Source organism: Sapajus apella, unplaced genomic scaffold (genome assembly GCF_009761245.1).
Source record: "Sapajus apella isolate SASKATOON/1434 unplaced genomic scaffold, GSC_monkey_1.0 scaffold33, whole genome shotgun sequence".
NCBI classification, from domain to species: Eukaryota; Metazoa; Chordata; class Mammalia; order Primates; family Cebidae; genus Sapajus; species Sapajus apella.
In genome coordinates, this window is record NW_022436973.1 from 4,680,458 (window position 1) to 4,751,235 (window position 70,778).

Sequence of the window (70,778 nt, forward strand, 5' to 3'; positions counted from 1 at the left end):
TTGGCTCACTACAACCTCCACCTTCCAGGTTCAAGCGATTCTCCTGCCTCGGCCTCCCTAGTAGCTAAGATTACATGTGCGCACCACCACGCCCAGCTAATTTTTGTATTTTTCATAGAGACGAGGTTTCACTGTGTTGGTCAGACTGGTCTCAAACTCCTGACCTCAGGTGATCTGTCTGCCTTGGCCTCCCAAAGTGCTGGGATTACAGGTATGAGCCACTGCACCCAGCCATTTTTTTTTTTTTTTTTTAAGAGATAGGGCTCATTCTGTTGACCAAGCTTGAGTGCAGTGGTGCAATCATGGCTCAATGCATCCTCAACCTCCCAGGCTCAAACCATTCTCCCACCTCAGCCTCTTGAGTAGCCAGAAACACAGGTGCCAGCCACCACGCCTGGCTAATTTAAAAACTTTTTTTGGTAGAGATGGGGCCACCTCGTTATGTTGCCCAGGCTGGTCTCTAACTCCTGGCCTCAAGAGATCCTCCTGCCTCAGCCTCCCAAAGTTCTGGGGTGATAGGTGTGAGCCACCGCACCCTGACCTTGAGTTCTTTTAGGAGTCTTGGACAGTTTCTTTGCTTTCTGGTGCAACAAGATATTCCAGACTCAGCTGGGACTGGTGGTATGCACCTGTAGTCCCAGCTACTCAGAAGGCTGAGGCAGGGGGATCATGTGAACCCAGAAAGTTGAGGCTGTAGTTAGCCATGATCGTGCCATTGCACCCAGCCTGTGCAACAGAGGGTGACGCTGTCTCCAAAAAAAAAAAGATATTACAGACCCATTTTATATATTTCCTGCCCCAGATTGGAAGCAGCCATTTCTCCAAGGAGCAGTGGTTCCTTTGAATGGGAAATGCTATTGAGAAGTTACAGTGTGGTCACTAGAGGTATATTCCTTGTTATGGCTGTTTGTTGTTTCTAGGCCAATAAATTAATATTTGTAAAGAGAAAATACATCATGTGTTCCTACAGATATGTGCAATTCAAATTTAGGATTATAGGATTTTTCAGTTTTTATATTTTTATGTCTTGTTATACTGAAAATCTTGGTTGCTAACAATGTTAACATAATTATTTGAATTTATACACACATATATTTATATCTTCAGAATAATCATACCAATGCCATTACTAACAACATAATTACTGAAAACATAAGACTTCTGTGCAGTTTTTTGTTGTTAGAATATGTCCCACTAAAGATGTATAGTCAACTACTGTGGTTTCCTTTTTTTCAACTACCATGAAAAGTCACTTAAAATAAAGTCACCTAATTAAAGTCACTTAAAATAAGTCCTCTCTGTGTGAGTAAACCACCAACTTGATATATAATGAGGTTCACTTGTTTCGCTTTGCTTTGATTTTAAGGATTGTGCTCTTATTTTTATTGAAATTGATTTGTTTTATAATTGTGTATAACATATACACAATTCTCAAGTCAAATATGCAAAGTATGTATTGTTCATTTAAAGTGAAGCAAGGCCTCTCAAACTCTTTGTTCAAAGAAAATCATAGTCATAGGAGAAAGAAGAACAAAGAAACTTACGAAGTTCTTCTAGCCAATACAGACTAAGTATACCTTCATTTTTTAAAAGAGATGTCAATTACAAGGTTATTACCAGGGCAACATATAGTTAAGCAAGGTTACCAACTTAAAAGCAGATTTTTTTAAAAAGGTACATAGTTACATTTCTCTGAAACCCACGTGGCTTAAAAGATTCCTTTGTTTCATATACCATTTGCAGCAGGTATCAGAACTGGATGAGTCACACATTCTCACCTAAGTGCCTGTCCTGGGAGCAGGGGGCGGGCAGGGTGCTTTATGAGAACAGGCTTTCACCAGCTTTATGAGGCTCTCGGGAGAGTGTCTGCTTTTCCACTCTTGCAGGGGAAGGGGGAACATCTCCTTTTCCCCTTTCTGAGATTCCCTTCACTAGAAATTGTCAGTCGGGAGAATCTGCATTCTCAAGGTCAAGCTCTGGAATTCCATTAGACAGCAGGGAGCCAGAAGAGCAGGCTGAGAACTGAAGTCAAGAAATGGAAAGAAGTCTTACAATTCTGCTTCTACAGCCTGCAAAGAGTCAAAGCCGAGATGCCGCACGACCCTGAGACACGCCTCTGCTCTCACCTTCATCACCCTACCAGGATCCTTGGGCCGTTTCTTTAAGCTTGGCCCTCCTCCAGGGTCAGCCAGGGATTCAGAAAAGAGCCTTCAGATTTTGCATTGCTGTCATTTTGGTGCTCCCCAGAAAGCCATGGAGTGGCATCAAAGGATCTACCCACTCACCCCGTTCCCATAACCCCTAGCTTGGCACACACCGAGGAATGCCATGACTGGCTGGTTGTGATTGGTATACCCCAGATTTCCCAGAGTGTCTCAGCAGTTTTGAAAGAGTTTCCTTATTGCACAGGCCCAGATGTGAAAAACGTTGTCAAAAAAATGAGGGCAGGTCATCCTCTCCTTTGGGGGCCTTGGAAAATATCCTGGTCCATTTTATTCATATCTTAGAGTATACTGTAGCATTTGAGAGTATCCTTATCTTCTCTGAATGGCTAAAGGAATGCCTATAGCAAAGGCTGGCAGAATCACCATCAACACCAGGACCTAGTTAACTCTTGGAATGCCCATTTCTGTTGATGACCAGGGCATGGTTATTCACAGTCCAACTGTACAGCCTTGGAGACTTACCACCTGTGATGAAACCCAGTCCAGATTATTGCTGAAGTGTTACAAGCTGGGGAGTATGCGTGGGTAAAGCCCTGCCCCCAGGACTAAAGCAAAAGGGTTTCCGGAAATTTGTCCAGGCTGGGGCATACAATCAATCTCAATCCCGGGCAGTCCTCAGGAGGTTGCCCAGGCAGGGGATCTGGTGGACAGCACTACCCTACTCCTGGCCACGTGCTCATCAAAATCTGATGCAGGCTGGGAAGTGCAGGCGGCTGAATTCATCTCCCAATTCTTGTGGAACCAGAGGGTTGTCTAGGCTGAGGAATGGCTGCTTGGAGAATCCCACTCCATGTCCTCTGGAACTTTTCCAAAAGGCAACTTAAGCTGGGCACTGGCCAGAGGTGAAGCCCCCTCCCTCATCCTGTTAAGCATTCCTGAGAGGAATGTCCAAGCTGAGAGACTAGCGCCAAGGAAATGACCTCCCTCCATCCCCATTCTCCTGTACTGGAAAGGGCCAACTTGCAGGTTAGTGCTAAAGACTTTTTTTTTTTTTTTTTGAGACAGGGTCTTGCTCCTCTGTCACCCAGGCTGGAATGCAGTGGCGCAATCATGGCTCACTGTAGCCTTGACCTCCCAGGTTTAAACAATCCTCCCGCTTCAGCCACCTGAGTAGCTGGGACTACAGGCATGTAATCTCAGCTCACTTCAACCTCCACCTCTCAGGTTCAAGCGATTCTCCTGTCTCAGCCTTCCAAGTAGCTCACTCAGCCTTTTAAATTTTTTTGTAGAGGTGGAGTCTTCCTATGTTGCCCAGGCTGGTCTCAAACTCCCAGGCTCAGGTGATCTATCTTCCTGCCTCAGCCTCCCAAAGTGCTAGGATTAAAGGTGTGCATCACTGAGCCCAGCCTATTTTTTTTTTTATTATTTATTACATGCATTTGTGCTTTCTACATTAATTAGATTTTCCAGTTTAAACATTTTGCCATCCTTCTTCAAATTTATCATTTTTGTTTTCTAGTTATTCAAGTTATTTACTCCTTTCTAGTATTAGTGCTGTTAAAAAGTCTGACACCATCCAAATTTCCTTTCTTGTGTAAGTCATTTGTCTTTTTGCATGGAGGCTGAGAGGACTTATTTTGAGACAGTCTTGCTCTGTTGCCCAGGATGGAGTGCAGTGGTGCGATCTTGGCTCACTGCAACCTTGGCCTCTTGGGTTCAAGTGATTCTCCTGCCTCAGTCCCCAAGTAGCTCAGATTACAAGTGTGCGCCACCAGGCCCAGCTAATTTTTGTATTTTCAGTAGAGATGGCCAGGCTCGTCTCGAACTTCTGGCCTCAAGTGATCTGCCTGCCTCAGCCTCCCAAAGTGCTGGGATTACAGGTGTAAGCCACCACCCCTGGCCCAAGAGGACTTCTTTTATCTTTGAAATCTAATCGGTTCACTAGGATCTGAGACTCCTGAGTCAATTTTCCCAAGCACACTGAGTGTCCTTACAGTATCCATATTAAGGGTGGTTTGTTTTGTGGGGGAAGAAACTTTTATTACCAGTTTAAACATTACTTCTGTTCCATTGTTTTTTCTTCAACATAAAATTTAATGTAGTTAATAAAACCTAAATATAAGACCTGAAACTGTCAAACTCCTAGAAGAAAACTTAGGGAAAACATGTCACGACACTGAATTTGGCAATGATTTCTTGGATATGACACCAAAAACAGACAATGAAAGCAAAAGCAGACGAATGAGACTGTATCAAACTTAACTTCCACACAGTTAAAAAAAAAAACCAAAAAAACAGTAGAGTGAAAAGGTAACCTACAGAATAGGAGAAAATATTTGCAAACCATGTATCTAGTAAGAGGTTAATATCCAGAAGTGGGACATGCAAATGGCCAAAAAGCAAACAGAGATGCTCAGCATCACTAATCATCAGGGAAATGCAAATAAATCAAAACCACAATGAAATATCACCTCATCCCACTTAGAATGGTTATTATCAAAAAGATGAAAGATAGTGAATGTGGAAACTATAAAAAAAAATGAGTTGGTGAGGATGTGGAGGAACTGGAACTCTTGTGCACTGATGGTGGGAATGGCAAATGGTCAGCTGCTACGGAAAATAGTACAAGTGTTCCACAGAAAATTAAAATACAACTACCATATGATCCAGCATTCTAGGTATACATCTAAAGGGATTGAAAGCAGAAACCCGAGGAGATATCTGCGCTCCCATGTTCACTGCAGCACTATCAGCAATACCCAAGAAATGGAAGTAGCCTAAATGTCTATCAAAGGTAAAGAAAGAAAATGTGGTATATCCATGCGATGGAACACTATTCAGCCTTAAAAAGGAAGGAAATTCTGACCACATGCCACAACATGGAGGAAGCCTGAGGACATGATGCTAAGCGAAACAGGCCAAAAAGACAAACACTGTATGGCTTCCCTTATGTGAGGTATCTAAGAAAAACACAAAGTAGAATGGTGGTTGCCAAGGGTCGGGGATGGACAGAGGCAAGGGGAAAGGAGTTGTTTGATGGATGAGTGTGGTTTCACAATTTGAAAAAGTTCTAGAGATTTTTTAACAATGTGCACAGAGTTAACACCCCTGTTCTAGACGCTTAAAAATGGTTAAGATGGGAAGTTTATGTCACGTTGTGTTTACCCCCACCACCACCACCAAACTCAATATAGTTAAATTTTCTTCTTCAACTATATTCAATTTAATTTCCTTTGCCTCTTTTCCTTATCTATTACTTTCTTATTTCCTTTTTTTAATTTCTTTTCAATGGAGTATCATCCCCCTGTGCATCTTCTATTTACGTTTGTGATAACCTTTCCTTTTTCCTCATTTTCCAGGGTCAGCTGTGGTCTTCCACTCTTTCCATCGCCACTACCCCTTCCCTCCTGGTCTGCAGTTTCTAAGCCCTTGAGAGCTGGAGATCCAGGTGGTGGCCCCTGGTAAACTGTATGAGCAAACAGGTTCTGAGGTGGCCTCATCAGAGGGCTGAGCTAGACGCTCCATGGGATTTAAAGGTGAAATTTGGTGACAATGGTATTAGCTCAGGGGCCTTCTGGAACCAATACTTGGGTGTCTTTGAGCCAAAATTTTCGCCAAGCAATCTCTGTAAAAGGGAGGGGTTATCCGTCCACTTAAGACAGAACTGGGAAGGTACAGGACACATGAGGTTATGGCAAAACTGCAAAGACTACAGGATAAACGTCCTCCAATCTTTGTTCTGAAAAGTCTGAAAAGGTTAAGCAGCCAACAAACTCAGAAGGACAGAAATAAAACATCTGTAAGCCTTATGGTGGTAAAGTTTCCAGCAGAGAAAGAACAAAGTTGGGCCACTGGCTCTATTCCTGCCCATTCAGAAGAGGGCACCAACAAGTCCATGGCTTGCCGAGTGACCTCACATGTTGGTAACTTTCTGGGCCTTTTCTCCTTATCTGAAAGAAAAAAAATAGGAGGAAGGAAATATTTCCAGCTTCTGAGGCGACTGCTTTTATTGCATATGAAAAAGGATTTTTTGTAGAGACAAGGTCTTGCTATGTTGCCCAGGCTGGAGTGCAGTAGCTATTCACAGGTGCAATCACAGCACACTATAGCCTCGAACACCTGAGCTCAAGCAATCCTCCTGCCCTGGCATCCCACGTAGCTGGGACTTAACAGGGATGTGCCACTGTGCCCAGCAATAAACATTATCTTTTTTTATATACATGAAAGACCTCCCCTTGCTGGGCATTCATGCAACTTCTGAATATATTCAGAAGAATCAAGTATCTACACGGACAAGATAAATTTTAAAGGATTTTTTTTTTAAACATAAAAGACTCTAAAATGTGGTAAGAAATCAGTCTTGTGCATTCTGTACATGTGTATTTTCCATTCTGTCTTCATTTACTGCTACAGGAAGCTGATGCCACAGCTGGCCACAGTTGAACAAAGACATGAGAAGGCCAGTTAATCTCTTCACCGCAGAAGCCCCCAAGTGAACCTGCTTCTGCAGGGCAGTTCTCAGTGTCCCTTAACTTTGTTCTCCCCAGGAGAAATCCATTTTGCGGCCAAATGTGACCAGCAGACTTGGGCGGACACACCTAGCACAATCACAGTCCTGTCATGCTGCCAACGTGGCCCAAGGCATGGTGTGCAGGGCAGTGTACCTGGAGGGCCTGGGCTACGCCTGCTCGCCAGCACCACCTCCGCCAGCAGCAGAACCCTTGCTGGACGCCTGGGCATCTGAGGAGCGGGAGGCCTGCTTTGGCAGACGGATGGGGACGTAGATGTTGGAAGCACAGTGCTCCTTGAGGTACTCTCCTCCCTTTTCTTCATATTCTTTCCTGGTGATCCAAACTTCATTGTCATCTAGGTGGTCCAAGGCCCAGTCACGAGCCCCGTACCAGGCATCCAGTACAGGGTTCGAGGCAAGTTGAACCTGAAACACAAAGATGATTCACCAGGATGCCTCCACCAGGGCTCCAGCTGTGAATGTTCACCCGGCTCAGCTATGGCACCTGGCATTTTATTCCCAGAAATATACACATAGGTGGGCCCAGTGCACTCCAAGACAGTTCAGGGCTAGTTCTAGACTCTGTAAACAAAGCTGAGCTGGAATGTCAGACTCTCCAGAACAGACGGTTTTCAGATAGTTTACAAACAAAAGACCTGCTACTCGAAAAGGGACCGTGGCCCAGACTCCTGCTGCACGATGCTGTCAACCACAAGCTGTCAGGGAGAGGTGAAGCGGAGACCCATGACCTGAGGAAAAGGCCTTCCTAGCCCTCCTCCCCCCTCTGAGCAGAGGGAAACAGAGGCTGCTGCAAGGTGACTCTAGCCAGGGTAGCAAAACAGCCTCAGGAGAAATGACAGCAGAGAGGGGTGACCTGGTCATTCTCGGTGAGGCTGCCAGCGCTTAGTTTCCCCTGCTTCTCACTGGAGTTGGTCCGGGGGTCAGCAGCTCTGAGAAGGCCCTCGGCTAGGCTGACCTGATCATTACGGTACTCTGCAGCTCCCACTGGGCCTCCTGTGTTCTGGAGTTACCTGCCTCACTTCCTACCTTCCTCTCACCTCCCCACTCCACCAATCCCGTGAGTTCCAGGTTGGAATGATGTTTTCAGAACTTTCGGGAGTGAGGGCAGAATCGGCATGCACAAACTGAGGTGGGAAAGTACAGACTCAGGAGTCCGGCTGCTGGGCTCGCCACGCAGGCAAGGGGCCTGTGAATGAGGGCCTTGTCACTAGGATAACCAGAGGCCCCACCCCCTGGCTTAGGGGGACTTACAGCATAAGTGTAAGGCATATGGTAGATGCCACCTAGTGGGGTATTCAATAAAGGGTAGCTGTCATTACTAACAAAAAATGCAGCAAGATAGATGGTTAATAGACTATACAGCCACGAAAAGGATGCTCTAGAAATGTACCTATTGATATAGAAAAACTCACAATAATTTGAAAGTGAAAAAAATACAGGTTACAAAATAAGCTATCAACAATCCATTTTTGGTTAAAACCATACACGAGATGAAAGCAACCAGAAAGCACACAAAGAACATTACTCGCAGAGGATGAAACTACAGTTTTCTTGGTTTTCATTTTGGTTTGAATTGTCTGACATTTTTATGATGTTTAAAAATGTTCTGCTGTTTAAGAAAAAACAGAAACTTAAAAGAAAGTTGTGGCCAGGCATGGTGGCTCACGCCTGTAATCCAAGCACTTTGGAGGCCAAGGCGGGCGGATCACCTGAGGTCGGGAGTTCAAGACCAGCCTAACCAACATGGTGAAACCCCGTCTTAAAAAAAAAAAAAAGAAAAGAAAGTTGTAAATTTGCACATCTTTGGGTTCTCTTCCTTCTAATGATCACGGAGGGCCTTAGGTGGTTGGGATGTTTGAGCCATTGCTGAATACATAATCTAAAATTGGAACATCAGGGCTTAGTGATGGTGTGACACACTCATTACATGAGCAATGTGAAAGAGGGCAGAAACAGGAGGGGAGAGGGGAGCTGTGGCTGGCCAGGTGAGACCAGAACAGCAAAAGACAAGGCTGGGAAAAGCTCTGGCTGGTAGCAGCATTCCTGCAATGAACACTCACAAAGTAATTTGGAAATTACCAAGAAATAGATCTTGAAAATCCTCTACAATTTTTCTCCACTATTTCTTCATAAGTTGCTGCTGCCAGCATGACCCAGCCCCATGTTCACACCCCGCGCTGTCACCTCTTGGCTTCAGCACTGCAGCTGTCTCCTGCTCCCCCTCTTCTTCCTCCACCTCCTTCTTAGACTCATGGGTGTCCTATGGCTCTTAAATGCTAGTGTTCTTTAGGGGTTCATCCTTAACATTACCTACCCTCCCAAAGAGTGCCCAGAGCACATTTATGCTTGTGGTGGGTGGGAGGGTGTGCATCTACCCTCTTGTCTTCCCCACCAAGCACTCATCTAGCTAACTGTGGCCATCTCTCCCTGTGTGTCCACTGGAAACTCAACCCACCCGGAAATAGAATGTACAATCCTCTCCCTTAAGCCTGTCCTTCCTCCCACTGTTCCTCATCCAGTGACTCTCCTATTCAGCAAACTAGTTGCTCCACCTAGAACTTGGGAGTTGTCTTAGGTCCTACTTCCCTCCTCAGATCCAACTTACTACTAAGCTCTGACAATGTCACTGCCTTAGCCTCTTTCACATCAACTCCCTCTCTTCCTCTCCCTCTGCCACTGCTGTCATGTTTCCTGCATAGCTACCAAGTGACACTGAGCCAAGGGCTTAAAACATATTTCACAAGACAGTGGCTGTCTCTTCCCTAACAGAGGTGGATCTTGTAAGGAACAGAAGGAAGGACAGGGAAGGGTTCCTGGAGGAAGTGATTTCCAGGAAACCAGCCACTGAGAGGGTTGGATAAGCTAGAAAGAGTACTCGATACAAAAGGAGCCAGCATGTGCAAAGGCCCTGAGGCAGGAAAACATGGCAGCTCTGGAAAACTAATAGTAGTTAGCTGTGGCTGAAGTACAAGGTGGACGGGGAAATGATGAGAGAACCCTGGACAGTTCTTCAAGGTCAGAACACAAGGGACCCTGGAAACCCTGGCGAGTACAGTGAGGACTTCCTCCTAAAGGCGGGGAAGCTGCCTCCTAAGTGGTCTGCTTCCAATATTTCTCCTAATACTCTATCTTGCACATCAGTGTCAAATATATCTTACTAAAACGTAAATCAGATCACATCACTTCCCTGCTTAGAATCCTTTATGGTTCATTACCGTGGCCTAAAGACATGAGCTATGCAGAAGAGTTAACAGGACCGGCCTACTGTGACCTTAGAAAGGCACACTTACAAGTGTGGGCCTTGGCAGGCATCTGGGAACTTGAATATTGGAAGGGTTCCCGCCATCACCTGATAAGAGTGGGTCAGTATGCCCATTCATACAAATAACGTGGCTTATGCCAAACGCATGATTCCCTTCTGTGACCTTGGAATTTGGGTCTGCTCCAAGCAGGGGGGTAACTATATGATCAGCCCCCAAATACAAATCCTAGGCACTTCGTCTCCTGCAAGCTTCCCTGGTTGGCGACATCTAATGTGCCCTTACGACACACTGTTGGAGAAATTATGTCCTGTGTGACTCCACAGGGAGAGGCCTCGGATGCTTACACCTGGTTGCTCCCAGATTTCCCCCGGGCACCTTGTCTCTCTGCTGATTTGCCATAGTAAGTCACATCCATAAGTGTGATTATATACTGAGTCCTGTGAATCCTCCCAGAGAATCATCCTGCCTGGAACGGTCTTAGGGACCCTCAGCACAACAGCTAGGGTCTGAGAGTTTATTACATGCAGGCCCATTGTTAGGCGCCTGACGTGCACCAGTACACCGAATCCCAGCAACAGGTACTGATTACCCACTTTCTACCACTGAGAAAGCCGAAGTTTAGCACAATTCAGTAACGGTGGTGATGGAGTCAGGACCAAGTCCCAGAGATGCCCCCCTGAATGTACACGACATCATGCAGCAGAGCAGATCATGGCCAAGCTCCTTAGTAGGATGCACAGGCTCTGCACAGTCTGCACAATGCGGGCTTTGCCGACCTCTCTACCTCACCCACCTCCACTTCTCTTTATCGGCCACTCCAGCAACACTCAGTCACTTCTCACTCCCTCAACAAGCCTCTGGACCTGTGCCCTTGCTCACGCTAGTCCTTCTGTCTGGGATGCTCTCTCCAATGTACCCCTTGCCCCACACCGTCTACATGGCAAATGCTTATTCATCCTGAGAAGATCCAGATCCATGGAGCCTTTTTCTCTGAAAGCCAATGGAGACTGCCAGGTGCCCATGCCTGTACCGTCCCTTACGCTCCAATTTGCCTGGTTCCTGACGCTCAGATAGCAAGGTCCTTGCAGCCAGGTGCTATGTTCAGGACATCCCCATAGTGCCTGGTCCATGATGGGAGCTCATCAGACTGTGTTTCTTGGTAATCAGGGAGTTGGTAGATAAATTGTGAGGCATTCACACCAGTCATAAAGATAGTCTTTTAGAAGAATGACGACATGGGAAAATGTACATGACAGGTTCAGTTCAGCTTACAAAGCAGTACACACTCACATGTGTAGAAAATTTAAGATGCACAAGCTCTGCCTGTAGAGCCAGGGACTTTGTAGGGAGAAAGGCTTATTCTTGATGTACACTCTTTTGTACTCTTAGAATTATATGCATGTCTTCATCTTCCAATTTAAAGAAACCACAAAATAGTATATAAAACATGATTCCCATTTTGCTTGAAAAATTAAACATAGACTTAAGACTAGAAGTCACAGAAATGTTAACAGTGATATTTCAGCATGATGGAGTTATAAAATAATTTACGCTTTATTAGTTTTGCAAACAGAAAACAGGTAATGCTGTTTTCAAAATAACTGGCTACCCAAACAATCAGTACCTGAAAAGAAGACTGGAAGGGTCTCATCTCCAACAGCTCCTTCTCCATTCTGGCTTTCATCCCAGGATACATCGTGTTCCCGCCAGTGAGGAAAACGTTCTGAACCAGCATTTCCTGAATGTCTTTTGGGTACCTAGGAAAGAAACGACTCCTGATATAGTCCCTTAACTCGAATCAGAACGAAATGCGGATGCAGAAATGTAAGCTCTCAGTACAAAACAGAATCTACACAAAAAGCTAAAAAAAAAAAAAAAAAGAAGTCAAAACTTTCATTTTTCACTTGCGTCTGTACAGAATGCCAGCCCAATGTTTCCAAACAGCCAGTCAAAACCATAATTTGAATGGTCAACTTACTTTCTCAACATGATTAGAATTTTTATACCTTTATAATAAATTTTTTTTTAATAAACTTTATTGAGGATAAATTTACAAACATTTTGATAAAGGCTAACAAATTTATACATTCCACTAACTATCACTACAATCAAAACACAAAACATTTCATGCCTCCCTTTGGAGGGCCCATCTATCTACCTGTGCTTTCTTTTTATCTTTTTTAATAACAGCTTTATCTAATACATATTTGATCACTTTCCCAACCACTGTTAAGACAAAGCTCAAAGCCACTCAAAGTACCTGCAGCAGCTTTTTTTCCTTGCTAGGTACAAGTTTCCCTGCTGTTTTAGCCAACACAGCCAGAGCACTATAAAATTCTATTCCCTACTTGCCCAACTTGAATTACCAAACTCACACTGCAGGAAAATGCCCACACAAATGGGTAAAATGCCTAAATTCTTATGGAAATGTAAACTCTTAAATAAGTAAAATGCCTGCAAGGAGGGAAAGAAAAACTTTTATTAGCTCTGCAATATTTTTAGGGTGATTTAAAATCACTAGTTTTTTTGTTTTTTTCTTTTACAATTAATGCCAAGTAGACACTTGGCATTCAAAAATCACTAGTCTTTAATAATGTGAAGGTTTGCATAGAAACCAGTGTACATGTTATCAGGTTGTTCAAACTTAAAAGACACTCTTAAGGCTCCTCAAGTCTACCCAGCATTTACAGGTTCAGAAAACAACTACAGAGCCCCAGTGAGGTGCCAGCCTGGTCATAAGATGTTAAGGGAAATCTGAGTACAGCAAATCAATGAAAAGAAGAGTGAGATGCATTTTCAAGTGCCTGACCATCAAATCTACCATTCAATGCAAAATCCAAGGAAATGGTTCAGGAAACATAAGGAAAAGCAGATTCACTGTCTCACCTGTCCAGAATGTACTGCAGAGTCTCTGCAATCCCAGCCTGCTCTTCTCCTATGAGAGACGGCTGGAAAATAATTTCTGGAGCTCGAATTCTTTCTGTCCCAACAAACAGCTGGTGATATGCTGCCAAGTTAAACACGGGCTTTAAAAACCCAAGGTTTAAAAGATATTTTTAGGCCAAATGACAAACATTCCAGTTGCTAGTTTCCTCAAACTGCATTTCTTATCCCAAGTTTCTGTCCTTTGTTAATGCCAGGATAGCCTCTCCCAACTCTCTCCACTTGCTAATTCAATTTCCTACCTTCTTTCAACCTGTGTATTATAAACACGTACATGTTTCCATCATGAAATGGTCCCTGAGTTACAGGGAGAGACTTTGTGGAGAGCAGTAAAAGGCTCAGCCTAGAGGACAAGTCTCCTGCGCAGCGCCTTGCTTAGTGTCCCATCCCTGCATGGAAGCTCTCTCCCAGGTGGGCCTCAGACTTAGGACAGGTTATCTGGTTGTCATTGTAGTGACAGAAACATACACTCCAAAGAGGATTACGTGTACTGGCATTGGCTTGAACATCAATGAAACCATATAAGCCAGTCTTCAGCTCTCGAGTTCCCAATTACTTTCCCAAATGTTTCTGCCGGGTGGATTGTTTCTCACAGATTCACAGATCTTGGCGCTGGAACCAATCAATCAATCACTGGGGGAAAAAAAAATCCCTGACTTCAGATGTTTTAAGTATTGGTACCCAATTTTCTAAAAAAAAATATAACAGGTTTTTCTTTTTTTTTTTTTTTAAGTCCTAAAGAAGCAGACTAGCCCAGTCATTTATGTCAACACCTTCAAAGAATAAGCATGTTCTGGGTTGTGAGAATCAAACCTGGACAGTGGTGACCGGCTTCTCCACTCCAGGTGTTTCCTCTGAAAACAAGGGATCAAAATCATTCATGCTTTCCACATCTTCCAAAGACGGTTCCAGCTGCTCCAGGTCAGGGGTCTAAGAGAAGAAGAGAAGCAGCAAAACGAAACAGAACCTGTACCTCCAGCAGGCCTCAGTTCTATCATTTTGGTGCCACGAAAAAGAACTGGGATCTTGCCCAATGTTCTAAAACCTTATATAAAAACTATGAAAATTTTTCTAAGCTATTTTTAAAAAGCACACATGAACATGAAGACTAAAAAGCCAGGAACGGGCTTTGCTTTGATCTCCTACCTTTCCTACTTTATACAAGCCTCACCAACCCCCGCCTTCTCTAAAGCCTTCTGATGGTGCCAGCTCATGGCTGGCCCCGTGGAAGACTTGCTGCTTGCATGAGTCACACCACCACACACGCGACTCTGAGAGAAGGGTGTGACAGCTGCTATCCTACAAGGCAGCTAGACTACAAGCAGTTAAAGCAGCCTCTTAATAATTTATAAATACATCTGCTGGCCAGGAGCAGTGGCTCATGCCTCTAATCCCAGCACTTTGGGAGGCAGAGGCAAGCAGGCTGCTTGAGCCCAGGAGCTCGAGACCAGTGTGGGCAACATGGTGAAATCCCGTCTCCACAAAAAATACAAACATTAGCTGGGTGTGGTGGTGTGCACCTGTGGTCCCAGCTACGTGGGAAGCTGAGGTGGGAGGATCACTTGAGCCTGGGAGGTTGAGGCTACAGTGAGCCATGATCACGCCACTGCACTCCAGCCTGGGTGAAAGAGGAAGACCCTGGCTCAGATATATAAATAAATATATGTGGCAACATTAATGAGCTCAACAATCAGTTCCTTAGTAGGTACCGTTGGGCTGGGAATGGGACTAGAGGCCACAAGGCAGCAGAGTGCTTCCTATCTGTGGAGTCCTGCAGAACAAGTTCTGCTCTATGACCACAATGAACTTGGGTGGGGTCTAGACATGCTGGCACCATTCCCAAAAGAGGAGTCAGGGCACTTTAAATTTTAACCTGTACAAAATAAGTTAGCCATCTTAAGTTAGCCATTTTTAAGTTAGTGACATCTTTAGCCATCTGTCACTGGACTCAGTGGTGAGAAGTTCCAGGTAGAAATATTTAGTTGCACCCCAAAGAGGAATGCTGTAACAATGACAGCTGCTGCAGAATGGACTGTCTTATGAGGTAGTGTCTTGGGAGGGTTCAAGCAGAGTACAACCTATAGCCAAGTATGCCTGAGAGGAGACTGCACCACTGAGTATGCATTCTCTAAGTCTCTCCTTACTCTCAGAATTTATGAAGTATGTAAATTACCAACATAATTCAGAGGACTTAAATATACTTCTCTAGAACCTACTCATATATACTGCAAATGTAAACTGGCATTCAAATAAGGCAATACCCCTGAACACCCCACACACATTCACACACCAAAAGTCATGAGGCAAATATGGCATGCAAGATGGGTGACAATGTACTCGAAATTCTGTTCAGTATAGATGATTCTACAATATTTGAGGGGGGTTTTCCAGGCTTGAGGATAAAGCCTGGAAAGGAAAGCGAATGTCTCTTCATGAGAGGCTTGTGTACAGGAGAGGGGGCTGGTTTGCAGAGGTAATTTGAGGGGGAAAGAAGATGGGTATGTGACAAGAATCTAAAGAATCTTGCTCTCAGGGAAGGAAGCAAAAGCCGTCCCTGCCAATACCGAATGAGACGCAGAGGGGAGGGACACCTGCTATCTGCACAATCCTCACTGCAGAGATTTATTACTGTATTTGATGGGTGAGGAAGCTGTGGCTCAGACAAGTGAAGTAACTTGCCCAAGGTCACATCATACAAGCAGGCAGTGGACACGTGAGAGGTGGCAGAACTGCTCAGTTCCAAAGTCTCTGTTCTGCCTTAAGCTGCAGTTCTATAAATCATGAGCCTAAGACAACTGGGGCATTAGGAATATGGAAAAGATCTAGCCTAAGGTCAGAATAGGTAATATAAGAGATGAATGAAAGATTTTACATGCAGCAGCAAGACCAGCTGAAGGCAACGGCAGGCTCCTCTGTTCAAGCAGGGACAGCAGAGAAGGAGTAAAGGAACATTCCCTTGCGTCTGCAGTTTGTGATCCGGAAGACTCTCAGCTCCCCTCACAAGAAAGGAGCACTACCCCAGGAGTGTCTGTGCCTATTCTGGCTTGGCACCAAATCCAGCTCTTCAGGAATGACCCCGAAGGGGTTCCAGGAGAGGACTGGAAATTGGTCATCAAAGTTCTTTTTCATTTGGTGCTTTGTCATCTGGGGGAACCAGGAGGCGAGGTGGCATTAACAGGAAGTGGTCAGGCTCTGGAGTCACATTGCTGCAGCTCAGAATGGCAACCAAAGGTATATTAAAGGTCACAGTGAACCAGGCATAGTGGCTCACGCCAATAATCCCAGCACTTTAGGAGGCCGAGGCAGGCAGATCACAAGGTCAGGAGATCGAGGCCATCCTGGCTAACATGGTGAAACCCCGTATCTACTAAAAATACAAAAAATTAGCTGGGCATGGTGGTGGGCACCTGTAATCCCAACTACTTGGGAGGCTGAGGCAGGAGAATCTTTTTTTTTTTTTTTTTTTGAGACGCTCTTGTTACCCAGGCTGGAGTGCAATGGCGCGATCTCGGCTCACCGCAACCTCCGCCTCCTGGGTTCAGGCAATTCTCCTGCCTCAACCTCCTCAGTAGCTAGGATTACAGGCACGCGCCACCATGCCCAGCTAATGTTTTTGTATTTTTAGTAGAGACGGGGTTTCACCATGTTGACCAGGATGTCTCGATCTCTTGACCTCATGATCCACCCGCCTCGGCCTCCCAAAGTGCTGGGATTACAGGCTTGAGCCACCGCACCTGGCCTCAGGAGAATCTTTTGAATCTGGGAGGCGGAGGCTGCAGTGAGCCACAATCGTGCCACTGCACTCCAGTCTGGTGACAGAGTGAGACTCCATCTCAAAAAAAAAAAAAAAAAAAGGTCACAGTGGCAGAATTGGGAAAAGTATACTCTGAGCTGCTTCTCCATCTATGTGTAAGTGGGACACACAGTTAGGACAGCGGTGGGTGAGAAAAGAACAACTAACTCTTTCCTCTTCCCTTTTAAATACACACTCAATTTGGACCCTTAAATAATTCCGTTATATTACTGGGTTGAAGACAAAGATGTCATCTGTGTATTTAAAATAACTACAGACAAAACCTGTAACCTGTGATTCCCCAAGTAATGGGTGAAAACAAGCACTGGCTCCACTGGGGTCCTTCCTCTCTACACCGCACATTTTTATCCTATTCTTCGTCTTCATCCTAACCTCCCCTCTAGCCTCCCTCAATCCAAGTGATGACCTTTCCTGTGGATTCACATGCCCTTCTCTACTTGGCCTGGAATCCAATCACTTTAGCCACCATCCGTCGTCGAACTCTATCTGCTTCTGTTACACCCAACCAACAAGCCTGCAGGCTAAACGATGCCTCCCCACACTCTTTCCACTTGCGCTCTGGAGCAGATTATATTTTTAAAAGAAGTTCACAACAGTAACATCTATCCCACATACTTTTCTGTAATATGACCTTGACACTCCCTGTAAAGAGGCGGCGGGTCTTTGTTTCCTCCCCTTGAGTCTTTGTGGGGAATTGTGAGGACTACGACCAACAAAGTATGTGCAAATGATGTCATGTGACTTCGGAGGTAAGGTCCTAAAAGGTCATGCAGTTTTCTTATCATCTCTTGAAACATTCACTCTCTGGCTGCTCTCTTGGGAAGCTCCCTCTTGGAAGCCAGTGGTCAAGCTGGGAGGAGCCCAAGGCATACGAAGAGGCCATGTGTGGGTGCCTGAGTCGAGTGTCCCCCATAAACCCAGCCCTTGAGCCCTCCCAGCCCAGATACCAGACAGGTAAGTGAAAAACCCTCCACCTGATTCCCGTCCCTCACTGTTTTAAGACTTCCCAGCAGTGGCTCCAGGCACCTTGAAGCAGAGATCCCTGCTGTATCCTCTCTAAATTCCTCTCCTATCAAACCCGTGAGCACAATAAAATGGTGGTTGTTTTATGCTGCTAAGTTTGGAGTGGTTTTTGTAGCAACAGAAAAGTTAAACACTCTCCAGGGGGGCAGGAGTGCAGAAAGCCCCAGGTGCTATTTAGGCAATTCTGAGGTTACTTTTCAGCTTCTTTGTGGCTGCCCTTTCCCACAGTCCCTTTCCACAGTCCCCTTTCTAATATCAACCCTGGAAATCTTAAAAGATCACCTCAGTTGCTTCAAAAACTGAACTTCCCTCTTAATTCTTCATTCTACTTCCTTATCTGTTTTCTTGTCCTTGAGAGCATGTTTCAAGGTTCTAGCAGGGGAACGCAGCTACTGGTATGCCCTTGACCGAAGAGTGGTCCTCCTTTATTGGTGATGGTCATTCTCTTTGATCAAGTGTGCAGCTTCGGGAGGGATGCACATGAAGTGGTGAGGACAGAAGGGGACACCTGCCTAGCTAGACAGATCAGTCGAATCAACCCCACCAATCATCACAGCCAGATCACCCCCATGTCCTATTTTCTTATCCTTTCTTTTTTTTTTTTTGAGACGGAGTCTCACCCTGTCGCCCAGGCTAGAATGCAGTGGCACAACCTCGGCTCACTGCAACCTCTGCCTCCCAAGTTCAAGCAATTCTCCTGCCTCAGCCTCCTGAATATCTAGGATTACAGGAGAGTGCCACCACACCCAACTAATTTTTGCATTTCTAGTAGAGATGGGGTTTCACCATGTTGGTCAGGCTGGTCTCGAACTCCTGACCTTGTGAGTTGCCCACCTTGGCCTCCCAAAGTGCTGGGATTACAGGAGTGAGCCACCACACCTAGTCTTTTCCTATCCTTTCAAGCCTTCCTTGTTTCAAAAAATAATCTGTCATCCTAGGTTAAGCTGACCATTCAAGCTCTTAACTCTCCCATCAATTCTTTTGGCCTCCTTTATCTCTGACTGCTTTTTCTCAATCTCCATCCTGGCTTTTCTTCTGTCACCTAACTCTCAAGTGGTGGCATTCTCCAGGCATTTTTCTTTTCTCCCTCCCCATTGACTGTGTCCTCGCATAGCTCCACATGATGTCCCATAGAGTCCTGAAAGGCTCCAACTGATGTCCCACAGAGATTTTAAAGATACGGGGCTCAGGGCCAGGCACAGTGACTCGTGCCTGTAATCCCTGCACTTTGAAAGGCAAAAGTGGGAGGCTTGCTTAAAGCCAGGAGTTCAAGAACAGCCTGGGCAACACAGGGAGCCCTGTCTCTATAACAAATTAAAAAGGAAAAAATTAGGCTGGGTACAGTGGCTCATGCTTGTAATCCCAGCACTTTGGGAGGCTGAGGCAAGCAGATCACTTGAGGCCAGGAGATTGAGACCAGCTGGCCAACACAGTGAAACCATGTCTCTACTAAAAATCTTTAAAAAATTAGTGGGGCATGGTGGTGGGTACCTACAATCCCAGCCACTTGGGAGGCTAAGGCAGGAAAATCGCTTGAACCCAGGAGGCAGAGGTTGCAGTGAGCCGAGATCAAGCCATTGCAATCCAGCCTGGGCAACAAGAACAAAACTCTGTCTCAAAAAAAAAAAAAAAAAACCAAAAAAACAAAAATTAGCTGGGCATGTTGGTGCATACCTGTAGTCCTAGCTACTAGGGAGGTTGAGGTGGGAGGATAAACTGAGCCCAGGAGTTTGAAGTTATGGTGAGCCATCATCGCACCATGGATTCTATCCTGGGCAAGAGTAAGATCCAATCTCTTTTTTTTTTTTTTTTTTTTTTTTGAGATGAGGTTTCGCTATGTTGCCCAGGCTTGAGTGCAGTGGCTATTCACAGGCAAGATCCCACTACTGATCAGCATGGGAGTTTTGACCTGCTCCGTTTCCGGCCTGGGCTGGTTCACCCCTCCTTAGGCAATCTGGTGGTCCCCTACTCCTGGGAGGTTACCACATTGATGCCAAACTTAGTGTGGACACCCAATTGGCATAGCGCACTACAGCCCAGAACTCCTGGGCTCAAGCGATCCTCCCACCTCAGCCTCCCAAGTAGCTGGGACTACAGGCATGCGCCACCATGCCTGGCAAGATCCAATCTCTTAAAAAAAAAAAAAAAATGGTGCTCAAAACTGAGCTAATTTTATCTTCCCAAACTTGGTCAAGGGCACTACCATCTACCTACTACCTTTCGATACAGCCTAAGAGTTATAAGAGTGGAATCTGGAACTGAATGGCTTGTGTTTGAATCTGACCAGCACTACTTCTAGCTAAGTGACCTCACTCCAAATCCTTCCTTGTCTGAAAAAGTGGGATAACAACAGCACATACATGCTGACTTGTATACCTACCCTAACCCTAACCAGAAGGACACCTGTGTAAGTGCTCAGCAAGGGGTCAGCACATGCCACATGCTCTATTATCAACAGCCACTGCTACTCTTGTCACCTTGGCTTGTAAATGGCAGCAAGATCTTGGGATCCTACATCTCAAGTGTCTCCTTCTCCACCCTCCATCCCCAAGGCTGCTGACACATTTCAGGTCCACACTGGCTCTCTTCTGTACAATACAACACTTTTTGTTTTGTTTTGCCACCTGCAGCCTCACCCCTCCCCCCTTCAACCCATCATCCTAACTGCTGCCAATTAGTTTCCCAAAACGAAACCTCACCGTCTTGTTACCCTTGCTCAACATCCCTGAAAGGCTCTGGGTGTCTGAAGGATGACATGCAGGCTCGTAAGCCTGATGAGTAAAGATCTTAATAGTCACCTCCACTTCATTACCCACCACAGCCTTTCTTGTTCACACTACATATACCGGCATGTGTGGTTCTTTCCACCTAAAATGTCCTTCCCTCCTCCTTTGCTACCTACTGAAATCAAATAATCTTCCTTTTTTTTTTTTAAGACAGGGTCTCATTCTGTTGCCCAGGCTGGAATGCAGTGGCACAACCACGGCTCACTGCAGCCTCGAACTCCTCTCAAGCAGCTGGAACTACAGATGCATGCCCAGCTAATTAAAAAAAATTTTTTTTTTAGAGATGGCGGTCTATGTGGCTCAGGGGTTGGTCTCAAACTCCTGGGTTCAAGTGATTCTCCCTCCTTAGCCTCTCAGTGTTGGAATTACAGATGTGAGCCACTGTGCCCAGCCCAAATAATCTTTCAAGGGCCTCCTGAAACATTATCCTTTCTCAAAAAACCAAATGTGTATTCTCACACACATTTACCACCACACCTGCTACGCTCCATTAGTCAGCTAAGCATGGTGCTACAGCCCTCGTTTTTTTGTTTTTGAGGTACCCAGGAAGGAGGAATTGTATCTTAATCACCTCTGCATCCCTGGTATACTATGCCTGGCACTGAGTGGTGGGCCCCTGGGATATGCCCTCAAATTTCCCTGGAATAGAGGTGATTGTAAAGCTTTGGTTTCCAAGAGGTGTCTTCAGATGCCAAAAAAAAAAAAAAAAAATCAATATTCACCTTCACCTAGCTTCATTCCAAAGCATACCATCTTAAGGTAACTTCTTAGCTTTACAAAAATTATTAAAAGGATATTTACTTATCCCAATTCATATGATTCACAGAGAGGAACAAAGCTGACAAAATTTCATCACAGAGAACAGACATCCAACAGAGAATAGTTTTCTCTGCCACAGCTGGCTTCTCCCCCGCTAGAGTTTGCCAGGGTCTCCACACGTCTTATGTGGTGTTCAGAAACACTAATATGACTGTTCTTTTGGAATATTAGTGTTCTTTTGGAACACTAATATGACTGCTCTGCATGGAATGACAGTTTGCCAAGGCCTATCACAGAAGATGTAGCATAGCTCCCTAAAACAGCCTTGAGCGGAATAAGAAGCAGCAGAGGCCAACCCTGATCTTGGCTAATAAAGCCAGAAAACTTTCCATATTTGGCCCATTGTGTTTTCCAACAAATGATGATGCTCAAAAACTGTGTTCTCCCCCTCCTACCCTCTTATGCTGTGCTTGTAGCTACAAAAAGTAATCATCTTCTGGTTTAAATGCTTCATTTGAATGCTAACAAAACCTGCCCCTTCACAACATACTCACAGGAATAACTGCAGAATAGCAAGGGCCAGAATAGATTGGCCTATAAGAAAAAATAGATTTTTGGGACCACTATAAGTAAAATTCCAGCTATATTAATTCAATTCAGCCATTATTGCTTAAGTGGTATTTCAATATGAATTTTGGTTCACATATACCCATTCAATTCATTCTAAATGAATTACATTGTTAGAAAATACTTTTTGAAAGGCAGAACTGGCTAGCCAGTGCCATGGTCAAATCTATCCCATAAATGTGACTGTAATTGACTTTAATCATTAAGAATGACCCTAAAATGCTGACTAACCATTAACGCTTTGGTGACTGATCATCATTTTTTTTTTTTTTTTTTTGGAGACGGAGTCTCACTCTGTCACCCAGGCTGGAGTACAATGGTGCAATCCCAGCTCACTACAACCTCTACCTCCCCGGTTCAAGCAATTCTCCCGCCTTAGCCTCCCGAGTAGCTGAGACTATAGGCGCCTGTCATCACACCTGGCTCATTTTTGTATCTTTAGTAGAGACAGGGTTTCACCATGTTGGCCAGACTGGTCTAGAATTCCTGGCCTCAGATGATCTGCCCGCTTCGGCCTCCCAAAATGCTGGGATTACAGGTGTGAGCTGCCATGACCAGCCCGACTGATCATCAAACTTGTGCATATAGAAAAATCTTTTGAAGTCCAACATTTCAAAATCCCCCAACTCAAGGAGATTTAAATGTATGTGCCAGAGCCTAAAATGAAGTAGGTGCCTACTAAGTATCTGATGTAAGAACGGAGGAATGGGTGGTGAATCACAGCATGTAACAAATGCAGACAAATGAACAAAGAAAAGGAAACGCTAGTTTCCCACTGCTGAAGAATCATATCTTCACAGCTGCTTTTTATTTTTTTTTCCCTTCTGAAATCTGAAATCCCTTGTCTGCATGTGACTTAGTGGTACTGCTTTGGTATAAAGAAGAGTATGTCCTGCTAACGTGTCACGCATGATAAAAACTAAATATGGATGAATACATAACAAAGACAGCATGGTTCTGGATTTCAGTAAACAAAAGCTCAAATCTGAAATAAAGACCTGAAAACCAAGAGCAGCAAAATGGAAAAGGCACACTCATTCAACTGAGGATGCCGTGTTGGAAGAAGATGGTAAAGGCCCCTTCTACACAAGATCTTAGTGATTCAGTAAGGTGTATATCGGAAGCCTATCTCAGGATCTACTCTATAGAGCATATGCTCATGTACTGTCCTCACATAGTCTACAGCCTGTCAACGAGACGTAGAGAATGCAATGGTGAGAGCAGAAACTATGAGTGAGCCTCCGACTGGTAGCCCATCACTGCAAAACCAAGCTTCCTTCTGAGCCAAAGGCAGCTCTGACATCACTGACGAGCACCATGCTACACCCAGCATCAAATGGCACTGACTTGGGTTTTTCCAAAGTATCGTTTTTTTTCTAAAAGGATAGGTAATCAAAAGCATAATAAAAGTTTATTTAAAAAAAAAAAAAAACAAAGACAAGAGGAGAGTCTGGTTTATCCTGCCCAAAACATGTCTCAAGGCAATGAATAAGTTCCTTTGTTTTGGAATCCTAGGCATGACCGATCCAGAAACAGTATGTACACTTACTAACTTTTTGTTCCAGTTCGAAAGGAAGGAGACTCAACTGGTGACTTCTGGACTGAGGAGTGACCCACAGGCTGCCCCCTACCATACAGGCGCCAAGATGCTAGGGTCTAAGCTCTTTTGGCCACATCGACACTTACTAACAGCCAGTATCGTGGCTCAAACCTGTCATCTGAGTGCTTTGGGAGGCTGAAGTGAAACGTTCACTTGAAGCCAGGAGATTGAGACCAGCCTGAATAACATGGTAAGACCCCACCTCTACAAAAATTGAGTTGGGCATGGTGGTGCTCACCTGTGGTACATAGGAGGCTAGCTACATAGGAGGCTGAGATGGGAGGATCCACTTAAGCCCAGGAATTTGAGTTACACTGAGCTATGATCATGTAACTGCCTGCCAACTGGGCAACAAAGTGAGACCCTGTCTCAAACAAAAACACTTATTATTATTATTTTTTGAGACAGAGTTTTGCTCTTGTTACCCAGACTGGTGTGCAATGGCATGATCTCAGATCACTGCAACCTCTACTTCCCAGTTTCAAGCAATTCTCCTGCCTTAGCCTCCCATGTAGCTGGGATTACAGGCACGTGCCACCACACCTGGTTAATTTTGTATTTTTAGTAGAGACAGGGTTTCACCACGTTGGCCAGGCCAGTCTCAAACTCCTGACCTCAGGTGATCCACCTACCTCGGCCTCCCAAAGTGCTGGGATTACAAGCGTGAACCAACATGCCCGGCTTCAAAAACACTTCTTAACAGTGCACTGGTGAGGAAACAGAAGAGAGACAAAGAGAAAATCAAAGAGCTTATTCAAAGGGTCTTAGGAACTAATAAAAGGCTGATCTTAAGGCAATCTATAAATGTATTCCTGAGTATAACTACCAGCTGCTGTCAAAAATTCATAAATCGTGTATGAAAGCATGATCCCTGTCCTTAGGGAACATCAAGATGGAAAGAAGGTAAGTGAACGATCAACCATAACATATTTAATAAAACGCGAGAAGAAAATTAAAGGATGTGTATGACTGCCACTGACTATCAGTGGAGCTGGTTTAGGTTCAAGACAGCACCACAGGTTTGGTGTGTGAATGTTCTTCCTATGTTAAATGCACTTTCTGCTCTCAGGGATTGGGGATCTACAGGGTGAAATCCCTTCTGGTAAAACTTCAGTGGGTACAAGGTCAGTGCCATCTCTGCCACCACCATGTCCCCTCTGCTCTCTTCTCCTCCTGACTCTGGACACAACCCCCTTTGATGTCAGCCCTCTTCAGGACACTCCTTCCCTCAAGAAGGACTGCTCCTTCTAAGGCTCTCAGTTACCTCTGGCTTGCTGTCTACCACATCCACCTCGAGGTTGACTTCCGCTTGGAGGATTTTCTGCTTAGCCTGCTCTACTGCGGCACTGAGCTTCTGTATGTAGGACTGCAGTTCTTCTGGGGAGTCCATATTCAGCTCTATCAGAGCTTTGTGAAACTGATCCATCTGGCCATCCTCTAGAAGTTCCTGAAAACAGAGCAGTCACAAACAGGAAGGAAAGTAGCTTCTAAGCCAAACAGAGAAAACTACAGCTGGAGAGGGCTTCCAGAGCTCCCCTGGTCTACCCTGCACAGAGTCACACCTCCAGCTCCCTCCAGTTTCCCACAGCTGTCTCTGGGCTAGCACTGCATCACAGTTCCAGCAACATCTGATTAAGTAAAACTGATAAGGTGGTGATGGATGTCTAAAAGGTTGTTACCTTTTTTTGGGGGGGCCGGTGGGGGGCATGTGGAAGAAAATAGGAAAGTTACTAAGAGGAGACATGAAAGGAGGCTTCTGGGATGCTGATAATGCTGTTTCTTGACCTGACAGCAGACATATGGGTGAGTTTCACTTTGAAAATCCATCAAGATGAAACATAAAGATTTGTGCGTTTTGCATCATGTATGCTACACTAAAATTGAAAAGTTTTAAAAAAAAAATGGAGTTTATAAGGTGAAAATAAATAATGCTGGAGTCCACAGCTCTTTCGGAAACAGCTGCTTCTAAACTGTACTCTATGCTGATGATTTCCCTGGACTCCAAAGGTGACAAACAGTCAAAGCATCTTAAGGCCAAGGAAAAACACACAAGAAAGTCTTCTGAGACCATCTTGTTGGCACGGCTGGGTGTCTGCTCTTACCTGCACGTACAGCAGTCGGTCCAGCCGCTCCTGATCCAGCTGCAGCTTCTCCTCTCGCCGCCGGGCATTGAGCTCCTGCAGCCGCCGCAATTGCTGCTGCCGCCTTTCTTGTTTCTCCTCAGAGGTCAGAGTGCTGCCCAGGAGCTTGCTGGAAAATGGGAGCTGCATCTTGTGGACATTATTCTCATAATAATCAGGACACCGCCATTTGTGTAATTCTTCGAAGAAACAATTTTGAAAGTTAGGAAATGGAAACACTATTAACACAACAGTTAAAGTCAATAGCAGCATTCCAGATATAGGTCAAATGGAGAAAACACACTCCATCCAATCCCTGAATCCACTCAATCAACTAAAAGCAGCTGTCTAACTTGGGACATAATGCCAGCAGGCCCATTCTAAAGGAACTGCTAAGTAAAGTTCTTCAGATAGAAACAACACCAGAAGGAAGCTTGAAACATCAGGAATGAAGGAAGAGCAACAGAAATGATGAAAATCTGGTTAAACATAACAGACTAATCTCCTTATGAGTTCTTTAAAACCCATTTGGCAACTGAAAGTAAAAATCACGACACTGTCTGATGTGTTTGCAATGTATATAGAGGAAATAAATAAGACAACTCTAAGATAAACAGGGCAAAATAAAGGAGCCTGTACAGTGCTAACCACATTGCCGCATTCCCCTTGAAGTGGTAAATACAGATTCTACGTAGACTGTGAAAAGTTGTGTTTACTGTAAGCTCTAGAGAAACCACTAAAAACTACAGTAAAAGGGTACAGTAAAAAACACAACAGATAAAATATTTAAAAAAAGAAAAAACCTCAAATAACCTCAAAGAAGGCAGGAGAGAGAAACAGAGGAACAATAAACAGAAGGAACAAAAATGAATAATAAAATGGTGAACCTAAACCCAAGCATACAAATAATTAAGCACATTATAAATGGTTTTAACTTAAGAATTAAACAATAGAGGTTGACTGAATAGATTTTTTTTTTAAATGATACAACTACTAAGGAACTCACTTTGAATATAATGATATAGGTAGGTTACAAGTAAAAGGACAGAAAGACACACCATGCAAGCACGTGACCCAGCAATCTATTTACTCTGGAGAAATGAAAACAAGTTCACCCAAAAGCTTGTACATGAACACGTACAGTAGCTCTACGTATAACCACCAAAAACTGGGAACAACCCAAATGATCCTTAATGGTGAATTGATAAACAAGCTGCCGCACATCCATTCAATGAACACATTCTCCCCAGTAAACAGGAACAAACTACTGACACACTCAACAACTTAGATGAATCTCAAAGGCATGATGTTGAGTAAATCAAAGGCATAACGTTGAGTAAAAAGGAAAACTTTCAAAAAGGTACATACTATTTGATTCCATTTACGTGACATTTTGAAAAGATAAAACCATAGAAGAAGTCAGGGGAAGACTGCCTGGGCTTGGGATGGAGACAGGATATGATTATAAAGCGACAGCATGAGGAAATTTGGGGGGATAATGGAACGGTTCTGTATCCTGATTGTGGTGTTAGTTACATAGATCTTTATTTGTTAAAATTCATAGAATTTTACAAGAAAAAGTTGGCTGACAAAAGAGTCAATACCAGAGCACCTGGAGAACAAGGAAGTGAGAGCACAAAGAGCTGTGTGCTTCAGCTGTGTCTTCTGGCCTCTAACTCTCGGGACTGAGTGTTCTTATCAATTATTTATTTCTGTATCTGTCTCCCCAACTGCTTTGTATCCCAGGAATAACAGGTGCCTAATAAATGCTTTTTAAAGTTAATAAGACACAGCTCTTAACATATGAAATATATACTTAAAAATGGTGAAAATGGCAAATTATTTTATGTGGCTTTTTTTTTTGAGATGGAGTCTCACTCTGTTGCCAGGCTGGAGTGCAGTGGCGCAATCTCCGCTCTCTGCAACCTCCGGCTCCCTGGTTCAAGCGATTCTCCTGCCTCAGCCTACCAAGTAGCTGGGATTACAGGCACACACCACCACATTCAGCAAATTTTTGTATTATTAATACAGACGGGGTTTCACAATGTTGGCCAGGATGGTCTCGATCTCCTGACCTTATGATCCACCCACCTCAGCCTCCCAAAATGCTGGGAGATTACAGGCGTGAGCCACTGCACCCAGCTGTTATGTGGTTTTCACCACAATTTAAAAAAAAAAAAAAAAAAAAAAGATGAAACTTTTGCCCTTCGGGAATTCATTATTGGTCAGCTGAAGTCGGCACCTTCAATGACAACAAGCAAATCCATTCTTGGAACAGAGTTGTATTCACAGTGACATTGTCCACAGTCCTTTGGTTTTATATGAACTATTTAAATTCATGAGGAAGATATTTTCATCACACTGATGTGACAAGACAATAGTAGCTAAAACTCACACTTTAATTTGAAGTAAAATACACCCAAAACTTTACGACAAGCTTGAAAAGAGAAAGACGTGTTTCTGGGCATAGCTGTTATTCTAATGGTATAATAAAACAATTTGAATTGTTTTCTAATTTAAAATATTTTTAGTCTGATATGTTCTGCTCACTCTTAAAACTTAAATGTTTACTATCTGGCAAAAGTTGAAAGTTGTACAATCCCAAGATCTGTATTACAGGCAAGTTATAAAAGCTACCATCTGTGAAGGGAACCTATATAACTAAGCTATTCAGTTTACTGAATAGTTTAAGAAAGGAAATACAAAAAGGGAAGGGGTGCTTAAAAAGTGAACAGGCAAAGAATCATGCCGGCAGTAATTTAAGGAATACCCCAAAGTAGACAACACCCAAAAGCTGCAGGCAGACATCCTCTTCGTTACCTTCTACATAATTCTCAGCGATGTAGCTGTGCTCATGCAGAATCTCCTCCATGCGGCTGAGGGTGATGGCTGCCAGGTGCCCAGGATACTTCAGCTGGAGGAGACGCTGGAGGTAACCAGCTGTTTGGCTTCCTCCAAGATTGATGCGCTTGCAGTTTTTAGCATCTAATCTATAACCAAGCAGTAGAAAATAGCACTGAAATTTCTGGCAACATGAAGGGCAGGGTATGGAGCATCTTGGGAGAAACAAGATAATTTAAGGCAGAAAGAGAAGAAACAGACCGGCAGGAAAAACACAAAACCTGACAGTTGGAAGGAAGGGACATTAACGTTCCCTTGGTGCAACCTCTTATCTAGGCAGGAATTCCCAGTTCACCATAGTCACATGGCCATCTAAACAGGAAGAAGATGCACTCCAAAGTCGGATCTTAATGAGTCTCATCACGTATTTCTCAAACTGTAGTTCTGGGACCAAGTATCCCAGAATTAGCTGGGGGAAATGTTGAACATGCCAATTCACAGGACACAGCTGCTCTGGTGTGGGCCTGGGAATATGCATTTTAACAAGCTCCCTAGGTAACTGGCATGGGCCAGAGTTTAAGATGCCCTCTCCTAAACACTCCATACCTACTGATGCAAACACATTAAGTAACCACATGCATCCTGGTATACTGTAAAAGAATCAGAGTAATTTCATTTTCCTAATGTGAGAAAGAGTGGCAGAGCACTAGGAACCGGCTGGAGGGAACTAAAATATGGCTGCTGTATCATACCTCACCAGCAGATGCCAGCATATAACAGGATATGATTCACTCTGATAATTTCCCAGCCTTCAGGTAAAATAATTTTCTCTCAGTATAACATAAAAATAACATGTCATTTTTTATTTCTGCATATTCTGTTTACATAAAATAGAGAACTCCATACATCAGAAGTGTTTGGTAATGCCTAAGAATTACTGTTTCCTTCATAGATTTTCACAGAAACTTCATGAGACATTCAATGGGATTTGTCTTTATATGTTCAGTCTGCTTTACAGTTCACAAAGTGCCATTACCTACCTTATCTCATTTCATTCTCAGGGTAACCCTGGGAAATCAGTTTTTCCCAATTGTATGTCAGGAAATGAAGTGAGGAAGTTAAGTAGCAGAAGAGCTGCAAACCCAGGCATTCAGTTCCAAAGGCTGGGTCTCTCTGACATGTGAGAAACCTTCTCAGGAAACCACAGTGCTGGCCTAGGCTCTTAGCAGACAGTGAAAGCTCTGCGATAAAGTGGGAACGGATTTTTAAATATAACGTAAACTACCTTTGCCTTGTATTCAACTTGAAAATATTTAATAAGGGTCCATTATATGCCAGGCACTGTACCTGAAAGGTCTGAACAACAGCGATTAAAGACCTTTAAATTGGCTGGATGCAGTGGCTCACCCCTGTAACCCCAGCACTTTCAGAGGCCAAGGAGGGTGGATCACTTGAGGTCAGGAGTTTGAGACCAGCCTGACCAACATGGTAAAATCCCATCTCTACTAAAAATACAAAAAAAAAATTAGTCAGGCATGGTGGCGAGTGCCTGCAGTCCCAGCTACTCGGGAGGCTGAGGCAGGAGAACTGATTCAGCCCAAGAGGCAGAGGTTGCAGTGAGCCGAGACCATGCCACTGCACTCCAGCCTGGGTGACCAAGACTCTGTCTCAAAAAAAAAAAAAAAAAAAAAGAAGAAAAGAAAAAAGAAGTGACTCCAGAACACAAAGATGTTTTTCAATTAAAGTTATTCAAGGCCGGGGTGGTGGCTAATGCCTGTAATCCCCACACTTTGGGAGGCCGAGGTGGGTGGATCACAAGGTCAGGCAATCAAGACCACCCTGGCCAACACGGTGAAACCTCGTCTGTACTAAAAATACAAAAATTAGCTGGGTGTGGTGGTGCGTGCCTGTAGTCCCAGCTATTCAGGAGGCTGAGGCAGGAGACTCACTTGAACCCAGGAGGCAGGGGCTGCAGGGAGCTGAGATCGCCACACTGTACTCCAGCCTGGGCAACAGAGTGAGACTGTCTCAAGAAAAAAAAAGTTATTCAAAACACTTCTACTGAATGCCTACCACCTGCAGATACCATGTTAGCTATCTCCCCATAAGTCAGAATTATAAAATTGTAGAATTATGGACGTAGAACTAAGAGATCATCCACTCCAACTCCCTCCAGAAGGTCACAAAGGACAGAAATATGGACAAAGGGACTTACCCACACACAGTGAGGTAGTTCAAAGCCCAACTGCTCAGTTCGTAGGCTAGGACTTGCTCTTTCTACTCTGCCATTAAAGCACACATTAAATAAATGTTTCCTGAATGCTTCTCAAAATAGCACTCAAATGCCACAAGTGCAACTCACCTCCCCTCTAAGATGGGTAAAATATGCGTACACTGGTATCCAGATGAAATGATGAGCCCACTGCACATCGAGTTCCTTGGCTTATTGTGGTAGAAGCTGAACAGACTGTCTATTCCATAGGCAACCTTGGGAATCCTGTAGCACTCAAAAAGAAGCTCGGACATCATTTGCCGTGAATACAGCGGGTTGCACACAGCTTCTGTCAAAACTATGGGATGATCAACGCAGCCCTACTTTGAAAGGAAAGGGCAAATAGATAAGGGACAACAGAATACTCTTTTTGAAGCATAAAAGAACCCAAAATCCTTATTGCGGGGCTGAATTTGCTTTTGGTCTCTTAATCAAAAACCTGATCATAGACAACTGTAAAACTCATCTTATTTTTACTGGAAAATACAAAAGTAGAGTCAATTTAAGTTATTAAGTCAAGGTCCCATCCAAACTGTGAGCAAATCGTGTTGGCTCCATCTTCCAAGTATCTCTCCAATCCAACTGCTTCTAATCACATTCCCTGCTACCTGCCTCGTCTAAGTCACCATTATCCCTCACCTGGGTTATTGCAATAGCCTCCTAACTTGTCCCTGTTTCCACCCTATGACCCATGACAGTTCATTCTGCATACAGCAGTCATAGTGATCCTTTTGAAACATAATTCAGGTCCTGCCTCAGCTCAACGCCCTGCCATGGCTCCCCATTTCACTCAGAGTAAAAAGCCTACCAGGTGTGTGACTTGCCTCTCCACTTCCTCTCTGACGTCCTCTTCCACGTACTACTCTCCCCCAACACAGGCAGCCTTGCAATTAGGATTGGGGCACACTCCTGCCTCAGGACCTATTCACTGGCTGTTACCTCTGCCTGGACTGCTTTTCCTTCAGATATTCACATGGCTTGCTACCTGAATCACGTCCTTCAAGCCCTTGCTCAAATATCACCTTCGCCATGAGTCCTACTCTGACCATTTTATTGAAAAAAATGTAACCCCCTCCTGTCCTATCATAGCATAGAATCTACTACTTAATTCTGTTTACTGTCTGCGTTTTCATACCAGAATATCTTTCCATAGTATTAATCGCTCCATAAGCACAGGAAGTTTTGTGTGTTCACAGATGTACTCCAAATGCCTAAAAAGTGCCTGACACAAAGTAAGTGCTCAATACATATTTGTTAATAAATGAGCTTCTTAAAAAACGAGCATATATGCCCAAATGTATGCTCCAAGATACAAGGAGCAGCCTTTTATTCGCTGCTGTACCTCCAGCGCCTAGCATCTGATCCACTAAAAGACAATCGGAACTACTGAAGTGACTGTTACCTCTCCCAGTGCAGAGTGAGCAGAGTGAGCGGAGCTGAGACCGCACCCCTCCCCTCAAGCCCAACCCAGCCCACTCCGCCCTTCACCTGTGAGGAGACACCCAGGTGCTGGAAACTGTAGTCCAGCAGCAGCTCCTGAAGCTCCAGGTTGACTGGCACGTTGCGGTCGAAGGGCGAGCGCAGCATCCAGCGCAGTGGCTCCAGGCTGCCCAAGGCATTGCCCACCTGCGGGCCCGACCCGCCCCGTGCCCCTCCACGACCGCGGGCACACACTGCGCGGAACTGCAGGCGCGGCTCGGGACCTGGGTCCTGCCCAGGACACGCCCAGCCAGCGCGGACTTGGAACGACCCGTTGTCCAGCACCAGCGGTACTGGCAGTGGACCGTGTGCCACCGGGCCGGCCTCCAGCACCGGGTCGGGTGCTGCCCGGGCGTCGCGGAACGGGAACACGTTCGCCGCCATTTTGGAGCGCGCGCCCAGCGCCGCCCCTCGGCGCAGCGTCCGCCCAAACGCCACAAAACCGCGCCCCCGACGTCACGCCGCGCGGCTCAGGCCCTCAAGTGCATCGATCCCGCCTCACTTCCCTAAGCACGGCCAACTTTTCCACCTGACTGGCGTGTGGCTGTCCAGGCTGCTTTCAGGATCGCTGAGACCCACCCATTCTGGCTGCGAAATTCTATGGTTGCTTAACCTCGCCCCCAGTAGCCTATGAGTGACCACGCCCCTTCGCTCTAGCCGGGGCGCTCAGTTGGGAAGCCCCGCCCCAATGCGTATCACCACCAGCCACAGCGCCGCGCTTGGCGGAGCCCCGCCTCTCTGCCTGGGCACGCCCCATCGCCGGGCGCGCGCTTTCGACCGCCCGCGGCCCCGCCGTAGGGTGGCTGCCTCGCCCTCAGTCTTGCGACCCGGCTAGCAGGGACCGTTTACCATTTGACGCTTCCTTGACGTTAAGAAATCTCATGGGCGCGGTGGCTGACGCCTGTAATCCAAGCACTTTGGAGGCCAAGGCGGGCGGATCACCTGTTCAAGACCAGCCTGACCAACATGGTGAAATCCCGTCTTAAAAAAAAAAAAAAGAAAGAAATCTCATGGCCGGGCGCAGTGGCTCACGCCTGTAATCCCAGCACTTTGGGAGGCCGAGGCGGGCGGATCACGAGGTCAGGAGATTGAGGCCACCCTGGCCAACGTGGTGAAACCCCGTCTCTACTAAAAATACAGAACAAAAGGTTTGGCTGGGCGTGGTGGCGCACACCCGTAACCCCAGCACTTTGGGAGGTCGAGGCAGGCGGATCACCTGAGGTCAGGAGTTCGAGACCAGCCTGACCAACATAGTGAAACCGCGTCTCTACTAAAATACAGAAATGAGCCTGGCGTGGTGGCGGGTACTTCAGGAGTCTGAGGCAGGAGAATCACTTGAAGCAGGAAGGTAGAGGTTGCAGTGAGCCGAGATGGCGCCATTGCCCTCCAGCCTGGGTGACAAGAGCGAGACTCTGTTTCGATGGAAGGGATGGAAGGAAAGGAAGAAGGGAGGGAGGGTGGGAGGGAGGGGAATAGAGTGGAAGAAAGGAAAGAAAGAAATCTCAAACTGTGGTGCCAGCCATTCAATTTATCGACTAGGAAGGTGACTACGCAGGTCTGTTCACTTCTCCCACACGCTGTGTCTTCTCACTAAGACCTTAAACACTGAGAAAGGACTGCTGATTATTCCCCAAGCGTTCCCTTTGGTTTGGTGACCATGTGTCTGGCTGCGATCTAGATGTGCTCATGTGACTAAATTCTGGCCAGGAGCGGATGGGAGAGGAGGTGAAGTGTGTGACCCACTCCCAGTTTTAGCCCTTAAAGCACTGGTCACGCTCTATCCTGTCCCACTCCCTCTTTTCACTGGCTAAGGGGGTAAGAATGAGAGCAGCTATTTTACTACAGCCTTTTTTTGTGCAGTGGGGCTACCTCGGCTCACTGCAGCCTCGACCTCCTGGACTCAAGTGATTCTCCTGCCTCAGCCTCCCGAGTAGCTGAGATTATAGGCATGCTCTACCACACCCAGCTAATTTTTGTGTTTTCAATAGAGACAGGGTTTTGCCACATTGGCCAGGCCTGACTCTGCCTCCCAAAGTGCTGGATTACAGGAGTGAGCCACCTCGCCCAGCCTGTTAACAGTCCTAAACCAGATTGGGAGCCAGCCCAGGGGCAAAAATCAGGTTATGTTGGAGCTCATTGTTCAGATATCCGAAGTACCCATCCTTAAGTTAACTAAGAGGGGGACCAGCAGAACACAGAAACCAGCAAATACAAGTGAATGAATGTTAGTTTAAGAATTCTGTCTATGTGTAATCCCAGCTACTCAGGAGGCTGAGGCAGGAGAATTGCCTGAACCCAGGAGGCGGAGGTTGCCATGAGCTGAGATCACGCCATTGCACTGCAGCCTGGGTAACAAGAGCTAAACTCCATCTGAAAAAAAAAGAATTCTGTCTATGTATATTAATATGAAAGAGCACTCACTGGCTGGGTGCAGTGGCTCATGGCTGTAATCCCAGCACTGTGGGAGGCCAAGGTGGGCAGATCACCTGAAGTCAGGAGTTCAAGACCAGCCTGGCCAACATGGTGAAACCCCATCTCTACTAAAAATACAAAAATTAGTAGCCAGGTGTGGTGACAGTCATCTATAATCCCAGCTACTCAGGAAGCTGAGGCAGGAGAATCACTTGAACCCAGGAGGTGGAGGTTGCAGTGAGCCGAGATTGTGCCATTGCACTCCAGCCTGGGCAATAAGAGCAAGACTTTCATCACACACACACACACACACACACACACACACACACACACGGCACCAAGGTAAATATATAGATATATTTGAGACAACTCCAACGGAGATGGCCAGGTGTGGTGGCTCATGCCTATAATCTCAGCACTTTGGGAGGCTGAGGTGGGAGGACTGCTTGAGCCCAGAAGTTCAAGACCAGCTTCAGCCTCCCTAGTAGTTGGGACTACAAGTGCACACCACCACACCCAGCTAACTTTTGTATTTTTTGTAGAGATGGAGTTTGGCCTTGTTGCACAGGCTGGTCTTGATAAGGGTTTGGCACAACATGAAGTAGCTGGGATTATTATTCCCAGTTCTTCAGTCCTTTACTTTTTTTTTTCTTCACTCCTTTATAGTAGGATGATACAACCATACCATTTGCTATGTAACTTTGTAGAGCCTTTCCTTGCAGACACTGATATTAGGCTTGGTCATGTGACTTGCTTTAGCCAATGGACTCTTAATTGAATATGATTGGTTTAGACTGCCTTCTTGAACTCCTGCTATTAGTCATGAGAGGAACATACCTGATCCAAAGAGGATAAGAGACACATGAAGCAGATCTGAACCTAAACTGCAATCCAAAGCCAAGGCCAGCCAACCTGCAACCTCAAGTGAAGCTGCTCAAGAGACTTCTGAACAAGAAAAATGTTTTTTTTTTTTTTTTTTAGATGGAGTTGCATTTTTGTCGCCCAGTCTGGAGGGCAGTGGCGCGATCTTGGCTCACTGCAACATCCGCATCCGGGTTCAAGTGATTCTCCTGCCTCAGCTCCCAAGTAGCTGGGAATACAGGCAGGCACCACCACACCCAGCTATGTTTTGTATTTTTAGTAGAGATGGGGTTGCACCATGTTGGCCAGGCTCATCTCGATCTCCTGACCTGGTGGTCCACCCGCCTCGGATATAAACCACTGAAATTCTGGAGATGCTATGCAGTATCATTGCAGGAAAAAATTGCTAATATGTTAGACCAATGCTGTCCAACAGAACTTTGTACATTGGAAATGTACAAATTGATAGAGATGGTCTAATATCTGTTGTGTCTAACACAGTGGCCAGTAATCACATGTGGCCATTGAGCACTTGAAACGTGAGTAGTGTAACTGAAGAACGGAATTTTTAAAATATTTTTAATTTTAATTTTTTTTGAGATAGAATTTCACTCTTCTTGCCCAGGCTAGACTGCAGTGGCACAATCTTGGCTCACTGCAACATCTGCCTCCCAGGTTCAAGTGATTCTCCCGCCTCAGCCTCCCGAGTAGCTGGGATTACAGGTGTGCACCACCATGCTGGCTAATTTTTGTATTTTTAAGTAGAGAGCGGGTTTCACCATGTTGATCAGGCTTGTCTCGAGCCCCCAACCTCGTGATCTGCCTGCCTTAGCCTTCCAAAGTGCTGGGATTATAGGCGTGAGCCACCACGCCGGGCTAAAGGCAACTTCTTATACAATAAAAAGTTGTACAGGGAAGGAAGTGTAATCATACTATATATATCATACAATGCAAATCTTGAGTACTAAGCTAACTAAATTATCATTTAACTATGCCGGGAAACTGAAGGGGCAGGAACGTAGACTGGAGGAGTAGGAAAAGGAATAAAACCTCACCTGCCTGAGTGAGGAGTCAACCTCGTGCCTCAGCCTCTCAAGTAGCTGGGACTACAGGTGTCCACCACTATGCCCAGCTAATTTTTTGAATTTTTAGTAGAGGCAGGGTTTCACCATGTTGGCCAGGCTGGTCTCGAACTCCTGACCTCAAGCTATCTGCCTGCCTTGGCCTCCCACAGTGCTGGGATTACAGGTGTGAGCCACCACACCTGGCCCAATATAAGCATGTTATTTGGAGATGTGGAGATAAATATTAACAGGATCAAGTGTAAGAATTGAGAGTAGCTGCCTCTTGGGAAGGAGATATTGGAGAAAGGGGCTACAGAGTGCTATTTGTTTTAACTTGTAGAATTCATTGATTCTTTACATTATGCATACATGTGATGCAAAAAATAAAACTTAAAAAATTGAAGTATGGCTGGGCGCCGTGGCTCATGACTGTGATCCCAGCACTTTGGGAGACCGAGGTTAGAGGATCACCTGAGGTCAGGAGTCTACTAAAAGTACAAAAATTAGCAGGGTGTGGCAGCATGCACCTGTAATCCCAGCTACTTGGGAGGCTGAGGCAGGAGAATTGCTTGAACCTGGGAGGCAGAGGTTCAGTGAGATGAGATTGTGCCACTGCACTCCAGCCTGAGTGGCAGAGCGAGACTACATCTCAAAAAAATAAGTAAGTAAATAAATAAATAATTTTAAAAACTGAAGTATGGGCAAAGACATATTAAACAAAAGTGAACAAAAGGGGAAAAAGGCAAGTTAATTTGAATATCAGAGAAAGTCTATTAAACTCTCCTTGGTTGGGCATGATGGCTCACACCCACACTTTGGGTGGTTGAGGTGTAAAGATCGCCCGAGGGCAGGAGTTTAAGAGCAGCCTGGGCAACACAGCGAGACCCCATTACCAGAAAAATAAAAATAAAAACATTAGCCAGGCACGGCAGTGCACACCTGCAGCCCTCAGGAGATTGAGGCAGGAGGATCACTTGAGTTCAGGAATTTGAGGCTGCAATGAGCTATGATTGCACCATTACATTCCAGCCTGGGCAACAGAGTGAAAGCCTATCTTAACAAAAGATTTTAATAACAATAATAAACTCTCCTACTATGCTTGTAAATTAGTCCATTTTTCTTTACATCCCATATCTGGAATCTGTGTTATTAGAAACACCAAGTTTAGAATAATCTTCCTGGCATATTTTGTTGCCTTTATCCCTGATGCTACTTTTTGCTTTAAGGGCTGCTGGTCTAACACTACTATAATGACAATAGCTTTCTTTTTAAAAATCTTTTATTGAGAAGGAGTCTCATTCTATTACCCAGGCTGTTGCATGCAGTGGTGCCGTCTCGACTCACTGCAACCTCCACCCCCCAGGTTCAAGCGATTCTTGTGCCTCAGCCTTCCGAATAGCTGGGACTACAGGTGTGTGCCACCATGTCCGGCTAACGTTTTTGTATTTTTTAGTAGAGACGAGGTTTCACCATGTTGGCCAGACTGGTCTTGAAGACTTGGCCTCAGGTGATCCACCTGCCTCGACCTCCCAAAGTGCTGAGATTACAGGCATGAGCCACCACGCCTGGCGGCTTTCTTTTGATTAATGTTAGCCTGGCAAATGCTTCCATCTTTTTACTTTAATCTTTCTTCATCTTTTTGTTTTAGATGTATACTTTGCAAATAGCGTATAGATGAATTTTGTTTTTTGTTTTTTTGAGACATAGTCTTGATCTGTTGCCAGGCTGGAGTGCAGTGGCACAATGTGGGCTCACTGCAGCCTCCACCTCCTGGGTTCAAGTGATTCTCCTGCCTCAGCCTCCTGAGTAGCTGGGACTACAGATGCGTGCCACCATGCCTGGCTAATTTTTGTATTTTTAGCCCAGATAGGGTTTCACCATGTTGGCCAGGATGGTCTCAATCTCTTGACCTCATGATCCACCTGCCTCAGCCTCTCAAAGTGCTGGGATTACAGGCATGAGCCACCATGCCCGGCCATAGATACACTTTTAAAATTCAATCTGAGAATCATTGTCTTCTGACCGGCTAGTTTAGTCCACTTATCTTTATTACTGAATCATTTATTTTTACTACCCTGTATTGACCAGAAGGGCCTTAATTTTGCTCCTTTTCTGTCTTTTCCTTTTCTTTCCTTTCCTTCTCTTTTCCTGACTTCCACATTGATCAAGTTTCCTTTATTTGCTCTTTGCCTTCTATTAGGTTGGAAGTTACACATTCTCCGTCCATTTGTTGTTGATGCTTGTGACAGTGGTGGTGTATGTGTAACACTCTTGCTCATCATTAAGCCTAAAGTTAATCGGTATTTCTCCCCATATCGGAATTAAAAAGCCATAGAAGATGAGACTGCAATCATTCCCTCCTGTCTTAGAGATTATTTACCAAAATTTTAGTTCCACCTTAGAGCCCAAGAATTGATTGTTGCTATTATTGTTTTCTATGGGCGGTACTCGCTCAGGCACAGATTTGCTTCCTACATCGTCCTTCCTTCCTTCCTTGTGGGTTGTTTCTTTCTTGCCGAAGTCTATCCTTTGATAGTTATTTCAGTAAGAGGCTGTTAGTGGCAAACTCTCATCTCCCAGACATCTCAGATAGATTGAGCTCCCATTATTGACAGGTGCTTCCCTGTCCGTAAAGTTTCCTGAATTGACATTCTTCCTGTTCCTTCCCTGTCTCATTCCTCCACTGTGCTACTGGCATCCGTTCCCATGTGAACTACTTCAGTCAAATAGGTCTCTAGTGTCAAGGTCTGTTGCTGGGGCAATCAAACCTAAGGCAGCCTCCTTTGAGTCTTCACCTTTGTTCGTGAGTTCCTCTCTCTTCAGCTTCTCTTGGTCTGCCTTACTTGCTTGTATTCTTCAACTCTCTGTCTTTGAACACTTCTTCAGAGTAAAGGCTCCATGGGAATTGTTTCCAAGTCTGATCTCATTCTTCTTTGAGAAGCTTCTAGATGTGTTTCATCTACTTCAAAATTTAGAAACAAAGAGTACCCACATATATTAGTCCACTTGCGTTACTACAAAAGAATACCTGAGGCTGGGTAATTTATAAAGAAAAGAGGTTTAATTGGCTCACAGTTCTTCAGGCTGTACAGGAAGCACAGAGCCAGCATCCACTTCTGATGGGGCCTCAGGAAGCTTTCAATCATGGCAGAAGGCGAAGGGGGAGCAAGTACATCACCTGGTGATAGCAAGAGCAAGGAGTGGGGGTGGGGTGCCATGCTCTTTTAAATAAAACAGTCAGATCTCACGTGAACTCCAAGTGAGAACTCACTTATCGCCAAGGGGATGATGCTAAACCACTCAGGAGGGATCCTCCCCATGATCCAATCACCTCTCACCAGGCCCCACCTCCAGTATTGGGAATCACATTTCAACACGAGATTTAGAGGGAATAAACATCCAAACTACGTCACCATATCTCCATGACTGCCCCAAATCAAGATGATATTTGTCCAGAGAAAGAAAATAAATTCTTATCATTTTCTACATCTTGCAACCTGTCCTTCCTCAATTCCAGGACATCATTCTCTTTTTACTCTTTTCCTCTCTGTCAGACTATGTTTTCTCAGTCTTGATTCTTGACTCCTCCTTTTCTCCTCCTTGACTTTTTTTTTTTTTTTTTTTTTTGAGACAGTCTCTGTCACCCAGGCTGGAATGTAGTGGTGTGATCTCAGCTCACTGCAATCTCTGCCTCCCAGGTTCAAGTGATTTTCCTGCCTCAGCCTCCCAAGTATCTGGGACTACAGGCACATGCCACCACATTTGGCTAATTTTTGTATTTTTCATGAAGACAGGCTTTCACCATGTTGATCAGGCTGGTTTTGAACTCATGACTTCAGGTGATCCGCCCTCCTTGGCTCCCAAAGTGCTGAAATTACAGGTGTGAGCCACCATGCCCCGCCTACCTGACCTTTAAATATTGCTGTTACCCAAGGTCATTGGCCCAGTGCTTGTTTAATGTTCATCCACTCTCCTGGTTGACCTCATACTTTCTGTGACTTTAGTACTATTAATGTGTTGATAACTTTTTTGAAAATACATTAATCTATCTATTTATTTATTTATTGAACACAATTTATGAAGAACATTCTACATATCAGGTCTGTGTTAGATGGTTGAGATGCAGCAGGGTGCCACACAGAGACTATCTCTGCCCTTGTGGAGTTTACTATACTTAAAGATTGTTGCTATGGACCTGTGTATATTTCTTTCTTTTCTTGCTTCTATCCATGGACCATTTATTGATCCACCGTTCATCTATCATCCATTCTTTCCTTCTCTCACTGATTCATCTATTCATTGGCTCATCCATCCAACCACTGACCTCAAAGCATCCACTAAGCCCTCTATCTATTCATCCATTCATCCACCCACCCTCCAATGGACCAAACCTTCTCAATATTAGTGACCCCAAACCAGTAGCACATCGGGAACTTGAAAGAAGGAGGAAGAAGAGGAAGAGGAGATTGAGGAGGAAAAAGAGGAGGAGGAGGAGAAAGGTCTTTCTGAAACTGAATCTAGGGGTTTGGTGGGGAGCAGGCATCTCTAGAAAGCTGCCCATTTGATTCTGATTCACCCAGCCTGGCACCTGTCTATGGAAAGCTTTTTGGGGACCACTATGTTAGATTAGAAGCATTGTGAATACAGGAGCTTAGTTTAGCTTTCCCTAAAAGTAGACTCTAAGACAAAGATTCAGATGCAATCCATTTATGTAGGAGGTGAACACTGAAAGTAGGGAAAGGAAGAAAAGGAGGAGGTGAAGGCCAGATAAAGATTGTTTGATGAGCTTGTGGACACCTGAGGTTCAATCCTGTTGGGGACCCTCCAAGATACCTTGTGGAAGAGACCTAAAATGATCCCATCAGAGGACAGGAGACAGGCATTTATGGCCAACTGATTGAGCACTGGGGGCTGTTAGCTCCCCAACAATTCCAAACCATGCTCCCAAGGGAGCCTAGAAAGCCCTCAGGGAGATGAGGAGACAGATGGAGGCACTGGCAGTGGCTCCTGCTCCACAGCTTCAGGTAAACTTAGGTGCATCTAGGGAACATGGGGTGGCACTGACAGCTACGGAGAGGCCATGTCTGTCTTGTTTGCTATTGCATTCTCATACATTAGCCCTTAGCCTAGTGCGTGGCCTCGAGTGGGTGCTTAACAAATATTTGATAAATAAATCTTGTTTGACTACCAGAACTTGAAACAGGTACTGGATCACACTAACAATTCCTTTAATTGTGCTCTCCCTTCTAGCTCCACCTCCTTCCTTTCTAGACACTATCAACCCCTCTACAGCACCTCAGTCTTTTCTTTTTCTTTCTTTTTTTTTCTTTTCTTTGAGACGGAGTTTTTTGCTTTTGTTGCCCAGGCTGGAGTGCAATGGCGCAATCTCGGCTCACCGCAATCTCTGCCTCCCAGGTTCGAGCGATTCTCCTGCCTCAGTCTCCCAAGTAACTGAGATTACAGGCATGTGCCACCACATCCAGCTAATTTTGTATTTTTAGATTTTTAGAAGAGATGGGGTTTCACCGTGTTAGCAGGCTTGTCTCGAACTCCTGACCTCAAGTGATCTGCCTGCCTCGGCTTCCTAAAGTGCTAGGATTATAGGCGTGAGCCACCGCGCCCAGCCATTCTTAGTCTTTTCACATTGTTTCCATCCCACCCCAAGAGGGTTGCTGGAAGCATCTGGAATCATAAAGCTCCCTCCACTCAGCCCCCTATGTGACTCTGCTGGACCATCCTGCTGGGTGTCCCTGGTCAGAGGCCCTGCCGTCACCACGCCCTCCTGGACTCCACAACTGGCAGAGATGGTGCCCGAAGCATCACTGTGGAACCAGCTATAGTCTGACTCTTGAAAAGACTCAATCCAAATCTCAGAGGGGCAGAGCTCATCTCCCAAGCCTAGCCTCATATCCGGGACCAGGACTAGCATGAGGCAAGTGAGGCATTTTCTTTGGTACCAAGATTTAAGAGGATGCAAAAAATTCAGGAAGCGATATAAATAATATTTTAATGCAATTTTAAAAAGTTTTTTTAGATGGAGTCTCGCTCTGTTGCCAGGCTGGAATACAGTGGCATGATCTCAGCTCACTGTAACCTCCTCCTCCCGTCTTTAAGTGATTCTCCTGCCTCAGCTTTCTGAGTAGTTAGGACTACAGGTGTGTGCCACCATGCCTGGCTAACTTTTGTATTTTTAGTAGAGACAAGGTTTCACCATATTGGCCAGGCTGGTCTTGAACTTCTGACCTGGTGATGTGTCCACCTCAGCCTCCCAAAGTGCTGGGATTACAGGCATGAGCCACCACACCTCGCTAAGGCAGTATTTTTTAAAAATCAAAATTAATGCAAAAACAAACAATACTGTTCAAAATAATATGAACAAAATAACATCTGAAGTAAAGAAAGGATGGGTATTGCTTTTTTTTTTTTTTTTTTTTTTTTTTTTTGCCTTGATCTCCAATGTGGCTCAGATTAGTGCTGTACTGATGCTGTGCTAGCTATCTGAATGTCACTGTTACTTGTCCTGTATGCTTAAAAATTTGGGAGGGGTGGCTGGGCACAGTGGCTCATGCCTGTAATCCCAGCACTTTGGGAGGCTAAGACAGGGGGATCGCTTGAGCCCAGGAGTTTGATGAGACTCCTGGGCAACATGATGAGACCCCATCTCTACAAAAAATAAAAAATAAAAATTAGCTGAGAATGGTGGCCTATGCCTGTAGTGCCAGTTACTCTGGAGGCTGAGGCAGGAAGATTGCTTGAGCCCAGGAAGTAAAAACCGCAGTGAGCTGTGTACTCACCACTGCACTCCAGCCTGGGCAAGTCCTTTTCCCTTTTAAAGAGGGGAAGGACAGAGCTGGTATGGCATGATGCTCGCACCTTCCCTTCCACTATAGAAGTCTGAGATTTTTCTGAAGGTGACACACTGACTCGGAGCGAGACCTGTCTCAAAAATAATAATTATTATTTGAGAGGGAAATACGCTGATGTCTGCAACATTTGAATTTTTTTTAAAGGTAGATTGTTGGATGGATAGATTGATAGGTATGGGGTAAATACAGTGTTATAAACTGTTAATCATTCAGTCTAGGTGGTGGTGGGTGTATGTATGTTTAGAGTAGAATTCTTTCACCTTTTCTATGCATTAGAAATTCTTCATAATCTTGAAAAGGAAAAAATGAAAGAGCTATGAGAAGGACACCCAAGGCTGGCTCTCTGAGGTCAAACCAGTGCAATGCATGAATCCTTCGCTGTCCAGGACTGGGCTCCCCACCACACCCTCAATCATGGTGAGGATGGAGCCCACCTAGAGGACTGCCCCCTCCTTGACCAAAGCCTCTCTCTGGCTCTTGCCACTGAAGTCCCCTCTAGAATAGCAAGGCCTGGATTCCCTCCACTTCCTGGATGGCCGCCACGGAGCCTGTTTGGCTCCCTTCCTACAAGGTCTTTAAGTGAGGAACACTCAGTCCCTGGGATAGGACGGTGTCATATAACAAAACATGTTCAATAGTAAGCATCCATCTATGGTTGGAGAAAAATGACTAAAAACTTTTGTAATGTTGAGGACCTGAAATAAAACTCTAGAAAGAAGCAATAGTTATCAACTGGGCAGGGGGTGGGGTGTGGGGACACAGGAAGCATTTAGGACTAGGGTGGAGATCCCTCCTTTCGGCCAGCATTTTGAGCTCTCACCACTGGGGGGCGGCGCAGGGCAGCCTTGGGATCGTGCGATTGCGATTCTGGGTTCCTCTGGCGCATGTGGGTCTTGGTGGTTCCAGGTCCTGGCCCCAAGGCAAGGGGCCAGGTACACCTACACACCTCTGTTGCGGACGCAGGTGGGGACAGTTTACAGGGTCTGCAGCGCGTCCAGCTAGGGTGCCCCATAAGAACTGACGGGAGCCCTGGGGGGCTGACGCGGATTCCTCCTCTCCTTCTCAATCTGACCCCGGAATAAGCCTTGCCGGAACTACCTGCTCCCTTGGACTTGCACAGCGAACCCACTGCGAGGAGAGCTGGGATTTCTTCCTTTCAACTTCTACTTTTAAGCTTGAGTGATGGTGAAGGTGGGGGTAGACGGGTGCGGGAGATGAGAGGTGCAGAGACGGGTCCCATCCACTCTTCCTTCCCATTTCTCCCAGTGTTCTGGATGTGAGTCCGGGGATCAGCGTCCTACCGACCAGGGTTTCGGGTTTTCCTTGGGTGTCTAGGGTGCTAGTTCTCCCGCCCCGGCCACCCTCAGGATTCGCCCTCCAGGACAAGGGACGCTACAAGATGAGCGCAAAACCTGGAGGTGGGATCAGTGGAGCGGATCCAGGCGAGCCCGCCGTCCGGAGTCTGCCTAGTGCCTCCTTCGTCCTTTTAAAGATGGGAAGGACAGAGCTGGTGCAGCGTGACGCTCTCGCCTTCCCTTCCACTATAGAAGTCTGGGGTTTTTCTGAGGACACAGTGACTCAGAGCGTACCCCAGGGTCCGTGGACCTGCTGAGAAGCCTTGGGAGTTGGGGAGGGGAATAAACAATCAGCCCCTTACTCCGCCCCTTCACCCCAGGCCTGGGAGACGTAAGTGGTCTTGGGAAGACGGGAAACTGAGGACCCTTCAGTCAGTCCAAGATCCTGAATGCGTGACAATAGTGACAACGGGGAATTAGGCAGAAGGTAGCAGACCTCTCAGATGGCTCGTTTAAAGCATTAGAGCCGAAGTGATGGCTGAGGGCACTGGGTCTTATCCCTCCCCACTTCCCACTCCAGTCACCTCTGTCGCAGGCGCTTTAGGGAGCACGCCCACAAGGATGCTCTGCACACACGCACTCACACTTACCAAGGTTCTCACAACACACGAGGCAGCTCCCCCACCCCACACGCAAATCTTCACCTAGCCTCTCACAGGCCACTTGCAAGCGGGCGGGGAGGAACACGTACACAACTTAGCATTCTCCCCGGCTTCCTGCCCGTGCACCATTCGCACTTGGAGAAGTCGTTCCTAACGAAGCCTCTGCCTCCGCTGTGAGAGAGGACCCCGGAATCCACCCTGCCGACTTGCACTCCTAGCTCCCATCCAGAAAGTCTGACTCTGACCTTTCCCAACAGTCTCTGGACTGGTTCTCCTGGAGGCAGTGCAGGTGCTGCGCCTGGGGTGGGATCAGCACGGAAAACGACTAGATCCTTTGGGTAATTCAGACACACACTTTAGCAGACTCTCTGCCCAAGACAAGGGGAGACTGGGATCCTACAGCTTGAGGCTGTTGATTCTAGAGTCAGATCTCTTCGCTGTGGCTGTGCAAACCCCAGCTTGGATTGCAGGGAGGGGTTCTCCTGGTTGGGAGATGTCTCCTGCCAGGCCAGATTGGCTCCTGGCTCTGGGGGCCTGGCAAAATGCACAGCCCACTTCTGACTTCCTTTATAGCCCTCTTCACAATATGAAGTCACGTTGTGGATTTCTGCCTGCCCTTGCTTATTGCCTGTCTCCACCTAAATAGACTGCAAACTCCAGGAGGGCGAGGCTGAGTTTCTTTCTCCAGGTTTCCAACACTGTCCCAGCCCTGATCGGCTGTTTATAATATTGGTTGAACAAATTTATAAGGTTCTGATACATAAAAGCTCCCCCGTCCCACTCTGTTTTGAGATTGGAAGTTGAGAGCCTCCACCAAATTCTCAGATGGACCCGCCTCAGGGGAGAGATTCGAACAAACCTCTTCCTGGTGGCTGAGGGGAGCGCTGCAGCACTCCCGGTCTTCTGCTTTCTCCTCACACCTGAGGAGCCTCTTCCACACCAACTAAACTTTGTGTTCCCTAGAGCCCTCGCCGGACCCTTTAACCACAGCTGCTCACCATCTCGGGTTTCAGCCGGCTGGAGCCAGTTCCCACGCCTCCCAGCGCGCGGGGATCCCGGCTGGTACGAACACGAACTCGACACCAGGCCGCGCAAGCCTTTGTCTCTTTATTTGCGGATATAATTATGTACCGCATTCTAAATTAGAGATAGATTTTTTTTTCTGATATACATTTCATCTTATTCACCACGAGCACACCACACGCACAGTAGAACAGTTCCACACCTGATAAATTGCACAAGATGAGTTTGGATTCTTAAAACCGGCAGGCAAGCTGGCCCCGCCGCGGCTTCTCGCCTCCCGGCTTCATTGAAGGAAATCGCCCACCCGAAATAGATTTCCCAGTCAGCCTTTCCCGCTGCAGGGTTGAAACGTCTCCGGAATGGGAAGCGCTCTTGCTGGAAATGGCTGGACGCTGTAGATTCCGAGCACTGGATGGATGTCAAATGTCCCCCCAAGGTCAAGTTTCCACTCCTGCGAGCTGCGCCCCCTCTCCCTCCCTTCCCAATCCCTTCGGTGACTGGAGCCAAAGTGTCGGGACCCCACTTGGAAGGACAAAGAACCCTCCACGCAAATGCGCCCCGCCTCCCCCCGAAACCAGGGTGTTGTGGAAAAGAAAGGACAACAGAAACGCAGACGCGATGGATCGTGAATCCCTATCCCCTCCCACCCCCCCCCCATCCCCGAATAATCAGAAACTATGAACCAGAGATGTTTAAAGCTTGGCTTCCCAAGCGCGGCGGCAGGGCGCACCGGGCTGGTGGGGCAGGGTGAAGGGAAAAGGTGGAGCGCGCGGAAGCGCGGCAGGGGGTTGCCCTTGCGCGCTAGTCCTCCGCGTTGGTTCGGTAGGCCTCGATGAGCCCCTCGAGGGAGTGCACGAAGCCAGACACGCTGCAGATGCCGCCAATGACGAAGATGGCGACGTCGAAGAAGACTTGGTGCCACAGCAGCTTGCGCCAGAGCAGGCGCAGGTGGAAGAGGCTGGGCAACAAGAAACAGAGGCCGGCGCCAGTGAGGCTGCCGGTGAGGCCCATGAGCAGCGCGAAGTGCGGCACATAGATGGCCATGAGCAGCGTGAAGACCACGAGCGCGCAGCGCAGCGTCAGCCCCCAGGACTTCAGGCGCCCGTCGCCGCCGTAGCAGGCCGGGAAAAAGGCGCGGCTGCCTTCCTGGAAGAGCGACTTCTCCAGCACCTCGACAGCGGCAAAGAATGGCAGCGGATAGGACAACAGCGCCTTGGCCACCAGAAAGATGTTGACCACGGCGCGGATGGAGCCGGGCAGGTTATCCGTGATGACCTCCTTGGTCTCGTCGGCCCAGGTGAGGTAGGCGACGAGTGCGAAGAGGCCCTTGAGGACGCAGGCGGCGATGTGCGTCCAGTTCATCATGCAGTGGAACTCGCTGGGCTGCTGCATGTTGCCCTCCAGGGAAGGCAGGAAGATCTGCGACGTGTAGCTGAACACGATGATGCCAATGGAGATGGGGAACTTCTTGACGTCGATGTAGAACTTGACCTTCTCCCAGGCCCAGTCGCGTGCCCGCGATAGACAGTAGGCTATGACCAGGATATTGATGACAAAGTGGGCCAGAGTGCATAGCAGACTGAACTTGGACACGGCCTTGAGGTTCTTAAGGAAGGCGCAAGGCAGGAGCACGGCCGTGGCGATGATGGACCAGGACTTCTGCGACACAGGCAGCCCCGGGAAGCTGTTGTACATGAGGTTGCCACTCACCACCACGTACAGGATGCACGTCATCACCAGCTCGATGATCTGCGCCACATTCACCACGCGGCCGCCCAGCGTGGGGAAACGCGGGGCGCAGCAGGCGTTGGCGATGGCCACGTAGGAGTCCCGCACGCGCACCACCTCGCCGTCTTCATTCTCCTCGTACAAGCACGCGATGAGGATCTTGCCAGTGTAGCAGCACACCACGGCGGCGAAGATGATGAGGAACAAGCCGAGGTAGCCGCCGTGCAGGATGGCGTAGGGTAGGCCCAGCACGAACATGCCCTGTGGGGCGGAGAGGCAACCAGACGCCGACGCTCAGAGAACTCCGAAACCCAAGGGGGGCCTGGGGGGCGTGGCTTAACGCTGTGGCCCGAAGGGGGCGCTAAGGACTCTGAGAATTGGGTCCGAGCCGCCGGGGAGGAGGGGTTTAGGGCAGGCTGCGGTGGAGATGTAGGTGAGCTAACCGAGAGCCCGGGTGTCGAGCTAGAGGTGGAGAGGGAGGGATGTATGGACGGATCTGAGAAGGAAAGCTGCGGTGATGGCTGGCGATAGCGAGAGGGCTAGGGTGGGAGAGGGTTGAGAATAGGAAGAAGCCTCAGAAGGGAAGGGGAAAGCAGGGATACTTCGGGATGGTTTCTGGGGACAGAACCAGAATGAGGAGTGCGGGGAGGTGATGAGAAAGGGCAGGAGGAAGCGTGGTCGGAAAGGGGCGCTAAGAAAGGTAGCGAGCTGGGCCTGAGCCACTTGGAAGAGTAGGCACAGGATTTATGGTAGGGCTGGAATGGGGGGAGCAGGAACTAAAGAGGGAAACTCGGGAGTCTCAGGCTCAAACCAGAGGAGGAAACATTAACGGCGGCAGTGGGAGGGAGAAGGAGACAGGGTGGAGAGGGAGAGGGGCTAAAGGTGGGCGAAGCATCTGGGAGGCCAGAACAGAGACAATGTGAAGATGCTTTGGGGAACAGGGCTCGGGGAGGATGAGGCAGGGTTGGAAATTGAGACTTTTAGGACAAGGCTGGAGTTAGAGTGGGGCGAAGGCGAGACCTAAGGAAGGGGACTAAGCGGAGGCGGCGGAGGGAAGCAGGAGGAGGAGCCTGGCGGGAAGGCACCTGCGAGGTCGGAAAGCCGAGCCGAGCGGGAGTCTAGAACCAAAAGCTTCAGGATCGGGCAGACAGGGCTGTAGGGTTTAGAGTCCACATGGGGACTAAGAACTAACGAAATCCGGGGTCCTGGAGGCCTGCAAGCCTCCAACCTCCTGCCCTGGCCTCTCTCGGGGTCTACCAAACGGAGACTTGAAAGACGCCCCAGAAAGGCGCGGGCTACAGCGAAGGCGGGAGCAGCCCCCGGTCAGTGGTCCAGCAAGGTGGTCTTCCCGCGCCCCGGAGCGGAAAGCGCCTTGTGTCGGGCCATCTGGTGTGCAGGGCGCGGTGGAGTCCTGCTGAGCCCAAGACGTCAAGCACCCGTCCCGGGGAGGCCTCCTGCTCCCAGAAAACCTGCCTTCCGCGGCCCCAGTGATAGTGCGCTCCAGGGACCCCGCGGGGCCAAGCTGTAAGGGTTCGGGGATGCCTAGAGCTGAAGTCTCCTTTGGCCCAGAAAACCGCGGCCTGCCAGCCCCTGCTAGCTCCGAGGTCGTTGCCGATACTCCAAACCTGCTCCGGGTGGAGGAGTCCTGCGCCGCCTGGTGGGGAGTAGGGGGTTGGGAATAAGGGGAGAGGTGCGGGCCTAGAGAGCAGGGGCCATTCTTAGCCTTCGGAGAGGGCTTTGCCAGCGTCACCCGTCACCCGCGAAGGAGCCGGCTTCCTCTTTGCGGTGCAACCGGGATTTCGGGCGAGAGGGGCGAGCCTGTGCGCAGGTAATGCGGGATTCTTGCGGATTAAATGTGCTTGTTGGGAGCATGTGTGTGCATTCGTGGGTGTACACCTGTATGTCTCCAACAGGGCCGCACCTGAGGGAGCAGGCTGGTTCCTGTCTGCATGCGTCTGTACATGTGTGTGAGTGCATATGTTCAAGCGAGTATTCGTGTGTTTGGTATGTGCAGGTACATGCTTTTGTTCGTGGAGATGTAGGGGTATACGCAGGTACATTTGGGGATAGTACTGTGGTCTATATATAGATCCATGTCGTGCGCCTTTGCCTGCCTGCACGTTTGTTCGTGGGAAGGGGGGCTGTGGGCTTTCGGTGTGCCTGCCTGTGTACGTGTGCGTGTCTCTGCGTGTATGCGGGGGGAGGAGACTCCCAGCTCAGCGATTTCCCCTTCTTCTTTCCTCCCAAAAATGCATGCGTGAATCCATTCCAGAGTCCAAGGCCATACCGTGCCCTCCAATCCTGATTTTCTTTCTCCCTCATCCCTGCCCTCACCCTCCCTCTATTTCCTTCACTTTTTCAGTGTCTCGGGACAGGTGTTTTAGACCGAATCTCAGCATAGCGGTCTTGCAGCTGGTGCCGTGGGAGGGACTGTCCGTTAGGGCGGGAGACACCGCCTGGGGGCGTAGGTCCCCGAGCAGGGCTGGGAGGGATGGAGAAACGGAGATACCTGGGTACAGGAGGGGGTCTCGAGGCCGAGATCACGCGGCCTCTGTTGGGAGCAGAGTCTGGCTCGCTGAGCTAGGAAGGGGGAGGGCAGGCAGAACTGGGAATCTCCCGCTCACCTGGATGGCGTTGGTCACGTTCCAGCCTGCCTCCCACGCCGTGATCTTGGGCTTGTCGTGGCCCCCGAACTCACCACCAGCTCCCACCTGGTCCTTGGAGCCCGAGGGCGGCAGCGGAGCGCCGCTGCCGCGCTGATAATGGATGTCTCCCTCGACGGGCGGTTCAGCGCCCTCGTCCCCGCAGGGCTCGCCCTCGGCTTTCAGGATGTCCATCTGCAGGCCCTGGCGGTGCTCAAAGTCGAGGTCGTCGCAGTGCGCGAAGCCCACCGCCTCCTCATCCGTGGCCGCCTGAAAACCCATCCTGGCGAACATGCCGCTCACCTTGGCCTGGGACTTGTTGGACACGGACGTGGCCACGTTGGACAGCTTGCTGCGGAGCAAGGTGGCCATGGCGGCGGTGGGGACGGCGGAAAGGACAGAAGGACCCGAGGATGCGGGGGACGCGATGCAAGACCGCGAGGGCCGGGGGGCGCAAAGCCGCTATCTCCGCTTGCTCTCCCCGCCGCGCCGCGGAGCTCTCTGGCTCATGACCCTCTCGGCTGGCGTTCGAGGCTCGCTCAGGGCTGGACCGGGCAAGCTGGCAGCAGGTCTGGCGGAGCGGCGGCGGTGGCGGCGGTGGCTAGTGCACTGCGGAGCTGCCGTGGGGCGCGGGCTGGGCTGCGGAGGGCGGCGGCAGCGGCGGCGGTAGCGGCGTCAGAGCAGCTACGCGAAGCTGGCGCGGCACCCCCACCCGTGCGCGGCCCAATGCGCTCCCGCCCCTCGGAATCAGGCGGTGAGTGGGTGGGGGGGTTGGAGAGAGGAAATACCCGGAGGCAGGGGATATGAGGAAGGGGCTAGGAGAGAAAGGGGGTGCCGAAGGATTCAGACGTGAGCTGGGGGCAGGAGAAGGGTGCCCTTGGGAAGGAGTCGGGAGTGAGCGCGTGAAAGAGGGAGCGCCGAAGGCAGGGGAGGTGAGGGGGGCGAAGTGCTGCATTTCTAGGGGAGGGGCTAAGCTCTCATCCTGGCCCTTCCCACCTCGCCGCCTCCGCAGGGAGGGAGGGAGCCGGCGTGGACTAATGCTTGCAGCCTCCCGCCCCCGGACCACCCCCTCCAGAGTCCCAGAGCTGTGCAGTTCCAGATCCTCTGGCTAAGGACTGGTCTGGGCACCCCGAAAGCCCGCAGGACTGAGCTGCCCGTCTCAGGCGGAGCGGGTCGTCTAGAAGTCAGCTTCCCTGGTACGCATCCTTCGCGCTTAAACCTGGCCGCGAGTCCCCCTTGAAGGCAGAAGTGGCTGGCATGGATCGCTCCCAAGGAAGCTCAGCCTCGGGCTCGGTCATCCGGCCTCTCTCCGCCTGTCCAGGGATGCCGCGAGGGAAGCGATTTTGCAGGTCGCTCGCCACCAACCACTCTCCAAATGTGTGCAGAATGGAAGGTTGGCTTTTCGCTTTCTTTTCGTTTGGGGTGTATGGAAGAAGGCAGCCTCCTAGTAGGTCTGCAAATGCCCAAGCTGAGAGGGCTCGCGGCGCGGTGGGGTGGAGGAAGCGGAGGCTCGCGGAGCGCTGGGTCCCTGCTCCGACGGCCGCCTGCAGGCGGCGAGAGCCTGGGCTGTTTCTGTTGATTCGGGTGTGCGAGCTCGAGTAAGGGGGAGACCCAGAGACAAAGACTGATGCTCTATTAGACACTGTTTGAAGCTGGATCAGTGTGGCCTCCGAATGTGAGATTTGGTAACTGCGTGCATTCTGTGTCTGTGTGGTTTTGTCCGCATTCGAGTCTGTGTGCCGGAGCTGGTGCGTTGGATTGCGTGCATATGTGTTCCCGAATGGGGTTGCCTGCGTTTGTGCCTGTGTGAGTTCCTTTGTAGTAGTCTCCATGATGGTCCGCTTCTCTGAATGGGTCCCAGTGTAGGTCCCCAAGTAAGATGCTGACAGAGGACTCCTCCGGAACAGTAAACCGCAGGGCTCCACCTGGCAGTCCAGCCTGAATGGAGATGTAGCGGCTGTGACTGGAAGTGGGGGCAGGGGCAGACAGAGAAACCAAAGGAAACAAAAAAGGAAGGGGCTCCCAATCTCCCGTCTCCCGAGGCCCTTTCTCCCTGGGAACCCCAGTTCACTCCTTCGCTGCAGTATTTCTAGATTAGCTCACGTCAGCGCACAAGTAGGGCAGCCTGAGGGCTTTGAGCAGAGAGTTGGAGCTGCCCAGGACAAGACTTCCCTCTCTACACTCTCCCACCTCCTGCCACCTCCTCCCACCCAAGCACCTCCCAGTCTCCCGGAGGAGGCTTCTCTCCAGATAGGGAACCTCCACCACATTGGACAGAGATGCTCCTAACCTCTCCCCAGGTACCCCCTTAATTTCCCCAGAAGCTCTGGAAAGCCCTAACTCCTGCCTGGTGGAAACCAGGACAGAAACCGTCTTCTTAGCCACTAGCTACTAAGGCCAAAAAATGAACACAACAAAACAAAAAGCCTCTCCATAGAACCCTCTTCCAAATGCAGACACACCAAGTGATAAGACCCAGAACAAAGACAGGAAAGAGATTCTTCCTCCAAACACAGAGATCCTCTCCTCCAAGGAGGCTTTGAAATAGAAGTGATTCCCCATCCAAAATTTGCCCTGTACAGAGACCCTCGGTCCACCCCAATTCACAGATACAGGAAAGAGAGAGAGAGAATTTTCCCTACAGATTCCTATAGACAAAGACCTCCACATCCTACTTACCATCTTCTCCCCTTCTGTTCTTGGTGAAATTCTTTGGCCCACGTGAGATGATCTGGGCAAAGTCTGGGTCTTGTAGGGTTCCCTAGTGCCTCCTCCACCCCATCTCACCCAGATCTTAAGATGACCACTCATGCCTTCTCTGACAAGTGAGTCTAAAGTGCTTACTTACTTTTCTTTTCCTTTATGGTGTTCTTTGCTGTAGGACCCAAGGTAGGCTGTGATATGTTTTCATCAGTGAGAGATGGGGTCATTTATTCTTTCATTCAGTGAACCTTTTCACAGCCCTTTCTGTGCATGAGACTCTATTTTGGCTATTCCAGGAATTGTCAAGATGACACAGAATGGTGTCTTCCTATGCTCCCCACTCCAATTCTTGGGTCTAGGACCTTAGAAAGCCCTCGGTCCAATTTTCCTTTCTGCAATATTTAAACCTCCCCAAACATCCCAACAGCCTCACATTTAACCTAGTTTCACAGACAAGTGAACTCAGGCCTGAGCAGGGAAGTGTCCTGCCCAAGGTCACACAGAATCCAGGTGAAAGCCAGGCAAGAACCCCAGGAATCCTGAGACTCTCTCCAGGATGCCTTTCCCTGCACTACCTCATCTTCTCTTTATATCCTCTCTCCCTGGTTGCCGTTTGGTATTTGGCCACCTCACTGCCCAAAGAGATGAAATTCAAAATCAGATTCTAATGCCCCTGGCTACAATTAGATGCCAAAAGTTGGGAAAGGAACTCCCATATTTCCCTCTCTTCCTGCTGTTTGTAATAAATGCCTCTTCCCAGGTGAAAGGCAGGTGTGTCAAGTTCTCAAGCAACCCACACTTTATTGAATAATTCTACCCCATCCCCAGCTCTGTGACATTGACTACTTCTTTAACTTCTCCTAGCTTCCATTTCCTCATCTCTAAAATATGAAAATAAGAATAACATCCTTTAGAATGTTATAGAATTATTGAGAAAATTCAATGAGATCTTGAATATGAAATGCTTAATACATGCTGCATGCCCAATGTGTGATAGCAGTTATTTTATTATTGTTGTAGTTACTGTACTCAATGGTCAGTTCTCGTTATTGGGGGTGGGAGGAATGGAAGTGCACAAGAAAAAGCCTGCGATTGATCTGGGAGTTGAGTGAGCTGGAATGTACACTCTTCTGTTTCTGCCCTGTGACTCTCTGCTCCTACTCCTCGCAGTCCTGAGCTGACCTGGAGAGAAGGGAATGGAGGTCAGGAGCAGGGCAGAGGGCAGAGTCCAGGGGACCAATAGGATGACTTCCCTTGCTGGTAGTGAGCTGGGCTTTGATCTGGTGAAGCCATCGACCTCCAAATTCTCCCAAATAGCTCCTCTAGAGGGGTCCCCTAGGAGAGGATTTTGCAACAGGCCAGTCCCTGAGTTGAAGCACAGCACACACATGCATTCACACAGAGCATGACAAGCCGATGGATAGATATACAAAGACATGAGGATAACATACAGATTCTAGTAGATTGAACAGAGCATTCTAGGACATTGACAGAGCAAGGACAGGCCAGCACACAGACAGACACATGCAAGATTTGTACCCAGACTGCCTGCCACACAAAGGAATCAGAACAGACACTGGTGAGTCCCTCTGCATGGACAGAGGCACCTGGATAACAGGCTAAGACATACAGCAGTGCAAGGACAGGTAAACACACACAGACAAGCCCCCGCACACAAGAAATCACACACACACACACACACACACACACACACACACACACACACACACAAAGTCACACTGAGACCAACAGGACTACTCTTGCGCAATCACTGAAGGGAAAAGAGGAGCGAACAAAGGGCAGAAAGGGGCAGGGGAGATATAAAAAGGACCAAGTAGGGAGAGGGAGATGGAAGCAGGCCATGCCGGACGCAGCCACCAGCCAGTGGGACACAAAAGAGGCAGAGATGCCACAGCCTTCCTCTTTTGCCAATGCCAGAGCCCAGATCTTGTGACTAAGAAATTAGGGACAGAGAGGGTATGTGGAGAAATAGCAGGCGCTGTCGATACCCAACCTGGGGCGTCTCTACCTTCTCTCAGGACTTCAGCAGAGCCCTGTGAAGGATGGACTACTGGATCAGGATTGTGGATCAGAAAGGACCTGGATCAGATTCCCTGATGCCAGGGCTCAAGTGAAATGCACACAACCCCTCCTGACGCATGAGCTCAATCTCTCTGTCTTTGATGCCTCAGTGCCCAGGGGGTTAAATGCCTGGCTAACAGAAACTTTGGGGGAGTAAATAGGGTTAAATAGAACTGGGCTTATCTCCCAGAGCAGACAGCAAGTTGGGGGAAGGGGGGCATGGAGCCCTTGAATTAATGGCCTGGAAAGCCAACATCATGAGCATCATTTCGGGGCTGAATGATCACAGATAGACCCCCTCCCCCTCCCCTGTGGCTCAGAGTCCTCCTTTTCCAGAGCAAAGTCTGCCTTGTGAGGCTTTTCCTGCTGAGGGGACAGGCACTGGCTTCATAAACCACTCCCACCCCCAAGTATCCTGGGGCTGGACATTGGTGAAGTTTCCCTACAGCTGGAGGGAGCCAAGTTCACCTTCCCCCAAACCAAAGCCCGATTTCCTGATGCTGTGTCCTTGGGCACAAGGGAGGAGAGGGCAGCAAGGCTGAGATGACAGGTGGGGGCCCATACATGGAACAAAGACCCTGGTTCTTCTCCCTTCAGGGTCAAATCAGGTGGCGGCATGGACCGTGTAGGTGCTGCCCCTGTGAGCTCAGGGTAAGACATACTAAAATACATTCATGACTGTATAGATAGTAGCAGTTTTCCTTGCACACGTAGTGAGCATCCCGTCTCCAGAGGTGTCCAGGCAGAGGCTGGATGGCCTATCAGAGACAATGTCCAGAGAAGTCTTCCCTCAGGGTAAGGGAGGCTGCATTTCATGACTTCTGGGATTCCAGGTTCATGCTTTCTGGGCTGACAGCTCTGAGAATGGGTCAGAGAGCAGGAGGCATGAGGACCCAGGTCTTGCCCTCAGCAGCCTTTAAAACCAGAAGCTTCCTGGAACTGAAGGAGGAGCCCTGGACCTAGCTTTGTGGGTTAGACCAATGCTTCTTGTCCTTTTCTGAGAACACAGCTCCAGTTATGCTGGGAAGCAGGGAGCATGTCAGCCTTATCCGTCACTGGGTCCCCAGCACACAGTAAACACTCATTCATGGAGATGACTTAAGCCAATGTCACAAAACCATTTTCCCCTCCCAAGAAACACACAACAGCCAAAGTCCAGCTCTGAATTACAAATACTGTAGCTCTTCTGTCTTTTATGCTCACATCATCTTTTACGTAGTTGAAAGTCAGTCCTACATAGGTGTATAAGATGTGATTTTTGTTCATCTAGGGCTTGGAGTGCACACGCAGATTCAGGGACTCCTTGCAAGAACACTCAGCACCTACCAGCAGATTCTAGGTCTCTAGGAATCTGTGGGTCACTGGTTATAACCGGGATAGACAGCTATATTGGGGGCTCTGATTCTAGTGAACCCTGGGACAGGGACCCTGGACTCCAACAGTGCGAAGGGGCCGTGTGTCTGACCTCCTATACTCTCCAGGTACAGAGCTTGCCTTTGCTGAGTGCCCTCTCTGTGCCAGGCACTGTCGAAAGTGCACTCTCAGGACTGTTTCCTTAAATTCTCACAATTCTGAGACTAGCCCATTGTCATCTCAGGAGCTGGAGGCAGGGCCTGCAGGAATGGACATAGGGAACGGATAACTGAATGGGCACAAGCAGGGAAGGGGACAGTTGGGAGGACTGATGATCACTGGGGCCAGGGGAACTGCAGGGGGTCCTTGCTTTAGTTAGAAACCTCAAGGGTCAGCCTTTGCTGGTCAAAACTTGCCTGTACCCAGATCTAGAATAATCTATCTCACTGAGTGCTATGGATTGAATTGTGACCCCCAGATCCATATGTTGAAGCCCTCACCACCAATGTGACTATATTTGGAGATGCCTCTACAGAAGTAAAGTTAAATGCAGTGAAAAGGGTGGGGTGCCAATCTGATAGGATCAGTGTTCTTATAAGAAGAGACAATAAAGCATCCTCTCTCCTCTTTCTCTCTCCTTCTGCCACGTGATGACTCAGGGAGAAGGCAGGAAGAGAGCCCTCCCTAGAAACGAATCCTGCGGAAGTGAGGTTGGTCCAGCACTGTGACCTGGGGCTTCCAGCCTCCAGAATTGTTAGAAAATGAGTTTCTGTTGCTTAAATCACTCAGGCTATGTCAGTTTATCATGGCAGCCTGAACTGAGACTGAGTGCTTCTGCCAGCCCTGACCTAGCTCAGAGACCAAAGAGTTTTCTAGGTCACAGCCCCCATGGACATCTGGTGAGGCTGCAGATTCTTCTTCTAGAAACACACACACAATGTTGCACAAGCTTTCAAGCCCCTAAGCCCACCTGTGGTGAGTCCATGGCCTCCAGCCTAAAAACCCAATCTAGATGTGTTTTCTCTTCGAATTCTGTTGAAAGCTGGAATGGGGTAAGATACCGATGTTAACATTTACCAAATGCTTCTTCTTTGCTAGGTTCTAGGCTAAGTGCTTTCCCTGGGTCACACCAGCATGGACAAGCCTCACACCATCCCCATGAACATGGGTTGGTTTTATGTTTGCTTCATAGGTGAGGACCCTGCAGTGCAAAGAGGTTAAGCGACTTGCCCATGGTCTCACAGCTAGATAGTGACAGATTCAGGAGTCGAACACAGGATGAGCTGTCCTTATCACCTCAGCACTGTTGGTGAGTCTGCAGGGCAGGGCTTGGGTCTCTGGGCTCCAGGGAAGAACTGTGATCCAGACCTGGCTCCCCCTGGCCAAACATCTCTCTGCATCAGTTCCCAAGCATTCTCTCTGCACTGACTTGTATATACATCTACTCTGGGGCACCCCTGTCTCCCTCCCAACTACATAGGCAAATCCTGGGACAGGGAGGTGGGAGGCATAGGGCCAGGTACAGAGTAAGTGCTCTTCTCTCAGAAGACCTTGTGGATTTCACTAAAGTCTGGGTGAGATCTGGCCTTACTGGTCTGGGCTCTGTGTCCTGGCTTGCCAGCCCCAAGAACGCGTGGCTTTTCCCCGCAGAATGGCCTAGACCTGCACAGCTGATAAATGATTGGTCCAGCACAGCGGCTCACATCTATAATTCCAGTACTTTGGGAGGCCAAGGCAGGCGGATCACCTGAGGTCAGGAGTTTGAGACCAGCCTGGCCAACATGGCGAAACCCTGTCTCTACTAAAAATGCAAAAATTGGTGACGTGTGCCTGTAGTCCCAGCTACTCAAGAGGCTGAGGCATAAGAATTGTTTGAACCCGGGAGGCGGACGTTGCCTGGGCAACAGAGCAAGATTGTGTCTTAAAGAAAAAAAAGCTCCTGGGACATTTATTGTTTCTCAACCTAGGGTGTGAGAATTGGTTATAAAATTAACCAATTAATTCTCTCTCAGAATTGGCTAATTTTATATTATATTATATCTTTTCTTTTTTTTTTTTGAGACAGAATCACTCTGTTGCCCAGGCTGGAGTGCAGTGGTGTGACCTCGGCTCACTGCAACCTCCGCCTCCTGCGATCCAGTGATTCTTCTGTCTCAGCCTCCTGAGTAGCTGGGATTACAGGTGTACACCACCATGCCTGGCTAATTTTTGGATTTTTAGTAGAGATGGGGTTTCACCATATTGGCCAGGCTGGTCTCAAACTCCTGACCTGCAGTGATGTGCATGCCTCAGCCTCCCAAAGTGCTGGGATTTACAGGCATGAGCCACCACACCCGGCCAATTTTACATTATATTATATCTAAAAAACCTACCAGCAGATTCTAGGTCTCCTAGATGACCAAATACTGCTTTAACTGTCATGTGCCTTATGACAAAAGAACAGAGGGGGGCTAAATGCTGAACCATATTCACTGTGCAAGTGCGATTTCATTTCAGCCACACACTATCCATCACGTTAAATTATTCGCGTTCTTTGGAAATGTCTGATGTTGTGGCTTTGTTTGTGCTGCATTGGTATATTGCCTCTGCTTTTCCAATTGTGTAGAGCTAAAAGGATCAGGAGTTGATACCTAGCTTTCTGTCTGTACGTATTTTCAAAAAATTGTAATAAAGATGATTTGTCAATTGTTGACGGGGGGGCTGTGACTTTTTTTTTCCCTTTAAACGTGGTTCCTGCATTACCCAAGTGTGAGAAGCACACATTTAATTCGTTCTGACCAAGTAGAAAATAAGCTTCACACATTGGTGCCCCACACATAGCCCCTGCCACCTGGGTGGGTCCCCATCCTCAGTTTGGCTTCCCCACTGCTGCCTTCGAGGGGAAATATGACAGCGTAATGAACAGTTGTACGACGTGCTATAAAAAGGCAATTAAGGGAACTATTGGACTGGGACAAGCCAGCGTGACCTGGTTAATAGCTCTGAGCAGAGCTGGGCCGTGGGGAGGGTGAGATGCAGGAGGGGGAGGGGCTTGCTGTTTCTCAGTGAGGGGCTGAGGTTGTTTCATTCACTGCCTGCAGGTATCGAGGGGTCCCCAGGCTAGACTCATGACCACAGGACCAGCCTGAGGGGGATGTTGCTTCAGGGTTCAGCTCTGGAGTCAACCCTGACACTGCTGGTTGAGTGACCCTGGGGAGGTGACTCTCTGCTTCAGTTTACTCGTCTATTAAATGGGGATAAAAATGATCACCCTAGAACCCTGCCCCAGGACGGGGAGGAAGGGGTGGGGCATTCATTGTTAAACTGGTCAGAGCTGGGAGCTGCACACGGGCATTCAAAGGAAAGTGTAGAGGAGGCTTTTACTTGTGTTAAGTTGGATCTCCCAATACAGTGAATCTGTGGCTGTGCCTAATCACCTCACCTGGGCTTCCCACCCTCTGCAGGGTGAGTTCCTTGATCGGATCCCCTGTAGTCATCATGTGGTCACCACCTTGAGGTCACCCCTCCTCTTTGGACCCTTTCTCTCACCCCCTCAGCTCTTTAGTTCCTGTCTCCTTCAAATGCCACTATTTGTGAGTCACCTTTGGCATATGCCAACCTTTGGGATGGAGACAGAGAGAAATGCTTCCTTCCCCATATGTGTGCCTGCTTCACTCCACTTCACAGTGCTGTTGGGGGGATTGATGAGACATCACATGGAATGTAGGTAGTGGAGCACCTGGCACATAGTAAATGCTCAATAAACTCTGGCTATTTTTATCATTGTCATGATCAGAAAAGTTCTGGGTTTATATTGAACACCTAGCACAGTGCCTGACATATAGCAGGTTCTCAATACATATTTGGCGAGTGAATGAATGGATGAAACGTTCCTTAGCTCTACTGCCTGCACTCTGTGATTACATACACTAACCCCTCTCTCTCAGCCTGTTACTCATTTGTCAAATAGGGATAGGATCCTGCCTCAAGGGCCAGAGAAGTGCCTCACCAGCTGTCAAGTCCTGGCCACTGTGGGGACTGGTTCTGTTCACCCCCACACTCATCTGTGCCTGTCTTTTGGATCTCTGAGTGCTCAGGAGGTACCCAGCCCCCCACCACAAGTGTTTATTCTAAAATAGGAAACCAGCATTGCACATTGATCTGAAGGGTCCCTCCCCACAGCCTCAGATGGAAGTGGCTCTGAGAGCCAGCCCAGCGACAAAGGAGCAATCAGGGGTGATTACAGCTAATTTAGGGACAGCTTGATGATTGGCTGAGAATCCTCAGCTTGCTCCCCGCTCCAGATGAAGAGGGCCTGAGTCCTTGGGCTCCTTTTCTCCAGCGCCTGGCCAAGAGGGGGGCTGCAACAGGCAGGAGAGACTCAGGGGGCAGCCAGTTACTCAGGGCACATGAGCCACAGGCCCATGCACTGGTATTCCAGCCTGCATCTGTGGGCAGGATGCTTACCTGGTAGAGTTCTAGAGCCTGCCCTGGCCTCTTCCATCATCCAGCTGCCCCCAGGATGAAGCGCAAACTCCCCCCACCCCCAGCCTGCAAGGCCTGGTATGTCCTAGCCCCTGCCTGCTTCAGCAGCCTCCTATCCAGCATCTCAATTGGATCGTCCTAGTTCCAGCTGCAGGGATGATCTGCTTCCCACCCTGACTCTTATTTACTCTCGTTTCTGTGGTTCAGAACATGCACTGTAAAGCAGGCAGAGCTGAACTCAAATCTAGGCTCCACCACTTTGTAGCTGTGTGACCAGGAAGCACTTCACCCAGCAGAGCTCCAGTTTCCTCGTCTGCTCAATGGACATAATCAGTCCTCCCTCTCGAGGTGGCAGAGAGGATTACATTCAAGGACACAAAGCATCTAAAACACCTCACATGCAATCTATCCTTCAGGGATATTAGCTACTATCCTCATTCATTCCTAGGTCATCGCTTAGATGTCACTCCATCCAGGAAGCCCTCTTTGATTCCCCAAGTTTTGAGTATGCCCCTCCTATGTCTTCCTGCCGCGCTCTGTGCTTTGCCCTGGCATGTTATACATCCATGAAGGTGTGGCTGATGTCTTTCTCATCCTTCTATCCTGGTGCTCAGCAAAAGGCTGCTATAAAAGGGGCTGTCCACGAGCCTGTGGACAAACCGCCGCGCTGACAGCGAGGAACGCTGTCATAGAGATGCTGAGTACCCCTTGGAGGCCTGGACTCCAAGGCCCTGGAGCAGGGGAGTTGGGTCTGAGTCCAGCCCTCCGCTTCAGCAAGTTGTCTCCCATTCCAGCCCCTGCCAAGATACCTTCCACCCTCTTCTCAAGCCCCTCGTTCCTCCCAAGGAGCCTTCCTGGACTCACAGCTCACAGTGGCATACAGAATATATAATTTAATCTTCTCTCCTTCCATTGACTACTTCTCAGGATGTAAATTTGAGCTGAGTCTGTGCTCTTTTGTTCTTTTGAGACAGGGTCTCGTTCCGTCACCTACGCTGGAGCGCAGTGGTGCAATCACAGCTCACCGCAGCTCCCACCTCCCGGGTTCCAGCAATCCTCTCACTTCAACCTCTCAAGCAGCTGAGACCACAGGTGTCCACCACTCCACCTGGCTAATTTTTAAAAAATTTTTCTGTAGAGATGGATGTCTCGCTATGTTGCCCAGGCTTGTACTGTCTTAATAATAGTCATAATAGGCTGGGCTTGGTGGCTCACACCTGTAACCCCAGCATTTTGGGAGGCCGAGATAAGTGGATCACCTGAGGTCAGGAGCTCGAGACAAGCCTGGCCAACATGGCAAAACCCTGTCTCTACTAAAAATACAAAATTAGCCAGGTATGGTGCCAGGTGCCTGTAGTCCTAGCGACATGGGAGGCTGAGACGGGAGAATCACTTGAACCCGGGAGGCGGAGGCTGCAGTGAACTGAGATCAAACCACTGCACTCCAGCCAGGATGACAGAGCCAGACTCTGTTTCAAAAAAAAAAAGTCATGGCAGTTACCACTCATTGAGGACTGACTTTCTCCATCTAATGTGCTAAGTGCCCCTGATGTATTATCTCATCTTATCTTCAACCTCAGCCACTAGCATAGGTCCAACAGGACATTACGGGAAGAATGCTGTGGTCTCAGGTAATAGTAGGAGGGGCAGACCTCAGGAGCATGGCCTCAGGAAAGCCAGGACCAGAGACCCCTCTCTTTTCACTTCTGTGCTCTCAGCATGTCATCCTTTCTTTTGCTGTGAACTTCTTCCATATTGAAGTAAACATGACGCTAGCCGCTCCCAAGCCTCCCATCTCATAGTTATTATTGCTGGAGTGGAACTGGCTGTTTGTCATAAGCTTGGCTTGAAAAGTCCAGGGGAAGGATTTTGGCCAGCTCAAATCAAGCACCGCCCCCCTCCCCCAACTCCAGTAAACTTGCAATCATCAGCTGGGTGCAGTGGTTCACACCTGTAATCCCAGAACTTTGGGAGGCTGAGGTAGGCAGATCACCTGAGGTCAGGAGTTTCAGACCAGCCTGGCCAATATGGTGAAACCCCATCTCTACTAAAAACACAAAAAATTTGCCGTGCATGGTGGTGCATGGCTGTAATCTTAGCGATTCGGGAGACCGAGGCAGGAAAATTGCTTGAACCAAGGAGGCGGAGGTTGCCTCTGCCAAGATTGCGCCACAGAACTCCAGCCCGGGCAATAGAGTGAGACTCTGTCTCAAAAACAAAACAAAAACAAAAAACCATGCAATCACTGGGTTGCCACAGTCTTACAGTCAGAGTCAATGTCAGTGTCAATGTCATATAAGACTGTGGCAACTCAACAATGGCCCTGTGGATGGGGGTGGGAAGAGAGTTCTCAGAGTAAGGACAGGCATTGGGCAGGCAGTGACAGAAGCCCACCAGATATTGCCAGATCATTTCACAGAACTAGAGACCAAGAAACAGAGAGCAGGATCACCTTCCCCAAGCCCACACAGCAACGAGAGCCAGAGTCAAGACTCAAACCCATGTCTGTCTGTCACCAAAGCCAAACTACTTATCAGAGATGATTCTGAGGTTCCACAGCCAATGACAGGGATCCAGGAGAAGACACATCTGATGCAGGGAGTTTGGGAGGAAAGGCTGGTCAGGGAAGAAAGCCAGCAAGAGCTTGGTGTCACATTGCCATTAACGGAACCCATCCTAGGATCAGACTGCTTTGATTTGAATCCCAGCACTACCTCTGCCAGCTGTGAGACCCAAGAGAAGCTATTTTACCTCTCTGTGCCCTTTTCTTAATTCATAAATCGGTCAATAATAGTACATTCCTCACAGGGTTGTTGTGAGGATTAAATGAGATAATGTGGGTAAAGTCCTGTGCCTTTTAGTAAACACAGTAAATGACAGCTTTGATAATCTTGTTATTATTGCTGTTGGTATACATACTTACTTTTACCAACATTGACCATATTCAGCCTAAGAGGATGGGAGTACTCGCAGGTGGGTACACGAGGCAGGAGTCCCTGAGAGAGGTCAGGCCAAAGAAAAATGTCTCTTCCCAGGATGAGCAAATCCTGTTAAGAAATGGGTGTTTGATGGCAAAGGAGGCCATGGCCTGGACTAGCCTGTCACCAGCCTCCAGGGCAGTGGTCAAAGTTATTTGAGCTTTGTACAGCCTGCTGGAGACCTCCCTCTGCCCTTGATCCTTGCACCTGCAGACAAGGGATGGGGTTTTCTTCTTGGGGACTTACAGCCTGGGCTGCTTTGTCTATTAGCATGGATGTCATCAAAGGGTTAGGAGCCGTCTCAGGTGTAAAAGCCAAATGAATGTGCTCATCAAAGGCCTCCTATAGAAGGTGTCCCTCTGTAGAACACAGGCCTCCTGCTGTGGGGTCTCTGAGTCTAGATCCCAAAGAGAAGGAGAGATTCTTGTGCCGGGACAGCACCTAAGCCCCTCAGAGTTGGGCCAGCCACATGCATGAGCTGGCTCCTTCCTTTGGCTCCAGAATCAACTCTGAACACAGGTGTGGTGCTGTAGATTTCCCCCTACTCCCGTCCTCCCAGCCCATTGTTCTGAGACTCTCAGTGGCCAGGTCTCCCTGAAAGCATTTGTGCTATTCCGCATTTGTCTTTTTTGAGATGGAGTCTCGCTCCGTCACCCAGGCTAGAGTGCAGTGGCGTTATCTGGGCTCACTGCAACCTCTACCTCCCAGATTCAAGCGATTCTCCTGCCTCAGCCTCCCGAGTAGCTGGGATTATAGGCACATGCCACTATGCCTGGCTAATTTTTTTTTCTAGTTTTTTAGTGGAGATGGAGTTTCACTATGTTGGCCAGGCTGGTCTTGAACTCCTGACCTCAAGTGATCCGCTAGCTTTGGCCTTCCAAATTGCTGGGATTACAGGCGTGAGCCACCGCGCCCAGCCTGCATCTGTCAATTACAAATATAATCCTGATGTCAGAGGGATTACACCTACCCCAATGTCACGGCTTATAGAGTCTCTCTACAAGATATTGGATATTGTGATGTTTCTCAGGAGGTGGGTGTTGAAGAGAGGTGACAAGGAGAAAGCAGGGACAATGCTTCCTTTTCTTTTACTCCTTTTTTTTTTTTTTTTTTTGTTGTTGTTGTTGTTACCTCATTTGCCTTTTGTATCCAGGCCTTGGGGCTCCTTTTCCCCTTCCACCCGAGAGTGGTCTCCAGCCCCTCTAAGAGGTCTTTCCTAACGTCTCTAGCCCCCGTAGACCACACCAACTGCACCCCTCAGCCATCATGGGAGCGTGCAGAGGCTACCGGCTATCAGCAAGAGAGATGTGGAATTTAGAGAAACAACTTCAGAAAGCTCAAGTCCCCTGGGAATTCAGCTAATGTTTTCTGCTCCAAGATCAATAGGTTGGAGAACTCCAAGCCCTAAGTTATACTGACTCCTTGAGAAGGCGGGCTGTAACTAGGTATTCACTGTGCACTCCCTTCCCTCCCCAGCCATCAAGCCAGGGTGGATCTTACTCAACATTTTCTTGGAGCAGAAATTTTCAATACTTTTGTTTTCCTTTACTTGATTTATTTTTTAACTTCACATGATTTAGAAATTTACAGAATATATAAAGTGCATATAGGGTAAAGTCTCCCTGTAACTCTTCTTTCCCATCCACCCATGTTCTGATTGGCCCTAAACACAGTGACTGGTTTGTTGTTTTTGTTGTTGAGATGAAGTTTCACTCTTGTTGCCCAGGCTGGAGTGCAGTGGTGTGATCTCAGCTCACTGCAACCTCTGTCTCCTGGGTTCAAGAGATTCTCCTGCCTCAGACTCCTGAGTAGCTGAGATTACAGCAGCATGCTACCATGCCCAGCTAATTTTTTGTATTTTTAGCAGAGACAGGGTTTCCTCATATTGGCCAGGCTGGTCTCGAACTCCTGACCTCAAGTGGTCCACCCACCTCAGCCTCCCAATGTACCGGGATTACAGGCCAGTGTCTGGTTTCTTAAGTAGCCTCTCATCTGCGTATACCACAAGTGCAACTATTAATATATAAGCAAATACACATGTATATTCTTATTGTTCTCTTCACTTTTTAAAAACAAAGATAAAGGATTCTACACCCTATTGTGTCCTTAGCTTTTTTTTCACTTAGCAATATGTCTTTTGAGATCGCTCAGAGCAGAATGTAGAGATTATTCAGCACGTGTAAGGAGCTGAGAATGGACAGCACTGTATTTCTCCTTTCTTCTTTTCTCTATAGCTTTATACTTGGTATCTTTCCCCAAATAGCTATGCCATTCATTCATTCATTTGTTAGTTCCTTTCTTCAGTATTCACCAATCTCCTGCTTTGTGCTGGGCCCCTTGCCAGGTGCAGGAGCTACAGAAATGAAATAGCTCGGCTCCCCCTTCCCCAGGGCTCAGAGGGTGGGGGAAGACAGGGTACCCCCAGCAAGCCATGAATGAGTGAGGGGCAGTTCCTGCCTCATTTTAGTGTCTGTACCTTGCCTTTTCGATGCCATTAGTCTCAACTGGGTTTCCTCTTCTCTTTGGCCACACACTGGCCAGCCTGACCATCTGGATGTCTAGGGGGATGAGTTTCCCCCAGTCCGGGGCAGTGATTTTTTTTTTTTTTTTTTGAGATAGAGTCTTACTCTGTCACCCAGGCTGGAGTGCAGTGGCATGATCTCAGCTCACCGAAACCTCTGTCTCCCAGGTTCAAGCAATTCTCCTGCCTCAGCCTCCTGAGTAGCTGAGATTACAGGCATGCACCACCACACCCGGCTAATTTTTGTATTTTTTAGTAGAAGCAGGATTTCATTGTGTTGGCCAGACTGGTCTCAAACTCCTGGTTTCTCACGCACCTTGGCCTCCCAAAGTGCTGGGATTACAGGTGTGAGTTACCATGCCCAGTTCTAGGGGCAATGATTTTTTTTAACTAGGTTGGGGAACATCTAAGGATCTCTTGCAGGGAAGTGTGTCTAAGTTTTATAAAAGAATATTCATCATCAGAATGTCAATGGCTCTTCCAGAAATAAATAAAAGTTCCCATTATGTTCTTAATATAAAGAACGGAAGACGATGCTCAGCTGAGCTTGCTACCTGGTAAGGCATGCAGAAGGCAGAGCGAGAGGATTCAAAATGGCCTGAAATCTTGTGGATGAAAAGCTTCTTGTTTGTTTGGTTGGTTTTCCCCCAGGGGAATGTTCTGCTGAAGAAAAGTTTCTTAGTCACTTGTGATGTTTGTCATGTGCATGGAGTGTAGTTTGTACACTGAATCATTTACTATTTTAATGTAAACTAGTAGCACAAGGATAACAGCACCTACCCTCTGAAGACACAGAGCTACCATTGATTGGGCTTCACATCAAACACTGTCCCAGTGACCTTACAAGGTAGATATGACCATCATTACCACTTTGCAGAGAAGGAAACCGAGGCACAGAGAAGTTAAGTAACTTGCCTTGGCCAAACAACTAGTAAGTGACCTAAATGGGTCTATCTGGTTCCAGAGCCTGTACTCTGACCACTACATTATTTTGAAAAATTTCAAAAGCACTAAGAGAAAAATGACTCATCATATACTAGGGAAACCTAAGAAGATTAACAGGTGACTTCTCAACAGAAACAATGGAGACCAGAAAGTGCTAAGGCGACGTAGTCAAAGTACTGGCTGGAGAAAATCCGAACAACCAAGAATTCAGTATCTAGCAAGAAAACACTTTTCCAAAGTGAAGGTAGATAAAGTAAAGGGAAATCAAGACATTTCCATTCCACCTCTCTGGTTCTCCACCTTTCTCATTGGTGACATGGGCATAAAAATTACATCAAAGGCTGATTTGAAGATTGGAAGAGTCAATGCCTGTGAATTCTGTAGTACATTGCCTACTTCACTGTTATTAATATTATCTAAAATTAATACCAACAATGCCACTATCCTCAGGCCGCCAAGGAGGAATTATTTGGGATCAGAGTCCTGGAAAGACTGCTTTTTGCAGCCAAAAGGCAGGGAAAGGTGAGGGAGAAGGGGTCAGGGAAGTTCATTGTGTTAATAAACTCACCTCCGCGTCTCAGGTCCTCCTTCCTGGAGCTCAACCTCTGTTGGGCATACCAGGGTCCCTCTGGGCAGGGGAGTCTGTTTTGGTTCCATTTCCATTACACACTCGGCTGAGCAGGGAGGAGGGGAGCCGGCAGCAGCCAGGCAGTAATTAATTGCCTGTTTGGACTCCTGCTGTTGCCTGGCTGGGAGGACACAGGACAGCTTGCACCTGGGCATGGGATGGCTGATGACTGGGAGGGGAGAGTCCCTCCTTGTCCTGCCCCATTGTCAACTCTGAATCCGTACCCAGGCCAGTTCAGGAGGGAATTGGCAGCAGTAGAAGCCCCATCTGTCCACATCGAGGTCCTCACCAGCGTTACTAAAGACCCCCTCAGAGTGCTCTGCTGCGGGGGCTGTCTTGGAGGTAGCAAGGATCACTTTGCTTTAGCCTCTGAGAAGCAGTACTAGGGATGAGAAAAGCATCCGGAGCTCAAAGCTTCAGAACCCTGGGTGTTGCCAGGCACGGTGGCTGACACCTGTAATCCCAGCACTTTGGGAGGCTGAGGCAGGCGGATCACCTGAAGTTGGGAGTTCCAGACTAGTCTGATCAACATGGAGAAACCCTGTCTCTACTTAAAAGACAAAATTAGCCAGGCATGGTGGTACATGCCTGTAATCCCAGCTACTTGGGAGGCTGAGGCAGGAGAATCACTTGAACCTGGGAGACGGAGGTTGAGGTGAGCCAAGATCACGCCATTGCACTCTAGCCTGGGCACTAAGAGCAAAACTCCATCTCAAAAAAAAAAAAAAAAAGAAAAGAAAAGAAAAGAACCCTGTGTGTTAGTCCTGCCTTTTCCACTTACTGGCTGTGTGACTTTGGGCAGGGCACCTGGCATCTCTGAGCAACCACTTTTCTCTTCTATAAAATGGTGGGGTGGGGGCAATTATATTCTTGTGGATTTGTGCTTTTGGTACCCCTGAAATTCATTCTCTTGGAGAATTATCTGCCCCTTCCCCCACCCTACCCTGAGAGGTGACCCAGGTGTAGACATCATCATTCTCTGTGGGGCTTTTTTCTAGTATGATTAAGGAAAAAATACTGTTACTTAAAACCCAAAGAGGCCAGAAAGCATGTGTGGAAGACAGGGCTGGGAGGTGCCTGAGTGGCACCCCCATCTGCTCTGCCACTGCTGGTTGAGGGATGTCTAAACTCACATCCTGCATCCTCACCTTGGAACTTGCTTTTTGGCCAAGGCTGGTGTCCTGAAAATTCTGCCACTAAGAACTGCTCTGATGAGGACACCTGAGATAAAGGCTGAAACTGGAGGCTTTTCCTCCGCAACCCTAAGGCCAGGGTCTCCCATGACCCTGTCTTGGGCCATAGAGAACAACAGTCTCATCACCTCTGGGGTTCTATGACCTGGATCCTCAACACAAAACTGCCAAACTGCAACTGACTAGTCTTAAACCGCCCAGAGGTGGGTCTTGGAGGATCCTGAATTATCCTGGCAAGCCAGGCACTGTCAGGTCTGAGCACAAATTCCATTCCCCTGTCACTGCTATGGCTGGAAAAATGGCAGAGGTTTTCTGATTGACTTGTTTCATGACAATGATTATGGCAATTTGGTGATGCTTTCCCAAAGTGTCAGTTACATGCTAACCATTTTGTGTCCATTATTTTACTGGGCTCTCACGACACCCCTGCCAAGCAGGTATTCGTACTTCCATTTTACAAATGAGAAAACTGGCTGGGCATGGTGGCTCACTCCTGTAATCCCAGCACTTTCGGGGGCTGAAGTGGGTGGATCATTTGAGGTCAGGAGTTTGAGACCATCCTAAACAACATTGTGAAACCCTGTCTCTACTAAAAATACAAAAATTAGCTGGGCACTCTGGTACATGCCTGTAATCCCAGCTACTAGGGAGGCTGAGGCAGGAGAATCACTTGAACCCAGGAAGCGGAGGTTGCAGTGAGCTGAGATCATGCCACCGCACTCCAGCCTGGGCAACAGAGTGAGACTCTTTCTCAAAACAAAAACAAAGGAGAAAACCAAGGCTTATAGAGTTGAAATGGCTTGCCCAAGGTCACATAGCTAGTAGGTGGCACCACTGAGTTTCAACCCAGGCCTGTCTGACTAGGAGCTCCAGGGTCCTGCAGCCTCATCTCACTCCCAGGCACGTGTCTCAGTTCTCATCCTCCAGGCATCTGAAAGTCCCTTCCACCCCTCTCTGCACAGGGCACATGCTAACATGTCACGGGACCATCCTGGATCACTTCTCATTCACTGAAAGGGGAAAACTCATGGCAAAGGAATGGGAGATGTCAAGTGTGGAGGGAGCTGGAGAAGGCAGAAAGCAGGTGTGGAAGATAGAGCTGGAAGGTAAGATAAAGTCACATTGTATTCTAAAC

At 47.8% G+C, this 70,778-nt stretch overlaps 2 protein-coding genes across 5 annotated transcripts; both read right to left on the reverse strand.

The window, feature by feature from the left end:
* Nucleotides 1-4,228: 4,228 nt before the first annotated feature.
* ACTR5 (actin related protein 5) lies at nt 4,229-32,799 on the reverse strand. 4 transcript variants are annotated; one of them, XM_032294946.1, is made up of 9 exons: nt 32,233-32,670; nt 30,835-31,064; nt 28,452-28,621; nt 25,614-25,831; nt 24,776-24,958; nt 13,716-13,832; nt 12,846-12,985; nt 11,584-11,716; nt 6,464-7,101 (listed from the first exon to the last, which is right to left on the reverse strand). In XM_032294946.1, the coding sequence occupies exons 1-9, from the start codon at nt 32,605-32,607 to the stop codon at nt 6,844-6,846; spliced, it is 1,824 nt and encodes a 607-aa protein (XP_032150837.1). In that variant the 5' UTR covers nt 32,608-32,670; the 3' UTR covers nt 6,464-6,843. The 4 variants fall into 4 exon arrangements, with proteins under 4 accessions (XP_032150839.1, XP_032150837.1, XP_032150840.1 ...); XM_032294949.1 differs by lacking the exon at nt 6,464-7,101 and adding an exon at nt 12,335-12,413 and having other exon boundaries at nt 11,639-11,716; nt 32,233-32,799; XM_032294948.1 differs by lacking the exon at nt 12,846-12,985 and having other exon boundaries at nt 4,229-7,101; nt 32,233-32,794.
* A 13,678-nt stretch (nt 32,800-46,477) lies between these two features.
* Nucleotides 46,478-51,645, reverse strand: SLC32A1 (solute carrier family 32 member 1). The gene is made up of 2 exons (XM_032294950.1): nt 50,759-51,645; nt 46,478-48,395 (listed from the first exon to the last, which is right to left on the reverse strand). The coding sequence occupies exons 1-2, from the start codon at nt 51,146-51,148 to the stop codon at nt 47,208-47,210; spliced, it is 1,578 nt and encodes a 525-aa protein (XP_032150841.1). The 5' UTR covers nt 51,149-51,645; the 3' UTR covers nt 46,478-47,207.
* Between the last annotated feature and the right edge of the window lie 19,133 nt (nt 51,646-70,778).

What these genes read in the sequence shown, in the direction of transcription:
- ACTR5 (XM_032294946.1), bottom strand. Translation starts at nt 32,607, where the DNA reads ATGGCGGCGAACGTGTTCCCGTTCCGCGACGCCCGGGCAGCACCCGAC. An exon ending in ACCGACTGCTGTACGTGCAG is followed by an intron (nt 24,959 to 25,613) that starts GTAAGAGCAGAC and finishes CTCTGTTTTCAG; the next exon opens with GAACTTCTAGAGGATGGCCA. An exon ending in CTGCAGTACATTCTGGACAG is followed by an intron (nt 11,717 to 12,845) that starts GTGAGACAGTGA and finishes TTTCTTTCCTAG; the next exon opens with GTACCCAAAAGACATTCAGG.
- SLC32A1 (XM_032294950.1), bottom strand. Translation starts at nt 51,148, where the DNA reads ATGGCCACCTTGCTCCGCAGCAAGCTGTCCAACGTGGCCACGTCCGTG. An exon ending in ACGTGACCAACGCCATCCAG is followed by an intron (nt 48,396 to 50,758) that starts GTGAGCGGGAGA and finishes TCCGCCCCACAG; the next exon opens with GGCATGTTCGTGCTGGGCCT.